A 71522-nucleotide genomic window follows, 5' to 3' on the forward strand; every position below is an offset into this window, starting at 1 on the left:
GAAAAATCCATGAGTGGTACTGAATACATGGAAATACTGTATGTAACCCCCAGCTTAGGAAGTCCTTGAGCTACAAACCATTTGCAGGAAACAGAAAGAGATAGCCATTTGCCTTGTTCTCCACTCAGCATCTGCTTTAGGCCACAGTTGGAAATAGGATACTCAAAGATATGGACCTCTGATCTGACCCAGAAGGCTTGCTTTTATATTCTTCAAGAAGAGAAAGACTTTTCAATTGTGTGTTTTGTGTTTTTTTTTTTTTTTTAATTTAAGGGAGGCCCTCTGATAATATAGCTCTCTAGAAGATGTGGAAAACATATAAGAAAAAATAACCAGAATCATAGGTTTCAAACTAACAGTAGGACAATTACAGTTGAATGGGAATATCGAACACAGATATTATGTTTGTGTGACAAATATTATGAATCTAGCCTTAAAAAATATCTCTTATTTTGTTGTTTGTCATATGATTAGATTCCATTCAGGGATGTAAAGGCCATGCCTTAGGTAAATATGCCCAAAGTACATTCTGCAAAGCCATCAGCCACAACACGGGGACAGTTAGCTTTGGGGTGTCGTAGAGAGAATTCTTATTTCTGTTAAGAGAGGAGGAACTAAGAGGTAAATGTTAAACATCTGAATGATTGAATATGGCACTTCATGGGTTCAGATAAGGCATAACATAATACTTTTTAACACTCAGGAAAATCATCCCAGTGTATTCGTAATACAATTACTTTCTTTTAGAACTTCCGTTAAGATCATTCGGGCATCAGGATATTGTTGCCCTCACTAGGTTAGTAATTACCAAAATCAAAATGAATCTGGGCATAAGAAAAACCACAGATGTAAGCATTATCCTGGATTTTTATGCTTTCTTCAGAATGCAAGTTTTCATTTATTAAAAAAAAATCTAGACCATCTGCCTGTGAATATATGTTTGGAGGATTTATGTCACATCCTTTTAAATCTACACTAGTAGACTAAGGGAGAAAATCATGTTCTCTCAGAAGTCCCATTGACTTAATATGTTGAGATTTCACTTTACAAGTCTGACCCACTACCTGCTCATGTTAACTTCCGATTCAGTGGGAGTAAGGTTAGGGTCTGTACGCTTGATATTAGTTTGATTCGCAATTCATTCATCTCCCACTGACACAAATGGCACAGGATTAAGACTAGTATTATAGCTTCATCTCAATGCTCATTCATCTCAGCATAGCTTGTTTTTTAGGTTCCTGACATTTTATTATTGCCTAAAAATAAGCTTTAACTTTGCAGAAGTTAAATTCATTTCCCTATTTAAATAATGTTAAGTTCCTGCTAAATGGAGATATTAGTCAAAATGTCTGATTTGTAAACTTTCCTCTGTAGACTTACTATTGTGAAATGAAACTCATTTTGAAATAAAAAATATAAAGTCTAATACTTTGTTGCTAGAAGAGGTAAAAAAGGAACAGAACTAAAACACTTTCAAGGAATATTACCTCTACCTTTAGAATAAGAAAGAAATTGAACCCCTATTTGATTCCTCAGGAGGGATACAGGAGTTTAATGCACTATGGTCAGAAGATAGATAACTGTATTGAAAACCTAATCTATACTCAGAGCATGCTGGCTGTGAATGTAAAATATTCATACCACAATAGACTTTGTTACAGTGTCAAAAGCTGAAGTTCAGCCAGTTTTACCAGCAAGAGTTGACATTTTGGTGTATTCCTCATTCTAGGAAACTGGAAAAATAAGGTATTAAAAGTGCTCCTCTTGTTGGAAACTTTACCAGAGTAACTATTTAGATTTATCATAAATCTAGAAATAGAAAGGGTTTGTCTGTTGGGCCATTTAGACACAATAACTCAGACTAAGAGGAGGTAATTAATACTCAGGATTAGTTGAGGGTTTTCAGCAGTGCTGTGCCAGAGTAAGCAGGGGCACCACCTGCTTTTGTAGCACCTTCGCTGCCCTGCCCCAAGGAGAACATGGCCCTGAAAGGATCAGAGTAGGAAACCGATTCAGCTAAAAAATGTCCTTTTTTGTTGTGGTGGTTGCCAGGTTGTGAGCTGGGCTAGCGCAGCAGAAGGGACTGCATTAGAACAAGCAGCCAGGGGCTTTGGGAACACAGAGCAGCCACTGAGCACCAGCCTGAGGCTTTCGGCACAATCCTCCACTGGCACGCGGAGGGGACTTCTGGTCCATAGCTGGCTTGCGCTCTTTCAACTCAGGCGCATGCCATCCTGAACTAGCTGCAGTCATGCTCTGCTCACGTAGAGGCACACAAAGTAAGTAAAAGCAGGGCATGAAGGGAAAAGAAGCATCATTTATTAGACTACCTGCCAGAGTTGGGGAAAAAAAGACAGGTTTTTGGACATACGAGCCCTTTTTCAGGTCTGAAATAAAACTTGCATTCCTTGAACAGAATACAGTGGCAACTATTTTCAAACAAATTTAGCTTTATTATGTTAAATCATTTGAACTATTGGAGAGAAATGGCAAGCGGGTACCCACAGGGTAAAGGTGAATGCCTGCAAAGGAAGATGTGGTAAGGACGTTAGCTTTGTGGGGCAGAGGGACAAGAAATTATCACTTGCAGAGCCCTAAGGGGTGGGGAAAACTGCAATGTGCTAAACTGTTTCTAATAGATAGTGTGCATAGATGCAGATAAAGGAGATTTAACAGGAAGAGGGTACTTAAATATCCTGATAAAGCCATTTTTTTTATCTTAGGGTTGGACATTCAGAGCAGTATTGCTTCAGGATTTATGCAGCTGTTCAGTGAACTACAACCAGGAAAATGAAAAACAACCTGAAAAATAATGCAGGAAAAACAGGCAACAAAATATTAATGGGTTGTTTCTCTACCAGGTAAGTTATGGTTTGCTGAGAAGCCATACAAACACTTGCACAGCACAATGCGGGAAGTGACAACAGCTTAAGCCACTTGCCTTACGCACAGTTAGTTGTGAAACTGTGCCCTCAGCACTCTTTATGCTTTTTTGGCTATTATTAAAATAAAAAAATAAGGCCAATTAGGATAAGAAATTGAGCAATACTTAGGAAAATTACACAATTCTCCACAGAGGGAATGGGCTGGATGATGCTGAGGATTTCTTTTGTTCCTAATGATCATTTTGACGTAGTCCAGTGGACATCTATATATATCTAAGTAAAATCCTTTGCATGTGTAGTTCCATTTACTCCTGTAGATTAGTTGCATGTGCAAGATTACTCCAGCATGTAAAGATCTGCAATATTAGCTCAGCTGTGATCAATTACCTGTTCACTTAAGGAAGAGTTCACTTATGGCTAAGAGTTACGCAGGACAGTGAAAATGGACTACCTAATGTATGCACAAGTTTTAAACTGCTATCCAAACTTTTACAAAATGGAAATACAAGTTTAATAATCCAGCTTAAACTGAGGATCAGTAAGCTCTAGGTAGATAACTTTTTCCTAGTTTTATGTCATTAGCACCATGGTTTACTATCAGGGATAGGATAGCTATGTAAATAAGTTTTAAAATGGTATTATTTACAGTTTGAGATAGTTATTTTTATTTTCTTATAATTGCTAATTGAAATATATGGTTAAATCAGAACATTTCTTTTATCTGTTTTATATATGCTTTCATGATACGGAAGTGTTTTTTGGCATTGCTGAATACATGATCTCCATCTTGAGAGGTACAGTTACTGTGAGTTTAGATTAACTCAGCCAAACACAGGGTCTAAAAGGGAGGGTAGGTTTTAACTAAAGCACAAAATCCAGAAGCCTGAAGAACAAACCTTGCTGCAGTGATTTGAGGCATTACTTTTTTCTCTCAGTGAGCTTACCTTCCACTGCTGGCTGGCATCACCCCCGCTCTGTAACACAAGAATCAGAAAGGGACAAATGCAGGTGCTCCAGGTACACCTTCTCCCTCTTTTCGCCTCACCCTGGTTGTTCAGCACAGCACAGCACACTTGATACTTTAAATTGATAAGCTAAAGCTGTGACCCAGGGAGTCACACATCCGATTTTGTCACTTCTCATGCAGTACAGCTGCTGGGAAAACAAGGTCTTAAACCACTGCAACTAAACCAGACAGAATCTGTCAGTGAATTTACTTATGTTGTTTCTCTGTTGCTAGACTGCAACTTCTTTTAACCCCCATTTTGCAAACACACATGTAAGTGATTTTGCATCTGTAATCATTTACAGGATTGAGACCAAACTTCCAAAAGCTTCAGATGTCACTGAAAAGTGACATCATATCATCCTTTTATTGCACATGGGCTGAATAAGCAGTGTTAGTATTGTATATTTTGAACAGTCTTTAGGATAGTATTTATACCTCTCTCCCCATCCCCACTGCAAGTAGTTTGTCTCTTTAGATATAGTGCGGAACATCCAAGACATGCTGGAAATAAGAGATTGGAGAGAGAACTGAAACACAATATTAAAGAGTTGGAGCTTAATTTGTAGCCACAGATACAAGCAAGTGTAGCAGCTACCTGTAGAGCACATACCAAGAAAGGAGGAGTGTGGGAGGAATGAGTGGTCTAGGGCAGATGACGTACCCAAGGGCCGGGCCTTTTGAAAAGGTTCTCTTTTTGTGTGCTTTGTGCCTCGTAAACATCCAAAGGTGATCTTGGAAGCACACGTATCCCTGGAGCCTTCCATTCCATGGCATCTGCACTCCTCCTCTTTCTCATACTGAAATTTTTGCATGATAGGAGAAGTCCATATTTCACAAAGATGTAGATAGACAAGCCCATGATCTCCTCCAAATCACAAGACACTACTGGCCTATCTTGCTGATCTCTAGTCCTACCACCAGGAAGTTTAACAAGGTCGAATAGGAAGGTGGTGCAGTAGCATGTTCTCCCTTTTGACTGATGGTCGAATATAAACACCCCTGGTCTCACTAGCAAGCCTGCATGGCTATAGTAGTCTTTTCAGTAAGCAGTTCATCTGCAAAACCTTCCGGAATGGCTACCAGAAATCTGCCAAGATGCTCAAGAACTGATCTGGTAGCCATGGAGATAATATACATGATTCTTCTGATCTAAAATGTTAGAAGTCTGAGAATTCCTTATTCTCCTAAACAACTCTAGCAGCCAAAATTTTCAGCACATTTTCAGAAGTCTAGTTTCCAGAGTGACTGAAAATCTCCTCAGTAAACATGACACAGTCCCAGGCAGATTAAAAGAAGTCGTCTTTGTGGGATTACCTTGATTCAACAGTAGAAGGAAGAAGCTGATTTTAGAGCTCTCTTTTTATCGCTTTCCAACTTATACTCATTGCCATAAAATAGGAATGCATAAAGTTATCAGCCTTGAGCTACTGGCTTCCGTATAGATTTGAGAAATGAGAAACGCAGAGGAAAATCTCTGATTTCAGACTTTGGAAATAGTGAATACTCATCTCTTTTTCTCAGTAGGGACAATCTTTATTAATATCAGAGTAACATAGGGAAAAAAAGCTCCATAAATTCACAGATCACTCAGAGCTCCAGGGCTGGCATTTGGATCTGCATAAGATGTGGCTGGTTGTGAAAGTCTTGGTGCCATTAGCAGCAACCTGACGGTTCTTGATTTTGGGAAGATGTCTTCTGCTGCTTTTGAGACACCCATCCCCAATTCTTTTGTCCTTTCTACCAACATCCTTCAATAATCTGGTGATTGTATGTAGTAGATAACAGTTGGTTTTATATTAAGGATAATATTTCAAAGGCAAACTTGGCATATAATGTCTGCTTTTTGTCAACTTGGCAATTATATATAATCACATGGAATTAATCCATTTAACCTTGTATCATCACTTGGAAATCAAGAATAAAAGTGCTGATATCTGGAAGCAGGAGAAAGCATGTGTGATATCTGTTGAGAAAGACAGATAACTGCACTGGAAAGAGAAAAAGATTTGTGAGATATTAGCATTAGAAGAAGAATTAGAATGAAACCTAAATGAGAGGATTTCAAAATAGAACAGAAATGTGGAATAGAAGTGAGAAAACACAATCAAATGCTTGAAAACAGAAGCATCAGAAAACAAAAGGATGAAAGAAAAAGCACATATGGATTATCCAATAGAAAAGTTGTATTTGTCAGCTTTGGAGTGTTAAGTTTTGAAAAACTGAAAAGAGAGGAGGATCTGGTGATCCCAAATATCTGCAGATCTAAATGGCTAATGGAAAAATCCCAGTCTTGAGGCATATACTCGTACTCAATTCCAGTCATGAGGCTTATACATATACTTAGCTTTACCTCACACAAGTAACACCAGTGAGTTCAGCAGCAAGCTCCGATAGTGTAAGTCACACTTCTCCCTCTCTACACCCCCAGTTTCAACAGATGCAGCCACAGTAAAGACTGGAAAAAAGAAGACAGAAATCAAATGTAATCTCCAATTCAGAGAAAATATCAGACTGCCAAAAATACTAAAATAAAATTCCTCTCCATTTTCTTTACAAATGCAGTTCCAAATATACCTAAAGAGCAGAAAGGGGGGAGTTAACATACTGTCACCCAGTATTAACAATGTTATTGTAAAATGTAGGCTGTTTGTATTTTAAGAGATTTTTGTTCCCTGCAACAAGCAATGTCATTGCTTATTAAAATACTGTGTTCCATAATTTTCCTTTTCTTAATTTTAAGGACTTTCCCATTTTCACTATTGCCTAGAATAACAAAATCTCAGAGGAGATTCCAGGAGAAGCATTAATAAATTGGTTTAACAAACTTGAACAAAGAAGCAAAGCCAGTTTCAAATTTCAACAAAACTGATTAAAATCCAGAACACACTCTGGAAGAGCAAAGTGTTATTCAGTGTATTTGTAAACTTCACTTTATTCAAAGCTGTTCTGGATATCGCCCAAGAAAGCACCCTCTGGTACCACCACACTTGGCTGTTGGCAGCACCCCAGCTCAGGCACTTGGGCTCCTCGCTGCCCCATCAGCCCTCCTTGTCCAGCCTGCCCAGGTGGGTTATTTAATCACTTGCACTTTGCACTTTCCTCCTGCCTTTCTGCCTGTGAGCCAGGGGCCAGAGTGCTCAGGCTTGGCCAGGTGTTGTCCAGGGCAGTGTTTCTGGAGCAGCCCTCACTGGGTTGGGAACAGATGGAGGTCCTCGCCCTGTCTCGCACAGGCCACTGTGTGCCTGTTAATGACCCTTGCCAGCATCGGTCAGGGTCAAGCCAGACATCGCAGTGCTCCAGCAAAGGGGATTTCTGTCTAATTATGATATTATTATATCATATTATTGATATGATTATGATCATAATGATATGCCATCATAATGACATGGAATTACGATAAGCCAAAGTACCTTTAAAGGTCACCCCAGTGAGGCTACTTGCAGAGAGAAAGTATTTGAAACACACACAAATAGGGGAGGGAATATAGGGCAAATGATGAACACAGCAAGGAAGAAGTGCAAAGGAACAGTGAAAGAACAAAGGAAATAATGAGTGAGAAATTACCAGAAGCATCTCTTCATAATAAGGGTTCTTCAAATAAACAATAGACCAAATTCACTAAAGCTGGTTTCTGATTTATTGCTGGTTGCTAAAGCACACCATTAAGTACAAACTTGCATTGTCAAGCCTAAGGACTTGGACAGTGATTGCTAGAGCTAGTTTCTATGGAGTTAAAAAAACCTCTTGGCTTTTGTGATGAGTCCAGCTTCACTCTAAGATTAGACAGAAAAATAGAAGATGAAGGGAAAAAGTTCGTTTTGAAAATTCMTTTAAAGATTTGCCATCTGAAAGCCATGTATTCATTTCATTTAAAGCAGATCAATTATAGCATTAATTATTTTCTCATGTAATTGCTTCTTTTTCAAGTCTTTTATGTTTTTTTTTTTATTTTTACCCTTAATTGCCTTTTGTGTGTCAGTACATTATAATTTCATAGTGCTGTCCATAGCTAGAATATTTGAGCATTTTCCACATAAAACAGACCGGCAATAAAGAGATCCTTCTAGATCCTGAGGACATTCTGATTCTTCTCTGTTTTGAAGGTGCAAGAGCTGTGCATGGGGTAAATGTGTCTTTTTTTCATTCCTTTTAACGGTACTCTTGGTTTTAAGTCTTGAGTTTGTAAATGTTATGATAGACAAGTGCATTATTGTCACTTAGCAACCAGCTTTTATTTTATTTCAGAAACCCTGTCCTGTATTTGATAATAGATTGCTAAAGCAGTTCCTTGTTATGACTAGCATGCTGCGCTCTCCTAGCTTATTTATTTGCTTTTATTTAAGTTTTGCTGTTGGTAATCTCTTACTTTGGTGGTAAGTGGGGAGGGAAGGGAAGCAGGAAAACCAAGTGCAGGTGCCTCCTCTCATATAGGAATAGCCAGGCAGTTTTGTTTTCTTTTGTATGAAAAAGAACTCATAAAATCCAGAATCTCATTTGGGCCCTGACCCTGTAGTGAACTCAGCAGAGTCACAGGGGTCCCGGGACATGGGAAAAGCTACAGGACAGAGAGCCTTGGACTGTAAACAGTGCTAATTGACACTGCTGCAGAAAACAGTTTGGTTGGATGTTATTTAAAATTATACTTTGCTTTATGCTCGGTATCAGAACATTTTACCCGCATGGCTTAGGAGATTGTTAAATACTGGGCCGAGAGCTTCACAGAGGAAGCCCACTAGCAAACTTTCCCTGCTCCCACTGCCCGTGGTTTTGCTGGCAATGTTTCTTTAAAGCAGCGTGACCTGATGGGATACCCGGCTGGGTTTAAAATACCTGCTGCAAGGGCTGCCCCCTCCTGCAGGAGGCCTGCGGCAGGGTCCCTAGGCTATGGATGGGGAGCAGCAAGGTTAAGTGCCCCTGCTTTTGTTCTTGTGGTTATTGTTAAGCAGGACGGGCTGCTTTGTGCTGACAGGAGTAAGTTAGTAGGGGGCTTGCTGAGCTTCTGGATGCTACCTCGGGAATTACCTGTAGCCCGTCGTTAGCAGTCCGTTTGCCGTTTTGACAGAAAAGTTTCTTTTGTTGCTGAATCTGTTGTATGAAATGACGCTGGTTTTCTGCACCCTGAATATAAGGAGAGGCTGAGCAGACTTACTCCAGCAGAGTGGGTTAAAGAACAGTCTGTGAAAGTTGTCCTGGTACAAAATGGCTTTTTAAGTATACTATTTCATGGGATAAAGTGCAGTTTCCTAAAAATCTCCCTGAACTCTCATTTCTTTGTACTGCTTCTCTATATTTCTTTATTTAAAGATGCTATAGCATACATCCTTAAAGTTATATGCCATTAATACTTGTGCTCTTATTTGTTAATATATAGTTAAATTTTACTGAGCTTTCTAAGTCAACACATGTATGCCTGGAGGAGAGAGGGTGGAAAGGGTGGTTCTTCTCTCACCATTTATGCTGAGTGGTTTTCCTCTTTTCTCGTCTGTGTTTACTTATTCTGAGGCATAACAGGGAATTGTAGCTAGACTTCTGGAGTGCTGTTTGCAAAGGTAAGAGTGAAGAAATCCAACATCAAGACTGTGGGGAAAGGTGGCTTTGTGCTTTCCTGGCTGTGGGCTTTCTGGAGCCACCTTAGCAGCCCTCCGGATCTTGTAGCAACAACCCTGTAGGGCTGCCAGAGCAGTGCCTATGCAGAGAGAGCTCTCTGGGATCTAACTGTTCATTTTTTCCTGTATTGGGCATGTTTCCCATGTAGGAAGTAGTGCTGGGGAGAAGTTTAAGAGGTTGCTCCTGTCTGTGTACTCTTCTCCTGAGGCTGTACAATTTAAGAGCAGATAAACCAGCAGCTTCAGGAAGTGGGGGGGAGGGGAGGAAATCACCTTCCTATTGCTGGGATATGTAAATTCATGAAAACTCCATACTTCAGTTGTGTGGCATGCCTACATTAGGAAAACAGCCATCTCGAAAACATGTTAACCTGTATTCATGCACACTTGAAAACTGCTTGCTTACTCAGTTTTACTAATCTCAGATTTGAGGTATGGGGTTGGACAACGGTAGTAACTTGCAATTAGCATACACCATTCTTTTAAATGTTAGGTGGCTTGTGTGTTTGTTTAGCAAGGCTTTCCCAGGCTGGAAACCATTCTTTCTGAATGGAGATGGGGGGATAGAGTAGACAGCCTAACCCCTGGCAGTGTCTGGGTGCCACAGGTGGTGTATGGCAGGCTCCCCTTCTTGTCTGTACCATAGTGAGAGGGAAAAGAGAAGGGCATATTGAATAGACTCAAAGAGTATAATGATGATAGGAAGTGCCGTGTCTGGTGAGCAGTGTGTATGGTGTAGAGCATGCAGGGCACTAGAACGTGAGGGAGCAAGGGAAGGAAAAGCTGAGAGGGCAGTCATCTGAACATTAAATGTCTGTAACTTGCTGTATTTAAAAAAAAAAAAAGGGGGGGGGCAGGTTGAACAGAAAAGCTGTGTGAGGCAAGAGCTGATCTGTCAGGTGTCAGCTGTGTTGTCCTGCCACCCATACTTCTTGCATCTTTCTTCTGAGATTCTGTAGCATTAGTTACATATTGGCCGTATGTTCCTTCTGGTGTATGTGCAGGAAGGTATGGTGGAGCTGACACTCAACTTTAAAGCCTACTTCTGACTGTCTAAAAGTACTTTAGAGAATAATTGATATTCCTCTTGAAACCGTTTTTTTTTAATGCTGCTTTATCTCAGGAAAGCAATGTTTTTGAAAGATGATTCATGATGTTGCCTCCTCTTTCCACTTTCATAGACTGACTTCTATTCAAAGGGGTTTTAGTCAGTGGAGACTGCAGCTAGGAGATATTGAATTTAGGCTGCCTAGTTTTCCTGAGTTCATAGGCCTGCTCTAGCAAATGTGTATGTGTGGCAGGTTACAAGAAAAATCTCAAGAAATTGCAGGTGCCTGTTTTCAGAACCAATATCTTCTTATGAATTAATTCATATATAACACTAAGTGTGTGGTCACTAAGCCTCTGAATGACTGAATAAAACCAAAATGATTTCTGGATTTAATGTTGGAGAATGCAGTCTCTTTCCAAGGCCAGGTTTGGAGCCTCTTTGCAAGTCTTTGAATGCTCTGAATTGAGAAGCCTTTTCTCAGGAGTTCATGTTTGCTGGCTTTGGTGTGTGCTGTGGTATCTTTTAGCAAGAGAAGCTAAAGCTGCTTGAAAATGGGAAAAGAGGATTCTTGTCTCTGGGGTCCTCTGCCTACAGGGCCAGTGGGTGCTGACCCTTTGAAAGGTGACAAGCATGAGTTATGGGTTGTGACTGGATTATGTGACAAAAATGCTGATTATGTGATGAAAACACAGCTTCTTTAGTCAACGTGAAGCATTCCTGCTAACTCCGGGGAGTGCTTCCTCATTATTTATAACAAACACACTCTTATTCCTCATTTCATATCACTGTTTCTTCTGTTCTATCTCCCACCTTTTCTGCTCTTTGCTGACTGTGACTGTGGTGGATGGAGCTGGAGTGTGAGCATGTGTGGAAGGATTGCTGAAGGGAGACTGGTGGTCCCAGAGTAACTCTGCAGCCCTTCATTCTGCTTGGTGGGATTGCTGAAGTGTATTAGATAAAACAGAACCTCATCTTAATCCAGCACAGCAAAAGCAAAAATGACATTAAGATCTTGAAAAGGACTTGTGTATTGAAACTTGATTGAGAATCTATCTGGAGGCCCAAAGGGTACAATGACAGAAAAGGCATGCAAAAGTGCTATAACAGAAACAAAGATACTACTGAGGTGAAGTAGGCATATTCCAAGCCAATGCCAGAAACCTGAATTTCAGTCCCTTCAACACTGTTAGTTTTACTTGAATTCAGGCACTAAACATCTGTATGAAACAAGGATTTAGTTCCTCTTCAAATAATGGGCATTACTACAAATGGCCTTCTCATTTCTGCGGTGGATTAGACCTTATTTGATATTAAAACATCACGGAGAGATTATAGATAGTATAAGGTAAGGCCTATCTATCTTTGTAAACTGACTCTGACAATAAGCAGTAGTCAATGCCATAGGATGAGGAGTTCAGGGCAGGTAGGCAGAGATTTCTCCAAGAGACACTCCCAGCCTCCTGGTGTTTGTGTTTCAGGTGCGTGCATGTGTGTATGCAATATGCGTGTGTGTGTGTGTGTGTATGTGTGTATAGTGGGGGGGGGAGGAAAGAACAATCATCAAAACTGATCCTTTGCCATGAAACCTTATCTGTGACAAATTAGCATTTAAAAGTGTCTGAAGCTTTCTGACCAGCCCTAATAATGACTAATGAGGATTTCATGAGGAGACTTGAAGAGAGAAAGACTCACTCCACATGCTCCCTGCTATCATAAAAGGCAGCGGAGTATTTCAAGAATGATATTCTCTTTTAAAGTAATGGTGTGTTAGATGTCAAACACTGAAGGCAGTGTTAATTGAATGTGGACAGGTTGAGGATATGCAAAAGAAACCCAGAAGCCTACTGTGATGGTCAGAAGTAGGGTAAAGCATGAGAAGAACAGCCAGAAAAGGACAGACAAGGCTGAAAGAGGGCAAACCTAGGAAAAGATAAATGTTTGTGTCCTGCAACACTGAAGGTGAAAGAAAAGGTTTAAATAGCTATCTCATCTCCAGGAAATTACTGCTATTTTAGCAGTGTCATATAAACATGGATTTGTCTGTGTACTTGGGGTAAGAGACAATTTCCTGCAACTTACAGGTAGTCTGAAGATGCCAGACCAACTCTTACAGCAGTTGGTATGACTGATCTCGATGTCCCCCTGAGGAAGGAACGAACAGGCACCGTGTCGTGCACTTCCGGAATTGCACAAAAGCCCAGGCAGGATGGGCTCCCTGGGACCATCTGGTTCCCCTGTGAAAGTCTGTCCTCCTTTTTGTCACCCCTTGGAAAAGATGTCCATGCCCCCTATCCAGGGGAGAAAGGAACCATTGCAGAAAGGGAGGCAGTGGTGGGGAAAGGGCTGACCATTCTTGGCAAGCAGGAGAGAGACCAGGAGTGACTAACAGGAGTGAGGTGGAGGCTGGCTAAGTAAAATCTGAAAAAGCACAAACAAAAATGAGAGACCAGAGTAACTGATTAGAAGGGGTGAGTTGTAGATTGAGAGCATCCCAAATTGCTTTTGAGAGGGGAGACTGGTTTGGAGTGAAAGATATTTTAACTTTCTAAAGAAGTAACAGAGGTATGAGGAATGATGGATCCATATGATGGATAAATAAGTACAAAGAAAGCATGAGGAACTACATGTTATTTATGGGTAGATGCCACTTTCCAATTAAATGAAGGGAGCTTTTTTGTTTTGGTATATTTGGTATATTTTTGAGACCAAAAAAAGGGGCAATCTAAGGCAAGAGGATTTGTGGTTATCAACAATGATGCTAGGTATTTATTATGGCTGCCACTATTACACAAGTAGTAGCTTTGCAAATTAAAGCTGAAGTGCTTTAATTTGAACTTTCATGTTTCAGGAGCTCATATTATTTAATGTTCATTTTTATGATGTGGCTGGTATCTGCATGATCTGTGAAAAGCTGAGCTGAAGGCTCTTGCTATCTGAATTAAGGGAAGGCACAGCAATGGAGAAAGCATATTCCCTTAACTTTGCTCTTCCCCCCCCCCCCTTAAAGTAGGAATAGGGAAGAGAGACACTCCTGAAACTTAGGACTCAAGGAGGACAAGTGAGCTCTTAGAGTTTTTCCCCAAACTGGGGCATTTGTGTAAGAAACATGTATTTAACATATACAGCAGAAAACTTAATTTGCTTTTAGTGTGAAAATCAGGCATAAGGTTCCATGTCTATTTCAGTTATGTGTGTATTATGTGCTTAGTTTTATGAAAAAAGCTATTCTCACCACAATTAAATCACTTTATCTGAAAATCAGCTGGGATCTCTCCATTCATAATAATGGGTAACAGCATTCTGTAGACTGAAAGCAGGGCCTTACTACACTTGTGAATATCTGTTTGATAGTGTAATTAATGGTACTCTATAACCAGGCACTTACTACTATGGTAGGCATTAATCCCCTAAAACAAAAGTTCAGCCTTCTAAGTGGTTTAATAAGGAGAGGAGCCTTTTCAGGTTGGTGATGTTAAAAAAAATTTCTGGGGTAAAAAAAAATGAGCTTCTATTTTAATACTCAAAACAAATTACAATTCTTATTTTATGTACTTGAGCCTTTATATACAGGCTTGAGTGCTTTGGGGTAAGTAAGTAATCTCTTGATGTGCCTCAAAGTCATTAGCTGTTTTGTTTCTCCATGGTAACAGGAGTATAATGCAGTATGAGCCTGTTACTGAAGTAGGCAGACATGACATTGTTCAGGAATGGGATTACGTGCGAGGACTGTAGCTCTAAGATGATTCTGAGCAAGGGCAGTTTTTAACACAGAAGTGCTGTGAATGTGTGCAGATGTGCTAATTTAAGGCAATATTCAGGGATCAAAAATGGCAGAAAAAGAATCTATAGAGCTATAAAGTTTGCTCTGGTTGGATTATCAGACTAGGCTGATGAAGCTCTTCTGGAAACATGGCTCAATGTGATGAGGACTGTGCCAGATCAATGTTTAAATGTAGTGCTCTGCTTCAGGTTCAGATGCACTACAAGCCATAAAGACTCAGTGGTGTTTTGTTCAAAATTTTTAAATTGAAAGTTCACAAAAGAACATGGATGGAGGTGGGAGAGGCAAAAGATATTTAAATTATTGTAGAGTGGTCTGTAAACTTCAGTAAGTAATCTTGCAATGTTAACTAGGTAAGCCCTGTTTACTTTTTGCTCCCCTCCATGGGAGAACAGTATATATCAGCAGACTAGTTTAGATAGCTCTTACATGAAGAAATGAAGAAAGGTAATAACTTACATCAGTGCAGCTTGATCATGCATTGACCTCTCCTTAGTACTGATGCCCTTTTATCTTTTTTTTTCCTTGCCTTTTTCCCCTATTTAGATGACTCTGACCTACTCAACTGAGGAAAAATCTACTAACTTGCATTTATATAAGGAAAAGGTTGTGATAACCTTTCTAATCTGTACATATTGCATGAGGGAATTCTTACTTTCTCTGTTCCAACAAGACTTAGTGTAGTGATGGGTTGAGCTAACCTTGCAGATTGAGTCATGTTTCCTCTGAATGGATTCAGCTTGACTGGAGACAGAGCATTGTGTGTGCATGTGCTTAAGAGACTGTAACTTGTATAGTTAAAAACAGTGTCACTTCCTTGTCTCTCCTCCCTTTTCCTGAATGCAGGTGAACTTAGTATAATTTGTTCTGGTTCAGAAGGCCATGTGACCTGTTCCAATACAAGGCAACTTCATGCCAGTACACCTTTCCTACAATAGGGCTTTATACCAATCTTTTAGTTATTTAACTTGTGTCTTTTTAATTTTTAAAAGTAAGTGGAAACGAACTTTTTACTCACGCTCCCTAAGGAACCAGACTTGTATACTAATGCTTACCTCCTGTTCAGCTGTGCTGCTCTCTGCTGTTTCTTCTCCAGTAACTTTTGATCACACTAGAAAAATTCAATCAGTGCATAACTTGGTGGCTGAATAGAGAGAAGAGACCCAAATTAATGCTCTGCAGCAGGAAAGCTGGAGAAACAGCAGCTTGCTTGCAGCTGGATAACTGATCAGCTCTGCATGAAGCTCCAAACCAGGGTTGCTTGTCTGACAGAGTTAATGCATGTGGAAAACCTTAGTTAGCCCTGTGGCTTGTGGACCAACTTGGTCTGGTTACTGATCAGGTCCGTGCAGGCCTCATACTGCTGTAGCCTGTGAAGATATTGCTGTATAGTTCTACTTTTGTCCTTATGTAACTGTGCTAACAGGGTTGAACCAGGGTAACTATTTTGAGTAGAAATATTTTCACTTTCACTGGAAATTGAATTGTCAAACCCTTTTTTTGTGCAGCGCGCTGCAGGCTGGGCCTGTGGAGGGTGCCCCGAGCGAGGGCCAAGGGGCTGCCGTGTGAGAGGCTGCGGCCCAGCACAGGGGGGGGGGGGGGGGGGTCGAGCTGGGCTGGGGCCTCATCTAGGCTTCATCTTCCCTCGAGGGAAGAGTTGGGGCCTGGTGGAGCGCCGCCGCGGCTGATTTCCCGTGCGGAATGGCATATTTTGCTGAAAGCAAGCAGGCAGCAGCAGGACGTCTCGCCCTGCTTCCTGCTGCCGCCTGGCCCAACATGGCGCAAGTACAGCTGTCAGTGCGGAGGGGGTTATGCCGGCTGAGGCAGCTCCTCCTTTCCTGTAACTCCGCGGCGTAGACGCGGCCAGCCCGGACTGCCAGGGCCCCTTCTGCCGCTCCGGGCCCGGACGGCCCCGCCGGCGCCCCGCGCGGGAGAGCCGGCGGGGGCCGCCCAGAGCTGCTGCGCTCGGGCCTGTATTTACGGTAGCGGCGGTGCGTGCGGCGGCCGTTACGGTAGCGGGGGGAGGAGGGCCTACGTGCGCGGGGGCGGGGCGGGCAGTGCTGCGTGCTCGGCCCCGCGAGGCGCGTCTCCCTCGCGAGCTCGGTGAAAGGATTTGGCGCCAGGCGGGTCCGCTCTGCAGCTGCCGCAGCCGCACGAACCAGCCGCGCCACCCACCCACCGCCTCCCACCGGGGCCTCGACCCAGAGCCGCCGCCGTCCGCCCGAGCTCAGAGTCGCCCGCGCGCCGCCCAGGGACCGAGCCGCCGCCGCCATGAGCTGCTCGCCCGTGAACGTGAAGAAGCTGAAGGTGTCGGAGCTGAAGGAGGAGCTGAAAAAGCGGCGCCTCTCCGACAAGGGCCTCAAGGCCGAGCTCATGGAGCGGCTCCAGGCCGCGCTAGACCAGGAGGAGGCCGGCGGGGGAGGCCCCGCCAGCAGCGCAGTTGAGCCTGGCAACGGCAGCATGGAGGGGGAGGCAGCCGAGAGCGGCGGGGGCGCCTCGCAGCTCCACCAAGGAGGAGGCCCCGACCAGGCCGCGGCCTCCACCGCGGAGGACGACGACGAGGAAGGGCTGGAGGCCGCCGATGGCGACGCCATGGAGCTGGGCGAGGAGAACGGCGAGCGGGCGGGGGCCGGGGGCGGCCCCATGGAAGAGGAGGCGGGCGGCGAGGAAGAGGAGGAGGAGGAGGAGGAGGATGAGAACGGAGACGACCAGGGTTTCCAAGAGGGGGAGGACGAGCTCGCCGACGAGGAGGAGGCCGCGGCCGGAGACGCCAACGGGCACGGCGAGCAGCAGCCGCAGCCCCAGCAGCAGCAGCAGCAACAGCCCCCGCCGCTCCTCCAGCCGCGCGGGGCCGCCAAGGAAGCGCCCGGCAAAAGCGCTGGAGGCGCCTCGGGGCCCCCGCCGGCGGCCTCCGCCGGCGCGGCGGGCCCCGCCAAGCAGCAGCAGCAGAAGAAAGCGGAAGGTGGCGGTGGCGGCGGCCGCCCCGGGGCTCAGGCCGCCGGGGGTGAGTGTGCGCGATGCCTTCGGCGGGAAGGGAGGGGGCGGGGGGGGGAAGGCCGTTAATCCCCCCCGCGCGCCGCGGGGGGAGCGGGCGGGCAACGGCCAAGAGGGCGGTTTCCGGGGTGCGCGCGGGAGGGCGTTCGCGGCCGGCGCGAGAGCGGGCGCGACGGCAGCGCCTCCCCGCGGGGGGGGAGGGGTGGCCGTGTCCCCAAGGGGGTTTCCAGCCCCCCTCCGCTGCCCCGCCCCGCGTGTTCCGCGCGAGGCGGCTGCGCCGGGCCGCGGGCGGGGGATGGAGTGGAGGCGCGCGGGGGGTGAGGGGAAGGGGCCTCCGCGCCGGGCCGCGCGGGGGGAGGGGCGGCTCCGGAGGGGCCGCTGGGGCGCGCTGTGTTGTGCAAAGGAGCGCTCGGCGGCGTGACGTCACTTCCGGCCTGAGTGCTCCACGGGATGGCGTTTGGGAGGCCTGGTACAATGGAGGCGGGAGGAGGCGGAATCCCTTCCCTGCAGGCGACCGGGCGGCCCCGCGCGGGGCTCCCGCCCGCCGCGCCCTGCCTGCCGGGAGGCGGCGCACGCGTGCGCAGCGCTCGGCGTCCTTGTGCGCGGCCGGGAGCGTCCTGCTCGCCGCGGCGGCGCGGGTGAGAGCGTGGGCGCTTTCTTAGCCGGGTTTTTTCGCTGCGTGAGAGCGGTAAGGCTTTTCTCTGGGCGCCTTCCCTTAACATCGAGGTCCGCGCCAGATGCGGAGATGCAAGCTCTTTATCTTAGAGCAAGAAAAAAAAATGTCTGCCAAGATGTTACTGCTTTTCTGTTGCCGAGGGTTTTCTTCCAGTGTTCAAAGTTGGAAACATTATGGATGGCTTTATTTCTAGCTAACTGAATTACGTTGTGTTATTAAAATAAATCGTTAACTCTGTTGCAGGAGATGCTAAAACAGAACAAAAACCTGGTGAGAAAAAGAGGGGAGTGAAGAGACCACGTGAAGATCATGGCCGTGGATATTTTGAATACATTGAAGAAAATAAGTACAGCAGGTAAAGAAACTTCTGCTGCTGGGCAGCATTTTGTGAATGGGAAGGTATAGGAAATATTTTTCTATTAAAATACCACCAACTTTAATTTTTTATTCCTTCCCCCTTCCCCTCCCCATCTCCAGGGCCAAATCCCCTCAACCACCTGTTGAAGAAGAAGATGAACATTTTGATGACACAGTGGTTTGTCTTGATACTTGTGAGTAAACACGCTTTTCTGTACTCTGGAAAATATAGTGGTATGCTTTTGATTTTAAAATTACACTTTCTGAAATGCAGGGCAGATCCATTGATTGACTGTCATTACTGAGTAACTTTAAAAAAAAAATAGAGTGCTTCTACTCTTTTCAATGTAACAAAGCAACAAAAGGATGCATGGGTCTTCCTGTTAGCAATTATAAGCTTGGTTTTCCCAAGAAATATGTAATGTCATGGTTTTCTGAAGAAATTTTAACCAAAACACTAATTTGGTATATAAACTAAATTGTGCTAGTGTATAGTGAGTGTAGATCACACTAGAAACAGCTTGGGTCATGAGAAACTAATTATATTTTTTTATATCACATGAACATTTTATTTCAATAAGTTTCAGGAATAAACAGTAGAAGGTTAAGGTACTACAGTCTCTGGGGTAAGTTTCCCGCATAATGTGCRGAGGCCCTATTTACAGGCAATCCAGTGCAGTTTTTTTTTCTGATTTCTAATAAACTTTAAAAGAAATCAGCTGAAACCTCTTGGAAAATGCTTCATTCATGCAGTCTGGGAGATTGCAGGGATGGATGGTGTGTGCAAATTGTACGGCAGAGAACTGGTCTAAAGGGCATAAGAACTGAACTACATACAAACTTTTTTTGAGGCAGATCATAAATATTACTATTGTGATACATCATGACTCGGACTAACTTACATTTGTATTCTTGAGGGTAAGTATGAGGAATTACTGCAGAATTACTGGACTTGAATAAGCAAGATGCTAACTTGCTACTAGTGCAATGGAGGGAAACCTTAAATTTTAGCTTTGTCATATTTGCTAGCAGTTTCTTTTTTCTTTTTTTCTTTTTTTTTTTATTCCTGAGAAATACTTTCACATGGAAGGAGGCATTAATTTACAGCCACATAAATTGCTGAACATACCAGACTTGACACTTTGGTAACTAAATCTGAAGTTGATTATCTTTTGACTGCTAAGTGGTTGTTTCTTGGTGGGACATTAACTTTGTAGGAGCTCCTAATTTGCCAAATAACCGTGACTAGTAGCTAATTTTGAATATTAGAAGACCACCACTTCTACTAGAAATAGTACTAAAAATGTTGAAGTTTGATTACTTTGGACAAACAAATTCTTTAGTTTGAGGTGTTGTCAGGCTGCTCGTAGCACAGAATCAATCATAACTTTAAGACTGAATTGCGTAACAACCTGACTCCCTCTTGTCTGGACCATAATGATCCAGACATAAGAGATTTAGCGCTGTTAAGTGCTTTTTATTACACACATTTTGTAAGGAGGCCAAAACTTAGAATTCTGTTTTCATTGTCGTTCTACAAGTAACTTGCATGAGATGGGTTTCTTGTGTTAGCTTTATTTGCTCTTCATGCAACAACTAAAAGTATTAATGAGAAAACAATTGAGTCAAATATTGCACTTTTAACCGGAGATGGCTTTATGCAAACAAAACAAGCTCTAATTTGTGAGTGTTTCCAGTAATAAAGGGGAAACTGCATTTTTCTGTACTTGGGCAGCATACAGTTTTTGTACTAGGGCAGAAGATATTCATTGCTTGCTAATCTTAAACCTTGTTTGTAACTGTCATGTAGGTTTGGAGTTCCTTCTGTGGATCCCTAGCTCTTGGGAAATTCAAGGGCTATATGCTGCACATCATATTGCCATTTTGCATTGCCTTGTTGAAAGCTCCTAGAAGAATAACTTGATATTTCATGGTGCTACAGCTCTGAAGATGTAATTAAAGCAAAGGTTCTACTTATTTTCCTAGGATTCACTTAGACTGATAGGCAAATTCATAGTGCGGATCATGTTTCTCATGTGAAGGAGGCTCTTTGTCACATTCTGCCTGCTTAAGCTATCTGCATCTGACTTATCTGACTTTACTGTAATTGGCTTAATCTAATTGGACTTGCTAAATCATTGTATTTACCAAAGGCAGTACTGCTTTCAATATTTAAACAAAAGTACTTGTCTATTTATTTCTTAGCTGCCCTTAGGCTTGAACAAGTGGGTAAGAAAACTTAAATAAAATAAAATATGGCAAATAATTCAAAGAGCACTGTGCAAGTTCCTTTGGTGCATAGTGATGGAATGTCTCAGGTAACTGGCTAATATGGTTCAAATAGAAGGGCTGAATTTAGCCACTTCAGTCACAGTAGGTCTGTGTTCCAGGTGCTTCTGCAGAAATCAAAAAATTGATAGGAATTTGGTGACAGAGTGAAGATGGCACCTAGGAAATGCTAGCTAACAAATATAACTTTCAGATTTATTTAGGCATATATTCAGTTACACGCCTGAAAGATGCTGACCACTTGCCAGACAGCAGCACTTTGTCTGAAAATCAGTGGAGGTTTGCACCTTTGAAAACTGAAATTGCCTTTAATGCCTAAGACTAGGCAGTCATACTTTATTTTGTAATAGAGTAAACAGAATGATTTTTATGTTAACAGATAACTGTGACCTGCATTTTAAAATCTCAAGAGACCGATTTAGTGCTTCCTCTCTGACCATGGAAAGCTTTGCTTTTCTTTGGGCTGGAGGAAGAGCCTCCTATGGAGTTTCTAAAGGCAAAGTCTGCTTTGAGATGAAGGTGAGTTAGACCGATGTTTTGGTGGGAGATTATTCTGCGTGCTTAAACATAATACTGTTCATACTTCACCATTTTCTTTCAATCCAAATTTTCTTATTTAGTTGCAACCAATTCAGATGAATAGAACATAAGAGCTTTTAGAAGGCCTTCTGTTCTGGGCCTGTGAAACTGTTCTCGATAAAGACATCTTAATTAGCAAAATTTCTTCCTCTTTTATATGGACTTTTTTTAAAAAAAAGAGCTTGCATTTGTGTGGAATGTGTAACTTTGGTCTTAATTTTTGAACCAACATTTTCTGTTGGCATCTACTGTGTCAAGACTTGATGAATTTTGGTACTTGCTAGTCAAAGTTCAGTGGTACTTTCTGAAGATTCTAGAAAACATGTACACACACACACACACACACACACACCCCTCCAGAGGTCCCTTCCAACCTAAATAATTCTATAACTTGTGTACATAATGAATGTGAAAATTCTGAGAGGGAAGAAAGAATGGAAAAGAGAAACAGCCTTGCAATGATCAGATTTCTCCCATTCACTGAAGGGAGAAAAATAGAAGGTGCAGAATTTGGTTTAACAATGTTTAAGCCTTCTTGCACATGACATGCCTTTGTATATACATGCTTACTGTGCTCTCTTCTTCCCGTATTTTCCAATCTAACTGCTACCACGAGGAGTAGGTAGCTATCCCCTTTTCCCCCTCCTCACTGAGCGATTTCTGGCTCTGTTTGTACTTGTAACTTTGGAAGGCCAGTGAAGGGAAGTTGTTGTTGTTTCCTCTTCACTTTCAAGTCAGTTTCACTTTGGTCACCTGACTTGAACAGTTGTGGAAATTGTGGGATGCTGGTCAGTTTTCTTGCAGATTTCACCAAACTGACCTAAAGCAGGTAAAAAGTAGCAGATGGCCTATGGATTCCAGTGCTTTTAGTTTGTTTTTGAACCTGCTTATGTTGTTTGGAAGTTGGCAACTTGCCCAGGAACACTACTCCCTATGGAAAGGGATGAGTGTAATATTTTCCCAGGTCTTTCTAAAACAAGTTTTTCTCATCTAATACCACATTTTATTGGCAAAGTAGCTTATTGCTAAATTTCTATATTATGGCAATGTTTAAAAATGTATATCTTATAGTGTGTAATTTTAATATGGTCTCAGAAGGATTGAGATTTTTGGCCACTAACAGGGACTGCTGTGACTAAGTGCTTTGACTGAAGTTACAGGGTATATCATGTCTCCGTTGCTCAGTCAAGAGATGTAAATATTCAGTGACTGGCTTGTGATTCCACGCAGCTTAACTTAAGCATGCCTCATATTTTTACCGAAGATAATAATTACTTGCACTTAGCAAGGATTGAAACAAAGTACAAAGGTTCCAGATGTTACCTTTGTGTTTCCGTCTTGTTGGAGTCTAATTCTACATACCTTTTAATGAATGATTTAAAAATAGGTTACAGAAAAGATTCCTGTTAAACACCTGTATACAAAAGACATTGACATACATGAAGTGCGAGTTGGCTGGTCACTGAACACAAGTGGAATGTTGCTCGGTAAGACTTAAACATTTGGTTACTTACGTGTTGTTTGTGTGGTTGAAGTTCTCATTTCTTAAGCACATTAAGAAAAACTTGGTGTTTGTAATCCAGGTGTTTTGAAAAGCAGTCTTGACTTGAACTGTTCATTGGACACAGTGAGAGAAGGTGCATTTTGGGGGATCAAAAAAAGCTGTTAGGAAGAGAGTCCCCTCCCTTTTTTTTTTTAAGGTGTAAGACTAGCTATAAAAGAAAAATTCCTGGATAAGTACACTATCCTTCTTTTGGGGGCAGGGGAGAATCCACATTTCGAAAGTGGCTATGAAGACAAATTGAAACTGTTCATTACAGTATTAATAACTAATACCTGCTGCTGAGATGCTCCTTTGTGGGGAATGTGTATGAATTGGTGTGTTCTAACATCAGTGGCTTTCTAGTCAGGTATTTAAGTTCCACTTCCTGTTACCTTCATACTCAGCTGTCACATAGGGAGTTGAGGTGAAATTCAGCCTATAAAATGGGGAGGGTTAGGTGCTATTCAAGATTAATTCATAAAGCCTATGCAAATATTAATATTACAAGTGTATGGATGCATAAGCAGGTCTTATGACTTCAAAATTACTTACTCATGTTTTCTTTATCTAGCAGTTTAGCTTTATGCAAATGTGAATCTGGAACCAGCAGCGTAAGACTCTTAAACTTGGGAAGGGGGTAGCACTGCTGTTCGCTATTAAGTGAGAGTGTTAAGCTCTTAAAAGAATGAGCAGTAGTTGTTTTGGGAGTCAAAGCTTGTTCTGGCATAAATAAAAACATTCTGAATATTATTTATATTTAAGTAGCTGTAAAGTGACTGTATTCATGAAAGTTAGACAAAATACATAATTTAGTTTAAATTATTTCTTCAGGTGAAGAAGAATTTTCTTATGGATATTCTCTAAAAGGAATAAAGACATGCAATTGTGAGACTGAAGACTTTGGTGAGAAGTTTGATGAAAATGATGTGATTGGATGTTTTGCTGTAAGTTTTCACTTATATTTTCTCTTGAGGAAAAAAAACCTTGAATTTTCAAGCTGCTTTGATGTGAGAAGGGATAAACTGAATCCAGAAAAACTTGGAGCAAGACAGCTTGCTTAACGTAGGGAGGAGGCAGAAATAACATGCATAATCAACAGTGACTGCTGTCAAGGTTTTAAGATTGCATATTCATAGACAAATGTCTTTAAAGCCTTTTAAAAAAAAAAAATTAGATCTTAAACAAGATCATTGTTGACAGTCACTCATTTCAGAGAGGAAGCTTTTAAGGAATTCCATTATGTTATAACAGTGCTACAAAGGAAGCTTTGAGTGAATAGAGCTAATACAGTGTAATTACTAATACGATTTTTCATTATGAGGTGAGTAATTTCATACAAACTAATGCTTTGTTTGAAAAACAGAATTTTGATGGTGATGAAGTGGAACTCTCGTATTCCAAGAATGGGCAGGAGCTTGGTGTGGCATTCAAAATAAGTAAGGAAGTCCTTGATGGGCGGCCACTCTTCCCACATGTTCTCTGCCATAACTGTGCAGTTGAGTTCAACTTTGGTCAGAAGGACGAACCTTACTTTCCTGTACCTGAAGAGTACACCTTCATCCAGAAGGTCCCCCTGGAGGATAGGGTCCGAGGACCAAAGGGGCCTGAGCAAAAGAAAGATTGTGAGGTAAGGTTCTTGTTTATTATCTCAAAATAGTTGAGGCAGATGAACAAAAGCAGTGGCATTCATTTAAGCATAAGCATGTTACTATACAATTCTTCTCCTTTTTGTTTGGAGAATAGCACTGACACTTAGTATCCCATGACTCGCTGCCCCATCCACCCACCCACATCGTTCTCTATTTTACTTGGGCTTGCTAGCCTAAGTGTGACAGTTTCTTTTAAGTTGCATATTAAAGAAAAAATTTGAATTAGTATTTCAAATACATAATTTGTCATAATAGGTGGTGATGATGATTGGCTTGCCTGGAGCAGGCAAGACTACCTGGGTTACCAAACATGCAGCAGCAAATCCTGGGAAATATAACATTCTTGGGACAAATACTATTATGGACAAAATGATGGTAAGTGGTAATGTGACTTCCTGTTTGTTATGTTGCACACTTACTGCAAGTCTGAGGATTTTCTGCCCTCAGAGAATTCTTTGTATATAAATCTAAGAAGTAGCTACTAGTTACTTGACCACTAGTGAAGACTAAAGACTTATCTTACTGAATTACTTCTTGCACACAGCACAGCAGAACTGTAAAGTTTTTCTGTGGTGCTGTGTAAGAAATGCTGCTGCTGTTCAGGTATTTCAATTTGTGCTTATGTCATTGTCTTTAGAATAGCATATGCAGCTTTGAATCAATGCGATTAATATATCTTAGATTCAACTGTATTGCTTCACCTAGATTCTTTGTTTATAAAGATACATGCTTTGTGGAGGCTTTGGGAATTTCAGTTAGATGAGTTTGTAGCCATTGCCTTGACTTTAACAATCCTTGAAGCCAGATGAAAAGCATTTAGCAAAGGAAAATGGCAGCCACGTGGATCAGGGCTGCTATAACTCTGGGAAATTTCTCTATAGGTTGCAGGTTTTAAGCGACAGATGGCAGACACCGGAAAACTTAACACACTGTTGCAGAGAGCTCCACAGTGTCTTGGAAAGTTCATTGAGATTGCAGCTCGTAAGAAGCGGAATTTCATTTTGGATCAGGTAGAGGCTTCAGTGAAAAATCATTAAGGAAACTTGGTAGAGGCTATAGTGCAGTAATTAAATGGGATTAAAGTTACATTCTAATAGCAGTTGTTAGTTTCACTTAGTGACTTTTACTCCTCATTCAGGAGATGCAGAGTTGAGATATTACTACARATGCTTTATCTGAACTTCTCTGGATTTATGGGATGTGGGAGGAATAGTGTTTTAACACTTGAATATGAGAACGTAACTTTGCGTTATGCAACATCTTTATGTCCAGTTATTTGTAAACTTCATTGCAAGCTCTTGTAGAGGTGAAGTCTATACACCATAAATTGACTTCCTTAACTCTTACAATGACAGCTACGTGTAGTAAGTTACTGCATTTTTTTCAGACAAATGTGTCTGCAGCTGCGCAGAGGAGAAAAATGTGCCTGTTTGCAGGCTTCCAGCGCAAAGCAGTTGTTGTTTGCCCAAAAGATGAAGACTACAAGCAAAGAACACAAAAGAAGGCAGAGGTGGAGGGAAAAGATCTTCCAGAGCATGCAGTTCTCAAAATGAAAGGCATGGAACATAATCCTATACTGTGTTTTAGGATGCTGAGTATCTGTTTAAAGGATTAAGTAAATCTGAAGTCTAAAAATCACGTTATCTTAAACAGTTTTACTTAAGCAAAACTGGAAGACTATTGTAACTTGTAGGTCAACACTATATTGTATTCCCTCTGCTGCAGTCCTTAACACTACTCAGTTATGCTGATATGCTTCATGCAGATGCACAAAGCTGTCTTGGCATAAAGTGCCCTATTTAAGTGACATATTTGGCAGAAACTGGTACTCTGAGTGGAGGTTTAAAAAATATATATATATATATATATAGGCAGAATGTTTTCAAGGTTTGGAACAGTACTGGCAACTCCTTGTAGACCCATTTATTTCTTTTGTCACTCTTACATTTCTTAAATGTTCAAGTTACATAATTTTGTCCCTATGTGTTGGGAATGCAGGGGGTGGGAGGAAGAATGGGAGAAAGGTGGTTAAATACATCTTTAGTTGTAGCTGAATGGAGATGCTGAATACTCAGTGTTTTTGCAATCGTAGGGAACTTCACACTGCCGGAGGTAGCAGAATGTTTTGATGAAATAATCTATGTAGAGTTGCAAAAAGAAGAAGCTCAGAAGCTTTTGGAACAATATAAGGAAGAAAGTAAGAAATCTCTTCCACCGGAAAAGAAACAGAACACTGGCTCAAAGAAGAACAAAAAGAGCAATAAAAATCAATTTAATAGAGGTCAGAGAGGACGTGGAGGATTCAACATGCGTGGCAACTTCAGAGGAGGAGGTGAGCCTAGAAATGATAAGCCTGTAAACTTTGGAGGTCACTGCTGCTTAAAAAAAAAAAAGTTTGTAGTACTTGAAGTGTGATCATTATGTTGTGGGAACCTTGATTTCAAGTCAGATGAGTTTAATACCTTGACCTTTACAGCAAAGTTCATTTTCTAATGTCAAAAGTGAGTCACCAGTTCTTTCCAAATCCAGAATTACAGTATTCRTGTGGCTTGAGGCACAGTTACTGAATTCTTGTTTCTTAGGTTTGGTGTTTACTTGTGTACCATACTGTATTGGGGTTTTGCATGTTTAAGTTAGCATTGCTCRCTGTGACTAGATGGGTTGAGTTTTTTGTGCTGCATTTGGGCATCTCCATTTCCGTACAATTATTAAATATTTCCTATGTGAAGCTTATTGTTCAAAATAACAATAGCAATTACTTGATTCAAGCAATTCTTTCCTCTGCAGTCCCTGGCAATCGTGGTGGATACAACAGGAGGGGAGGCAATATGCCTCAGCGAGGTGGTGGAGGTGGTGGTGGCGGCGGTGGCAGCAGTGGTGCAATTGGCTATCCCTATCCTCGTGGCCCTGTCTTTCCAAGCAGAGGTGGCTACTCAAACAGAGGAAATTATAACAGAGGTGGAATGCCCAACAGGGGGAACTACAACCAGGTAATGCTTTTTTAAGGGTTTACTAGTTGAACTACAGTACTTTGGACAACATTGTTTGAAAGGTTTGTTACTAATGAGTAGCAGCAAACTTGAATATTTTAATATGCTAATCCCATAACAAAGGCCTAACTTTTTAGTTTAGTGCAAGTGCCTAGAGCTCTGAAGATCACCTAAAAAGATCTAGTGCTGATACAGTGGTTCCATATTAAGATTGTACCTCTCTGGCCTATTAAATCTGAAGATTTTTAGGGCTTGTGTTCCATGGTAGGTAAAGTAGCAACTTCTGTTTTAGGGTGCTCTGAGAGGCCAGAGTTGCCTTTTTGCAGTTAATCTAGATGCAGTTAATTTAAATGCAAATGCTCAGGTGTAATTTCTAAATACATAGTTTGGCATTTCATTTTGGTGTCTAATAGCAAATGCAACTAGTAAAGACTTAATAGCCTTTTGTATTAACTGATGGATATCAGTGAAAGTATTTGAAAATATAAAATTTGGATTACTGAAGAGCCAGCAGATGGAGCCCAAGCTAATAAACATGCCTCAGGTTCGTCTAATACTGATAAACAGGGGAAAAGTAATGTTTTATCTGCTAGTATCAAGGTCTCTTTTTGTTCCATAGCTTTTATTTGAAGTTTTGTGGACTAGCTCTTCTATTCTCAGCTGTATGACCCATATCCTTTTGTCTGATCAGATAACATCCTTGTAGCAACTACAGCCTTTCCTAACTAAAAATAGCCAAGCTCTTGTATTTTTAGTTGTCCTGGTGCAGTTTAGCAGCTGGAAACAGGGTGAATCAAAACTGGATTAGCCAGCTTTCCAGAYGATGGTCAACAGCAGTTTATTGAGCTGGCTTATTAGTTTGGCGGTTCTTGCCCTGTGTTTAAGAAGTGGCTGCTTGGAGAGAGAGACTTTCAGTATTTTGTTTGTTAATATAGACCTGATACCTATACTGGAAAGCTTGTATGTGGTATGTCATGTTTTGGTAAGAATAGAAGGATTGGCATTAGTACACTTCTGGAAAATCTGTCTAGGTAAAGTAGTTCAAAACTGTTGTCTTCTTACAGAACTTCAGAGGACGGGGAAATAATCGTGGCTACAAAAACCAATCTCAGGGCTACAACCAGTGGCAGCAGGGTGTAAGTAGTAATAACTTAAACTTTTCCTGTTTACTGATTGTTAACTTGAGTATTTCAAAATGCTATCTGAAATAATTAAAGTAGGTGTGTAATAAAAACTGGGTAGCAAAATATTGTATTAGCCAGGTAATATTACTATAAATAGTTGTCTCTGTAAAACTTAGTCTGGCTTGATGGTCTTGGTGTATCAAATTTCAGCTATGGCTTATCAGTCTTAATGGTATGTAGTATTTGGCTTCACATTAGTACTGTGAGGTACACTCAACTGCCTTCAGTTGTTTAAGAACTTACTGCTATTTGAGATGACTCTAGTCTTAAGTTCCAGGGGAACTAGATGTTAGATTTAAAAAAACAAAACAAAACAAAAATCTAAGAAATATGACCTTGATGTGATTACAGGTTAAAATTAACTATTTATCCATTTATTGCAGCAATTCTGGGGTCAGAAGCCATGGAGTCAGCATTATCACCAAGGATATTATTGAATACCCAAATAAATGAACTGATACATATTTCTCCAAAACCTTCACAAGAAGTCGACTGTTTTCTTTAGTAGGCTAACTTTTTAAACATTCCACAAGAGGAAGTGCCTGCGGGTTCCTTTTTTAGAAGCTTTGTGGGTTGATTTTTTTCTTTTCTTTTTTTGTACATTTTTAATTGCAGTTTTAAAGTGATTCGTAAGAGAACCTCAGCATTGTGCACGATAAGAGAATGTGTCAGTATTTCAGGGTTCTACATTTTATCTGTAAAATGTGACTTTTTTTTTACCACAACAAAAGTAAAACGTTGCTTTGTACCTGGTGTCTTTTTATTAAAGAATTTTCACCTTTTTCCCCCATTCCCCAATTTCTAAGAAACAGTCGTGAGTCATGTCACAATATGATAGAAATGTTAGCAACCAGATTCATATAGAGGCTCCTTAGTAGCCCTCATGAATATCATGAGATTATGTAAAGCTCCATATTACACTCCATCCTCTCTATGAAGCTTCTGGGTGGGGAGGGGAGGAGGGGGAGGTAAAAGTTTCTGGCAATAACTAGGACTTTTTTGTAACATTTGGAATTCAATAAGATGTTGGGGCAAAGAGGAAACTTGGAGCTGAATAGTGAAGGTGGAGTGTATGTAGAAGCTCTTAAAGTTGTAAAACTTGGTTGCATTATTTGTGGAGGCTCAAACTTGTGAAGGTACAACACCATAATTTCTTTTCCATTTGTTCTGCATTTTGATTCTGAAAAGAAGCTGGCTTTGCCCATTTCTTATTAAACAAAACTTGTTGTAAATCCGGTTGTCTAATGGGATCTATATGAAGTTAGCTGTGTGTCTGTATAACCCTTTCCCCACAAAATACTGTATACCTAGTGTGCTTGTAGTAGTTACTCCACCATTTTGTAAGCTAATGAAACTGTGAGTCACCCATTTTATATCTAATTTTTAATCATGTCAATTCTCAAATGGGTGTATCTCCTTAGCCTGCTGATTCCTTTTCTCTTTAAAGAAAGTGGGTGGAGAAATTTAACTCTAGACGTTTGTTTGCAATAAAATAAATTCATTTTACTCTTGTTTTGGGATTGTTGCCATCAAGGTCTAAAATCCCTTTAAGGCTATAAAGAGGAAGAGAATGTATAAAAACAAATGATGTTGGACAGTTTTTAAACTCATTACTATGTACATGCTGAAATACTTGTGTTTCTTTAAAAATCTAAACTGGTGGTTGCTCTGTTAGAGATCACATGTATAATCTCACAATTTAACATGGCTATATGTGTAGGGCAAAAGACTTGAGTTGCACTTGTGTCATGTAAATCCACTCTTCTAAAATAGAAATTAGGGAGGGAGTGGGGAAAGAAACTGGACAGGGAATAGGACAGAAGGAGGGTTGTCATGGAGAATGAATTCTGGAATTGAATGAAGAACTTCAGATTTGTTTAAGCGGCTATTTTGTTCAGGTATATGCTTTTGTAAAATTGTAGTGGCAATGTTAGCTAACAATTTACTTGCATTTTAATGCCATAAAAGACAGGGAAGAGACATAACTGTCATGAACTGGAGTTATGGTATACATGTGACCATGCATGTTACTGCCAGGATTTGGGACTTTGGATCTGTGTGCCGAGTTCCTCCTGGCAGCGTACAGGCTAGCAGAGGCTTCCCAGCAGCAGTGTAGATGTAGAGTCAATGTAGTGTGCTTGAATTTTTTTCAAATGTTAGTCAATTTCTAATAGTCTTTGGAAGTAAAGCTATAGTTGTGTTGCTCTTCTAGCCTTTCTAGCAGGTACCATACTGCATATTGACATTAAATATTCACAGCACCACCTCCTTGTTAATATTGCTTTAAATCAATCATCCTTCTGAACAAAAAAGTGTAAATTGTCTTTCAAGAAACACAATGAACTAGAAATACAGGAAATCTAAACCTGAACCTGTTTTGCTGAAATGGAATTTTCTTTAGATTTGCAGAAAATCGTAGTGTAATTTAAATTCCTTCCTTCCTCCCCCCCCTTCTCCCAAGAGCTAACACTTTGTATGGAGTGCTGATCCTTTGCTTATTTTGGTACTCTATAAAATTATATAGTCTTAAACTGAAATATAAGAGCCTACACTTACTATGTGGTTGTAAAGTTTGTATTTTAATTCAAAAGTCTGGGGGGGTTGTTTAATTCTTCAAGGTGTGGTGTTTTTAAAAAACAATACAACCCTTCCTTTTCAGTTTGTGGCAGTAGGTGTCTTAAAAGGAGTATCTGTTTCTACTAAAAAATTCCTGTATAAGAAAAGCTGTTTTGATAACAGTTTTTGAGCAATAGCATATGTACTACCTGTGTTCTGATACACAGAAATCAAAAAAGCTTTAACATAAGCATAACAGGGGCACATTTAGTTAGGAAATAAGATATAAAAATCTAAATACTTGTCTTTTCCCCACTCTTTGCTTGTATTTATTACAGTAGAGCAGAGACCCTCACTTTCATGAGGCTTTTTTCAGCCTGGAGTTATCCATAAAGAATTCCTTTATTTCCATCCTAACTCAGATTATTCTGATAGAGGGGACTTGGTATGTGAAAATGGCTTGCATTTACCTAGAAAATCACTCATAATTCAAAAAACTGAAAATTGCTTTTTGTGCTTAAAAGACAGTAAGAAACTTAGCTGATGGCTACAGAAATACAAGAGAAGCACAGCTGTATGTTATCAAAAGGAGAGGGCTGGGCCATCTGGCATATTGAGTAACTTCAGCAGGCTTAGAAGGGCTTGTTTACATGAAGAAAAAGCACCCGCATTACAGCAGCTGCACTGCTGGCAGTGGTGGTGCAGATACTGGTGACGTGTAACAGACTTCTGTTACGAAGTACAAACCTGGAGAGCCTTGGAGCTGGTCTGGTAGCAGTGGAAGTGTGGTATTATGATTGTGCATCTATTATCAACAGTAGTAGTAAGAGGTTGCTACCAGTAATTATTATTATTTTTTTTTAAAGCAGACCTTTCCAGTTAAGTTGCCTCAATCCCTTTCATGTAAACAGTGAGGTCATTGCCACGTTGTGTTGCATGATGGACCTATGAGTACTTCAGCTGCAGACAGAAGGGAGGTCTATCCTGGGTATCTCATGAGGAAGCTCCTGGGGGGGGGTGTGTGAGTTGCCTTCTCTCTTTGCTAGTAACAGTAGCTGGGATACGTGAGACTTACCTGTCCAGGGCTGGGTGACAGTGTAACTGCAGGTACTTCCCTGGTGCGCTGTGGTACTGGCAAGAAGCTGTGTCCTAGGGGCTTAGAGAGCAGTAACTGCTGAGGAAAACAGGTGACCCCAGCCCCAAACCACTCTCTGGTACCTTTGAAGTGGACCCTCGGGTGGGGGGTGTTAGGGCTAGTTTGTGTTCTGAAATGCCCTATGAAAGTCCCTGTCCCCAAATCCAGGCTTTTTGCCTTGGTGAACTGACTCCTGTAGCAGGCAGCACTGCTCATGTGCTGCACAGGAAGTGCTGAGCAGCGGTGTCAGCACGCGTGTGTGCACGTAGGAGTGCAATGTAAATACCACCTCCATTATGGGATGAGTTTCTTTTGGGATGTGTTACAGAATAATTCTTGATCACTAAGAGATTTTCAGAAAATAGATTCTCTCTTGATGCCCTTCTCTATTCTTTTCTGATACTGGAATTCATTAAACTAGTATTTTGGTAATGCCATATGCAGTCCATGATACTTGCATTAAAAAAATTCTTCCTAGTGGTGTAAGCCACTTTTTTATCTCATTACTGTAACATGTTTTACTTATGTCTTTAATAGAAGTAGCTGATGAAGCCATCTTATAAGATTTGGAGATTTTTTTAATCATGACCTTTTAGAAAACTAGGTCAATGCTTTCTAAAAGCACAGCCTCAAACTAAGCCACAAGAAATCAAGCTGAATATTATAAAAGGACATGAGTTACTTTAATACTTCTCCAATGTATAAAAGCCAAAAACTGGATTCTCACAAGTGAATAAGTGTGCTTATACCTTAATTCTGAACAAGTGAAATCCAAGTAAGTCTATTTTAAGCAGTTCTAGCCTGAAAGACTATGGAGGATGGGGACAGCTATAGGATGTCAAAAAAAGCTTCTGGAAAAGGAAAGCACAAACTCAGAAGAGCTGCTTTGTAGCTCAAGTGTTAACAACCCCCTTGTGAAGTTACAGAAGCACCCTTGTTTTGTCATGCAGAGTTCACCTAATCCTAGACAAAGTGACACCATTTGGAGGGGGAAGGCCTGTTTTTATTTTAACTGCAGGTTAGTTATTAGTTCTGTGCAGCTTTTCCCCCTTTGCTCAGTGACCAAGACACCAGCTGTCTCCTCCGGTGCAGTGGGCCTTTTTAGGGCTAGCAGTTGCATGGAATCAGTCAGCTGAAATAGGGACTTGGCCAGAAGTGAATCTAGATTGGACTCTTGCCTGAGTTAGTCTTTCTGCCAGTACTGGGAGCGGCAGGAAGATTTGGCAATGAATAAATAACTACATAAACTCAGTTTCAGTTTAAAAAAGTGCAAAATGCTTAATAATACTGTAAACTTAAAAAAAAAAAAGAAAGAAAAAAGCAAACAAAAAAAAAAGTAATATAATTAACTTTCTCATGCAGGTGATATTGATATTAGCCACTGTTTACCAGTACTAGTATTTTAGAAAAGCTTTTTATTTTCATTTCTGGTTTAGTAGGCAATCTTTGATCTGCAGAAAAATATTGGTCCTAAAAGTTACTGAAATTGAAATTGAGTAAGGGAGCTTAGCCAAGTTTTTCCTCAAACTTTGTCATGCTTAGAAAAATGTTATGACTTGGTAGTGCCAAAGAAGATGCAGTTTGCAGTAAACTATACTGGAACTGCCTCTTGGTTAGCACACAAGGATTGAAAGGATGCTCATTTTCTCAGTGTTAATTCTCCCTTAGCTAGGATCAGATGTCTGCGTACCAGGACATCTGTGATGACTAATGTGTCATAAAAACGCAAGTATATGCTTTCTGGTCTGAACGTGGCCTTAGTTTGTCACATTAGCCTACATTAGGTCTTCCAGTGCTCTTAGCTTGGGAGGTTTTCCCCTGAGTTCTAGCAAAAATGTATTTGCATTTGACATGTGGGGAGATCTGTGCTGGAGTGGAAACCAGTTCTGAAATGGTGCAGAAACATGACAAAGTTTTATCATAAAAAGGGCCAGAATAATACTAAAAAATTCCCTAGGTGTAACTGCATGCTTAAAATACCAGTGTTTTCCAAATGTAAGACATATGAAAGACTTGATTTTATTTTCTACATGTAACCTATTCAGAAACAGGTTAAATCTGTGTTTTCAAAGGGCTCTGGTGAACTTTCGGCTTTGTGGGGCTGTTGAGCAAGTTGATAAGATAAGTCCTTGTATTATAAAAGGACTTTTGCCTTTGTGGTAAGAAGGTAGCAAGAGAGGGGGGAGAGGAAATGAGTAAGACGAGCTGGAGGGATTTGTTGTAATTTTTTTTTTCTAAAAGAAATGACACTTAGGGCTTGTTTACATTGTTCTGTGAAGCAAGATTTGGAGATAATTGAGCTAGCAGAGACCTGAGCAAGCAGGTCTGCATACAGCAGCCTGGATCTACGTGCAGGCTGCGAGCAGCAGAGCCGCATGCGTGAAGTCTGACTGAGCCTGCGTTGTGGGTGCTTTTCTCTTTTCTACTTTGTATTCCCAGCTGCTGCTAGAGCACATGCAGAGCTCTAGTGTTTGGGGATCTCTAATGCAGCCTGAGAGCAGTTCTGTGTACTTTGTCATTATGGTTTTAACTCTTGGAAAACTAAATAGACTGTGATTTGTGTGGTCAGTCCTCTGCACTATGTCAAGCTGCTTCTGCCTCAGATCTAGGGCAATCTCTGTCTCTCAGTAGACGACAGGATTGTAGACGCGTTGTTCACAAGGGACCTCGGGAGATCATCTAGCCCAGCCTCCCACTTGAAGCAGGACTGTCACTAGCACTTGATCGAGTCAGCTGTGGCTTTGACTAGCTGAATCTTGAAAACCTGCAAGGATGGAAATTATGCAACCTTTCTGGGCAACCTGTTCCAGTGCTGTACCGCCCTCTTAGTGAAAAAAAGTTTGCCCTACTACTTAATCTAAACCTCCCAAGCTAGAGTCTGTGGCCATTGCCCCTGTTACATTATCTGCCACTACTAAGAGGAGTTTGGCTCCATCTTTGTAACTATCCTGCAGGTAGTTTTAGGCAGTTATTAGCTCACGCTATAGCCTGCTCTTCCTCAGACAAGTCCAGCTCCTTCCACCTTTTCTCCAGAGGACGTGCTCTTGGCCTCTGAGCACCTTGGCAGCCCTTTGCTGGACCTTCTCCAGATTTTCAACATCCTTGATGGCCAAGAGGCCCAAAGCTGGACAGGAGAAATCCATGCACTGCCTCAGCAGCATCACATAGGGGGGGATAAGAGCTTCCCCTGATTTGTTGGCCCCGTACTTCCTGATGTAGCCTAGTATGTGGTTTGCCTTATGTGCAGTGAGAACGTTGTTGGCCCGTTTTCAACTTGGCATCCACTGTAAGCCCTATCCTTTTCAGCAGGGCTTCTATTCAGTCAGTTGGTTCCTAGCCTCTATTGTACACTCCATTTTTATATAATAGAGTGTACAAGCAGCTATGCTGTAATAAAAAAAAAAGTAATTTATTAAATTGTTAAACAGTAAGTCAAGCACCTATGTCTTGTGTATTTTGCCTGTTCTGAGAGATCTTGGAGAAAACTGTGATAGAGCAACTTAAAACTATTTTAATACTTGCATATCAGAAAACATAATAATGTTACAAAAATGTGTTTGCATTCCAGACCTAAGACATTCTTTCCTTGTAGTTTTTGTAAAAAATTGCATGTTCCTTTTTGTAAAAAGAAGAGAAATATCTCCTTCATAGAGCAGGGGACATCATTGAGCACTGTGCAGGCTTCTGGTATTTGAGCTGAACAGCTTAGTGTGATATGTGGTTGCAGTAGAAGCTGCTTTCTCTGAAAGAATGAGGTGAAATGAATTGTTGTAATCCAGCACTAGAGTGCACAGGGAAGTCTGCTGAGCCCAGCGCAGCTTGGCATTCTTCTCACCTCACTGGTTTGGGAGTTGAGAAAAATCTCTGATTCCCTCTGAGATGCAGAATAATGTGGAGGCCATATGCTGGAAGCRGGAGACGTTTCCAAAAATGAAGTTTCTCTGGCGACTCCTGGACATTCTTGGGACAGGGGCTGCTACTATTACTTCAGCAGAGGTGTTGGCTCAGGGCTGGGATATTTACGTTCCTCCATTACTTGGCAGTCTGCCTCTGTGTTTGTGTTTGTGTGTGTGTGTGTGTGTGTGTGTGTGTGTGTATGTTTTAAATAACATCCATGAAGGGGAAATAAATAGAAACTTCCAACAGTTTCTTTTGGCAGATTCTATTGTAGAAAATGGAGATGATAGAGGTTTTCAGGAATAAAGTTGTTCTTATGCTTAATATTTGCTGGATAATACACAAGCATCATTCTCAGGTTCCACAATAAAACAGAGAAAACTATGCTATTGAAAGCAACCAGAGGTTGGTGGGGGAAGGGAGGGAGCAAATGGTTTCCTCCTTGGGAACTTAAAAGTTCTAGCTAATTTGGATCCTTCTGGAGATGACTAGTAGGTGGAAGGTGTTTCTGTTGTATCAGTAACTGGACTCTTCTGAATTTGGTGTCAGATTTACCGCCATACCAGGAGTATACAATTTAATTAAAGTCTGTGGTTTGTTTGCATGACACAGCCTTGTAGTTCTCAGAGACTGAACACTCCTGAAAGAAAGGGAGTGCGTGCGTGTGTGTGTGTGTGTGTGTGCATGCATGTGTGTGCCTCCTTTGCTCTGCTTGCATTAAACTCACTATTCTGTGGGAGAGGCTGGCTAGTTGTGCGGCAGGTGAGCAAGCACTCTGTGACCCACATAGATCCCCTGTGACAAGACATGTGGTCTTCTCAATGGCCAGACAGAGCCACAAAGAAGCAGATGGAGCAAAGCGCCTAGTCTTGATCAAGGCATTAAGGGCATGGTGCCCACAACCTCCAAAACATGCAGATTCCTTTTTCCTTGTATCAAGTGGCGCTTGGAGAAAAAGGCTGCTGTGTAATCAATTATTTTAGGTGAAGCACTTGAAAACACACCTGTGCTTTTGTGTAAGAAAGATTTGAAGTGTAGTTTGTCTCCACTAGAAGAGTGTATAAAATGGTCAGTGGATTTTTGTATTGAGATGACCATCTTCTTGTTATCTGGAGTACAAAGATGTCTGTGGGAGTGGTTCAGAGGGACAGTGTGCTTAGGAAGAAAGGGCTGAGCCTTTTTTAAGTGGGCGGTTGAGCAGGGGATAACGGAAGAAGATTGCATTTAGATACTGTCAGAGCTAAGAAAAAGAGCAAAACAAGTTTTGTCCTGGTATCCCAGTATTGCTTCAGGGTGACCCTCAAGGGCTTTAAATGCTGGACGAGACTCTTTTAAGCAAAGTATGTAACAATCACTGGTAGTTCCAGATAACTTTGGGGCGGTCTGAACAGAGTATCCTCCATTTTGAGGAGCAGGCTGTTGGAAAATTTCTTGCTGTATATTGGATCTATGAAAAACTCCACAACAGCCACTTGTGATATCATATCTGCCCAGTAGTAAATTGGTTACTGACTGTATGTCTTCAGCAGCATTACTACCATCTCATCCAGAGCCTGATCATTTCTTGACTGAGCAGGGATGTTAACTTCTCCCTAATTGCTTACATAACATATCCTGGATATTTTGTTGGCTGGGCTTGTGGGCCCCCGACTGTGAAATTGCTCAGAACAAGGGAGCCRTACTATAGGCCAGTCTAACATCAGACACTCTAACATGGTGACACATCAGTAACTGTGACTGTGCTCCTGCCTTGCCTTTGTGCAAATGGGTGGTCAGGCGGAGCGCTCCTCCTGTCTGCACAGCTTCTGTGCAAAGTGTTGCAGTGCTGAGGTGGGAGAGAAAGACACCGCTCCTGGGGTTTGGCCACCAGTGAAGGCAAAGGTGGCAAGAACTCCTGACCTGGATGATGTAAAGCAGAAATATTGGCCAGCATTGAAAAGCGCATAGGGGAAGCCAGGAAGGTATATGAGGACCTGTAGGCAAAGACTGCTCATAGATAACTGCACACTGTGATTGCTGGATTTAATTGCAAGTCGTTTGCCATCAATAGGAAAGACCAGAATCTGCCTTCTGGGGAGAGAATTTGTGTTGGCTGAGAGACACTTAATGCTTCTGTGGACACTGCTGTTTGTAATAGCATTTGACATAATAAACAAGCACTTACAGTTTAAAAAGTAAGCAAAGAATGTATTTCACTCTCTTACTGACACCCTGTGAGCATTCAATTATGGATAGCTGGGGATTCTTTGGTTTTGTTAAATACATCACCACAATATACAAAGACTGGGTATTGTTGATGCTGTGGCCAGTCTAGAGAGAGCCCTGTAGTGGTAATAGTCTGCTCCCATGGCAAATTTTATGTACTTCCAGTGGGCTCTTGACACATTCAGAAAAGTTGAGAGCTGTGAGCTAGTCTTGTTCATGATAGATGACAGAAGCAAGTGTTTACTGCCTTGAAATGCTAGAAGGGTTAAAACCATCCTCCTGAAGACCTAGAACAGAATTGCTGTTATTCTTTAAAACAAGAAGATATGGAGAGTGGCTTTCAGAGAACAGGGTTTCCGAACTGCACTGGGAGCCACAGACTGCACTTGTGCCTGCAAATTTCCTCCCAGAAAGAGCTGATGCGATTTCTGACTTCAAGCTTTGAATGATACAAAACTTTTTTTTTTTTTTTTGGTTGGTGATGGACTTGAAACAAATGTTGAGAGGCAAAATACCCATAGAGGTATGAGGATTAAGACCACAAAGCTGGATGCAAACTTATGGTTCTACTCTCAGAAGGGCCTGAGCTGTTCCTGCAGGAACAGAAAGACCTGCTGCTAGCCTGTTCTTGGGCACACCAGGTAGAATCCAATGGAATAATGTCATGTTCTGAAAAAAGTATATGCAGAGTAAGGAAGAAGGTATGGCCCAAGAACAGTCTTAGGGTTTTTGATAGTCATAAATGAAAGTCTGTGCTTACTAGCATCTTCTTATCCAAGGCTCTACCTTCTCTTTTCCTCCTCCTCCCCTGCCCCCTCCCCTCCCCCATTTTAAGCTTTAGCAACCACACTTGCTTAACATACTCTGTTCAATAAAAGTAGAATAAGGATACATGCTCCAATGCCTTGAGTCACATTAACTAAAAGTCAAATCCATTTCTGACATTTAATTAATTCTTGGTTCTTCAAATGCTACACTTGGTCATCTGAACATACTGTAAAAACTTTGTTTTGATCAGTTTCTCAAGGCAATAACATATTTGCTTCAAGCTTTAAATAGAACAAACCAAACAACCTTCACTAATCACTGAGCTCCTGAGTTAAACTCCTGGATATAAGAATGATAGAAGTATGGGAATTAGTCTATAAAATTGGGGTAAGTCTTTCACTCAGGAGCTCATTACAATGGAGTTCATATTCACATAAAACTTGTTACCTGGGTTGCCTACACTAGAAGTAACAAATGTACCTCCCCCACAATCATCCTACCAAAAGCCAGGCTCATTTTCTAAATTTAATTTAATTTGTTAATGACAGGAGGAGGTCACCTTCCCTTTGCAGCATAGTAGGACTTGGGGGTGGGGGGCACACAAATTAGCTGGGAAACCTGCAAAATGAAGCAATAAAAAAATGCCAGCAATGTCTCCCAAAAATCTCTGCCTGGGTTAAGATGCAAAGCATGAGTTTGAGACGGCAGTTGTAATTGCCTCTATTGTCAACTTAAAAAATTCTTGGGTTGTGAGCCTGTCACAACTGTAGCTGACTGTAAGCATTAACTTTGCTTTAGAAAAAGGCACTGAAGAGCAGAGATGATCTAATCACACAGATCTCTATTAACAGCATTGGTAATTAACCTTAGATTGCTGCATTTCTGCCTGTTGCCTTGAGAGTGACTTTTTTCCCCTGAAAGACTTGAAAGCTGCATGCCCTTGATCCATGGGCACCTGGTAGTGTCGGGAGCCATGAGCATACTCCTGCTGGAGGACAGCTGATAAACACCTTTTCCAAAGAATACTGCTACTGCTGGGAGCRGCAAGAGTAAGGTAACTGAGGAGTGGATGGGGTCATATAGCCACTTATTTATTTTGGTGATGTTTCAGATTGCTTTAAAGTAGGTAGGATTTTATTAACTTCACAGATAAAAAAATAAATAAATAAACGTGCCTGTCTGTTACTCTTTGGTGACCACAACAATAAATGTGCAATAAACAGGACTTTTTTTGTGGTCTCTTAGCTTAAAGTTATTACACTTTGTTCTCTCCTTTTTAAAGGCTTGTTTAGAGTGCAGAAAAACAGAAAATTTCAAAATTACTAGTTCCTTTTAGTAACTCTAAGTTTTAAATTGACGAACCTAGATAAAGTAAGAGCTATCACACCTGTCACAGCTGCAATACTTAAAATAGAGATATCAAATCCAATAATAAAATACAGGTGGATACTATGTGTTCCCACTGGTGACTTAGCTTTAAAAAATTAGCCTTAATAGGAATATGCCTCACTAATTTAAGATGTAGTTAGGAAACTGATTTTCATCACTAAAAGTATTTCTACTAAGTTACTATAATCTTTTTTTTCTTGTGAATTTATCCTAGTTTACCCCCCTTTAATAGCTTCACAATGCCTTTTTTTCTGTTCCTGTGCCTCGCAGAGTGGCTTGCTCTTTCAGCAAGGGTTTGTAACTCATCAGTCACTTCCAATCTACTTTCCCTAGCTAACGCAGAAGCAGCTGTAACAGACACTTTGAGGAATTATGTCAGACTTTTCTACATGTTTAACTACAGACATTCTTTCCTCTGCTATTCCAGCCTACCCTTCATGCCAACAGGTTCCTTCTTTCCTCCCTTCAGCAAATACTCTGACTCTTGTTTAGCTCAATTCTACATCAACTTTTATTAAGTAATGAAACTCCCAAGTCCATCATGCCATTCAGACTACTTGCATATTCTCTTTTTCCCCATTTTTATGTTAACATTCAGCATACTCCTTTTACATTTTGCACAGCAGTAAGAGTTCACTAGGTGTTAGATCAGTTATCTAAACAACACAGATATAGCTAGAATTTGATAGTTATTTGCCTGAATTGCTAATACTGTAGTAGAATTGTTACTGAGCTAATATCCTTAAATACAATAGCTTAAAACAACAGCCAATTAACACTGGAAAGAATCTAATCTTACAGTTTCCCTCAGATTTTTTAATTTACACAGTATCATGATGTTTCTGCTTTTTTCTTGTCAGAGTCACATAGTTATTCATTTTGAAGGATGCCATTATGTGCCAGCTAACTTCTTTCCTATCAGTATAAAACAGCATTCTCTTCTTTCTCAATAACTGTGCTTTGCCAAAGAGTAAATTTTCATCTGGATGCTTTTGTTTTCTGAAGTCCCCTACTGAACTATGACCTCTTAGCTGAAAGACCCCCTGCTTAGGTTGCAGTTTCTTTTCTTATGTCAGATAGGAAAGAACTCAACCACGTATTAAAATAGGGACTTGCTATGTACTTGTTTACGGCTCATTCAGTTTCCCACTGCCACTCCAAGGCCCTTGGAGGCAACATCTCCTACTCCATCCAAAGACAGGGAGCCTCTCTCCCGTGCCCTGCACAAAACTACGAGAAACATTTTCTCTTCTGAGTTAAGGCTGGCTATGAGTAACTGCTGAGTTTTAGATTTTCCAGTGAGGAAGGAAAGAGTTTCATCATATTAACTCAAGTTCTCCAGAGACTTTTTATATAAAACTGTTGAACTGAAAGTCTTCCACAAAAATCTATCATTATTGTGCTTCCTGCAGAAGACACAGAAAACAGAAGGAAATGGAGAAGAATACAGGATTGTTTTCTTCTTGTGAGAGGCTAATCCACAGAGTAAAGTTTAATTATCTTAGTGTAAATAGCATGTTTGTTTAGTGCTCTCAAGTATATTTGCAAATTAAAATATGTAGTGCAATGGTGTTGTTTACATTTGGACTCCAGACCTTCCCACACCAACAGATCACAAAGTCTCTCAGATTAAATATGGGGTTGGGAGAAAGGACTGAATTTGCTCAGTGAAAGCCTTTAGACAAGTAGTAGTTTATAGTATAATTTTGAAATCTAATTGAAGTCATTCTGTGAAAATAATAAATACCCTATCTCACTGGTGTAGACAGAAGTATACAAGCAAAGGAATACTATGTCATCACTCACCTTTTTACCAATATACAATTAGATAACACAGTATTTCCAAATAAGAGAATGTTTCCTTGAAATTATATAGCAATATTTCTTTYAACTAAAGACTTATAGCAAAATATACAAGTAGCACATGATTTTTTCAAACAAACAACTGACCATTACTATTTATTAAATAATGTAAATAAGTATTTCACCATTATTTCACCAACTAAACAGCAGACAGTAGTGTAAGGAAGTGTTTTAAACAGAAGAACAGGATTTTAATTAAATGAAAAAATGAGTTACATAAATAGCTTAGACTCCTCCTGAAGTGCAAGTGATTTATTCTTAGTTTCACACAGAAAGAACAACGATGGAATTTTTTTCAATTTCACAGTGTATATAAACTATCTGAAGTTGCCCACTACACTGCAGTTGAAATCTTAAGAAGGCTACTGATATTACCCATCTTGCACAAGCAAAGTATTCACCTACCGTTTAAATGTTCCTGTTTTAAAAACAGCATAGTGAACAGTAGCACTGAAGGATACATTTACTSAAAGAACAGCTGATGAAAATATTTTCCTATATTTAAATAAGATGTAATTACAACTTTGCTAAAATGAACCATTCTGTTTATAATAAAAGTTAAAGTAGTCCAAAACCACTGTCATTAATCCTTTGAGAGCCTGCAACAGAACATATCGGTTCCCAAATGTTTAACAGGCCAAAACCAAGGAGGTCATTCCTAACTGTGTACATAGTCATATATACATACATGAAACAAAGAAAGGCTTGTATACTGATTTAACAGATTCATTATGAGTTTCTTACTTGAATTTGCTAGGAAAAACAGCATGATTTATCAGTCTCAGTCACCTCCCACGTTTACAGGGAAGACTGCCATTTTTGGACCACCTTCCCCCAAAACTGTATTAGACCACAGATTCCTCTATAGCAGACTATGAATTGCTTCTTTCATTGCCAGTTTGTTTTCTTTCTGGATCAAGAGAACTGCCTTCAAATAAAATTTTGTTTTTCATTCCTTCTCTAAGCATTCTTTGCCGGATCCTGTGTTGGGCAAAATTGTACCTGCAATAAAACCTAAGAGAGAGGGGGAAAGAAAACGTGATTCCCTGCTTCATATTAGTGACAATATCAAATTAGAGTTATTCAACCAGTTTAAAAGTTGAAAACACATACAGTAATGCCAATAAAATTAACTATGAAATAATGTGGATAAATGATGCTTCTCTAAGGCAAAGACTGTGCACCACTTAGGAGACTGAGACACATGTCCAATGAAAAATACTCATTTCTATAATTTGATTCTTAATCTCATGAACATTGAGCATGCTGCCTTTATAATTAGGATGGAAGGATGGTACATATGAAGGAAAAAAAAAGAAAGAATGAAGAAAGAAGGAAAGAACAACTGGGTTGTTTTATCTCTTAGGCTTCAAGAAAAATATAGCAAGTTTTCTGAAATACAATATTAACATAAAAAGTCAAGGTCATTTAACTCTTTCTCCTTAAAAATATTTTTTGGGAGAAGGGAGAGGACACTTTGCTAGACAAGTCTTTTATGGTGTTCCAGGAAAAGCGTGAAAGGTCAAAAGTGGATCATGTTGTACAAAGCTGCCAACACAGGTCTGTCAAAATTCAAGAAACATTTTACATACCAGCATCCTAACATTGTGAAAATAAAGCCACCAACTGCAAAGTCACAAGATCTTCTAACTCTACCTGAAAGAAAAACAAAAATTCTTTCAAAAATCAGAGAAAGAAACTTGGGTGACTTGGGTTCCCACTGGTTCCCATTATGAGAATAAATACCAAACAGCAAACAGGAACAAATTTCTCCTTACAAATGAACACAGGAAAAAGAGAAGGAAGAAGTACTTACTGGTTGCTAAAAAATGTCCGAGACCCAAAACTAAAGATCCCAGTGAGCCATAGAGTACTGATTCTCGTGCGCATGGGACATTTTTAACATCAAGGAACCCTAGGAGTTTAAAGGACTATAAGAAAAAAAAAATCTAATTACAAAAACATTTATGATTTAGCTTAATATATAAAAGCTATACTGGAACACACCTTGCATTCCCCTTTCTAGTATTTTAGCAAAATAATAAGAAAGGTTATCTTCTGAGTTATTACACATAAGTTACCTTGATTTCTGCTCTGCCTTAACTTTGTCACTTTATTAGTTTCAATTGCATTTGTACCTGAATAGATAAAGCACAGCCATATAAAACTAATGGTATGTCAACTATCTTATTACATAAATTTAAAAAAAAATTACTTTTGTAGAAGTCTGTGATGCCAACTTCATTGTTAAACTGACCTGTACTCTTAGTAGTCAAAAATAAATACTCAAGATTGTATTAGAGCAGAAGATTACCATACATAGCAAACTTGGACAGCTGTGTCAAGAATAGTTTCAAAGGAATTAACAGTTGATTTATGGACATCATTTTGTATAAATCTGGTGATCCATCCTTCCTTTTTAAGATTATAAAAGAACTACCTCCTTTCTTCCTTTACATTCCCAAAAGAAGGAAGGGAGAAAACCCTTAGGAATTTAACATCTTTGCTTAAAAACAACATACATCACAACAAACAGGTAAAGTTACAATCCATTATGCAGTTAGTTATACCATGTAATTTTAACACCTGAAAAGGCAAATGTGCTTTAAAAAAGTGAAAAAAAACCTACTGGAAAATGCATATGTACTAGAGAAACCTTAAACTGAGCAAAGAATAAAAACATTTTTAAACCAGTAATTTTTAACTAATCCTATGTATAGGCTATGTATAGGTATTTTGCACAGAAATTCATCTATACACAACACTTTAATTTTTAAGTAAACCTACTAGTAAAAATTACTCAATTATTTCATATCCTGCCCTACATTTATAATCTATCCTAACTTATATCTACCAATTTTCTATTAAATTCTCAAACAGCAATTACAAGCAGCATTCATAAACCCAACTCTGGACTGACAAATACATTTTTTATTTCAGAGGTGATCATACTGGCTTTAATACAATATAAGCTTTCTAACCTCAATACAACTCCTATTTCCCACCTGACAAACATCCTTATAAAAGTGCGTTTGCACCACAAGCAGGAACAGGAAGCTACATATAAGAAGGCTTCAAGAGGACATGTGTCAGAGTTAAGGTGGCTGAATGGGAATAACATCTGCACTTCCTTCTGCAAACAATTCTTTTGTCAGTGACAGTGTAAGAATTCTGTCTTCCTCCATTTTGTTGCGTTTAAGTCTTCAGACCATCATATACCATGTGTGCAACAATATCAACTAAAATCTAGAAAGATGATTTTTAAATGGTTGTAATTTTTTTGTAAAGATACTGTACTTGGACAAAGTGGGTGTTCTAGACAATGCTGCAGTAAAGCATATGTGAAGAGTAGCTGACTCTGGGAGACAAATTATTGTGAAATATGTTTGACTGGCATTAGGGATGGCAAGCACTTCACAACAGCTGGATTTGTATGCAAGTATGGAATATCCCCATCAATAATTATATGTATACTCTTTGTGGACAACCATCAGCTGTTTCAACACAATCCCTTTGTACAAATGAGACAAAAAGGATTTGGTCTATATTGGTCTAATCTCCTCATGAATAATTTCAAGTACTCTTATATGGAAGAAGTCATTTGATATGTTGCTGTTGTTGGCTAAGGTACCCATGCTACATCTGTGCTGCATGATGCATACTTTTAAAATAGTGTTTCACCTGTTGCTATAGTTGAAATCATTTGTTACAACTCTACCTATTGGTATTGCAAAGGCTACAATGTCACCACAGTGTTTCACCCCAAAAGAGAAAGTCCCTGTAAAAGAGTCTGTGGAAAAAAGAAAGGTCCTAATTAGCCATACAGAGCCTTAATTCTGTCACCTGAAGTATCATTTTTCATATCTCATTCCATAATTATTTCCACAGCAACAAAGAAGCCTTTTAACAGAGCAGRTAACAGTGGCAGTTCACACAACCGGTGTAAAATAACCTAAACCTGTAAGTATCCTGCACCGGGCTGGCCACCCACAGAATAATGGCACTGGCAATGAAATATTAAAACGCGCGAAAGGCCCCATGTAACCAGAATCTCCTGTTTTTTATATATACGCAACGGATCTAATGGGCCCGCGTAGACACAACGGTGCCGCCCGCCGCGGAAGAGAGCGGCGCCCCCCACCGGGGCTGGCCCGGGCCCGGCCCCTGGGGCGGCCTCCCGCGCTCGGCCGGCGGCGGCCGCGCTTGCCGGGGCTTCCCCACCGCCCACACCGGCGGGGCGGGGCCACGCGGGGCGAGCTGCCGGCGCGGTTCCCTCGGGCGGCCGCGGCCCCGGCCCCGGCCCCAGCCGCCGCCGCTTGCCCGCTCCCGCCCGGCTAAAATGAGCGGCGGACGGGGCTGGCCGTTGGGAAAGGTCGGGGTGGGGGGGGGCAGCGCCCCTCGCAGCTCAGGAAAGGGGTGGGGGAGGGGCACAGGCCGTGCCGGCGCGCGGCGGGAGGCCCCCGCCTCCCCCGCGCCCGCCATTACCTTCTCCGGCTCAGAGTCGCCCTCGCCCGCCATGATGTGGTTCGCAGCGCCCTCCTCGGCCCCCGCCCCCTCCTCGCACCAGCGAGCCGGAACTACGGCCGCGTAGAGAAGGCGCGCGGAGGGGCCGCTCTAGCCGCCCCGCCCAGCCCTGTCTCTATGGTGCCTGCGAGGTGGGCGGGGGAGGGCGGGCGCGCCGGCGCCATTTTAGGTCTAGCGCTGAGATTCCAGCAAAATCCTTTGTTCAGTGAAATGGGTCACGGAGCAGGGCGCGCGCGCGCACGCGCGCACGCAGGCGGGGGCGCGCGGGCACGCCGCGGGGGGGGGGCAGGTGGAGGGAGCGCGGTGCCGCCGCTCGCGCACGCTTCCCCCCCTTCTCCTTCCCCCCCCCGCGGCGCGCGCCTCTGGCTAGCGCCAGCGGGCGGCTGCGGCGGGTGGGGCAGTTGAGCCGTTGGCGGCCCTGTGGCCGGGGTGCGCGGGGATGGCGGCGGCGCTGGCGGCGGTGCGACCGGGCCCAGCCTCCGGGCTCCCCTGCTCGCCCCCCGCGTGTGGCGCAGCCCGAAAGGCCGCTTGAGGCTGGTCACTGTCTCGGCAGTGATTGCAAGCCGCGCCCTGAGGGCCCGGCGCCATGCAGGCTCTGGGCCAGGGCAGGCCGGCTCCTTCCCCTCTGCCCGTGCTGCCTGCCTCTGCACCCCCGCCACGGCTGGGGATTTTTTTTTTTCTGTTTTGTTTTTCTTCTTTGAAGAGTGCTATGGCAGCCAGGCTGCTCTGCCAACCTCACAACCTTGTGTCATGTCATTTGTGTATTCTGCGCTTTATGCAGAGGGAGTGTCACAAGCCCTCCATATGTCTCCCTCTTGCTTTCTAGATTGGGGCACTGCTTGCCCTTGTTTTGGGGTTTACTATCGAAACAACATACTTAGAAGCGCCTGAACTTAAAAAACTTGCTATGTGCTCAGTACTGTACCATAAATACTCAAAGAGAGGCGTTGCCGCAGTCTAACAGCACGATCTAGGCCCTGGTTAAGCTGAGTTATTAAAAACAGACTAAGGACATAAGAGGTCAAAAAGTAAACACTGTAAACATGCTCAGTGAGTAGCACCTAATGGTAGAAGGATGCTATAGGATACTTCAGTGAATGTAGGTGCCTGAATCATAAGAACATCAAGAAGAAGGAAAGGTTATTTTCAATGACAGGGATAACCCAGAGGGCTGGAATATGATTAAGAAAAAATCACACTGAACTGAGAGAAAAATACACTGGTGATAGGAGAAAGTAGATGGAAGAAGAATTGTTTTAAAGGACGTGCTCTTGAAAATGTTCCCATTTAGGACATTTATAACTAAATTAGATAAAACACTAGACTGTGTTCCATAGGAGTAAATCCTGTAAATTCCAGTAGGCCTACTGGAAATGATGACTTACATATATAAATTTAGCTGTAGTAACATCTGAAGAGGTAAATGGTGCTAACTAACATAAGGTAAAATTTCATAATGGGAGATACTGGAAAAATAGATTTTGCTGCAAGAAAACAAGTCTCTGTCTCCTAGAGTAGTGAATTAGAGGGTGTGTTCAATTTAGGACCTTTTCCATCTCAGCAATGAAGTTTAAGAAAGATGAGAGATGTATTGCCTTGTTCATTGATTTAAAAAAATGTATCTTGAAGCACATTATTTTTCCTGCATTTGGGGGAGGGATGAGATGTCATCAGACCTTTTCTTAGTGTTATTTTTGGATGTGTTTTCTTTTTCTGTTCTGAATAGAATTGTCTTTTTCACGCACTGGAATTCAAGCCTGTTTGATGTCTTTTATCACTTCTTCTTACATGTTTTCAGTATTCTGAAAACAATATGCTTTTATATGTAATCACTTTTGATATATCACTGGTTAAAAAGTACCGTTGCATATTTGTGTAGGCTGTTTGAAATCTCTCTGATAGATTAGAAATGAGTCTCTCAGTCCTTCCCAACCATCCCAAATCTGTCATGGTTTTACCATCTTTTTAGCCTTTACATCTCTTTAGCCTTTACAGAAATCATGGAATGCACTGATTCAATAAATGTACTATTAGTTTTAAAAAGATTAGTAAACACAGCTTGAATTGTGAGTAGTTCAGCCTCTTTTAAGGTAAAGAATATTAGGTATATAATGCCAAATGATTCACTTACTAGAATAAAATGTGTAAAACTGAAGATCGTTGGCATACTCTCTTCCTTGAAGAGTTTGTAATTATATTTTTATATTACTTCATTTAAAAAAACATAAGGGAATTTTATTAAGTAACTTCAAACACTGAGGAATATAGTAAGAAATCACAGGAGTATGCTAATATATTGGAGATTGACAAGGCCACAGTGGGAAAAATAGATACTGCTTTTACTGCTGATGAGGTGGCCTGACCTACGGAAGTGAATATTTTGAAGGAAAAGAATGTGAAAATCTTTATTGCTTTAAATCAGGAAACTGTTTGCAGAATTAGCATGTTGGAGAGTACAGTACACTAACAGAGCATCTTCTGTTTGTTTGCTAGCCAAGAATATGCTAAGGAAAAAACAAGTATTTTTCCCCATAATTCTATGTGTAATTTATGCCTTTTCCAAATATTCAAATCACATAAATTACACTGAAACATCCACTGGCAATAAACATTATCATTTTGCCTTCTCTTTGATACCCAGTCATTAATCTGCTTTACTGCTACACATCATAGTTCTGCTTCATCTGTTTTAGAAGTTGTTTTAAAATTAATAACTATTATCCTTTGTAGAATTAAAAATACACAGAGGACTGCTTGACATTGTTTGGGATCAGTGAAGACACTTAAGCTGGATCCTCCTTAGTTTAAGAGTGGAGGGGCTTCCGAGACGGCCCTTTTTGTGATACCCTTGAATGTACAATTCACTTTCCTTCTTAGTCTGTAATGACCTGCCACCTTATGACATGCTTTGAAACAAGGTAGTTTCATCAAGTTCTTGAGGTAGGCAGTGCTTTTGAAGTGTGGATCTTCCATCATATCCTACACATGCATCTTGCCAGGACCCATGGAAGATGGTTGGCAGAGTCTTGGCCTACATCCATTCCTCTACTGATAGGGACAATATGCTGTTTCTGGAAGTTGGGCACCTTGCATATGTTTTGGGGATTGCTGCCTTGGTTTTCTGACCAAAAAGGACATGACTGACATAGAAAGATACCTCTTTCCTTCATGACAGCATCTGGCGCTAGAGACCCTTGATGCAAGCTATCTATGCATACTCAGTTTTATACATAATAACATGCTGACTGACTTCTTCTCTCACCAGTTTGAACCTTTATATTTACGCCTTTGTTTTTGTTTGTGTGGTTCAATAAGGCATAACACCCTTTATTCTGAACCTGCTTGTCTGTTCACTTGACCCTGAAATCACCAGTTTGGGAATGGTGTGGGCTGGCCTTTGGCAGCAGTGCTTATTCTGTCCTCTCGCCCTTTACCTCAGTGTCTAAAGGTCAGGCCAAGCAAAATTCTGTCAGTCTGGTATGGGAAACAGGGCACAGGACAAAAGGCAGTCTTGTTGTACACTGCACACGGGAACCTGGCCTCGCTGACTTCCCCAGTGCTTATTGCCTTCATCATACACAGCACTTTCTTGTGGGATCTGAACCTACATACAAGGATCTCTTCACTTCTGAAAAAAATTAGGCTGTACTCCCTAGAAAAATAAGGCCATCACACAAACATGGAATTAACGTTTCCTACCTTTAGCACCTATTGAACGCCTAAGTAATTCCTACAGTGTAAGCTATTATTTCTGTAGCCTTGTAGAGAAGCAAGCACCTGCAAAAGATGAGTGAGCCTGTCCTAAGAAATGTGTTTAATAGGTGGTATGAATGATGACAACTTTAAGTTGATGACTTCCATAGACCTTTCAGATAATTAAGCTTAAATGAATGCCTAAATGAAACAAATTCAACTTCAGCTTATGGAGATAAGCATCATATGCTCTGCCCAGGTTGTTTGCTAAGGCTTTCGCAGTTGTTACTGGCAAGCGTCTACTGCTCTCTGTGTTGGTACCACTAAAGCACTCTCTCTGCTCCATCTTTCTGCTTCCACATGTAGCTTAAACTGTTCAAAGGTGGGCTGCTGACACCAAAGGCAGTCCAGACTGTCCCCTTACATCTTTACTGTGCAATCCTGCCTCATCCCTTGTACCACCAGCTCAACCATATGATTCAGCTGCAGATTAACGCTAGAAACAACAATTTCCTAGCCACTAAACATGAGGGGAGAAACATGCTGCTCTTCTGAGAGCAGTGCAGACTTAGCCCAAGTGATTCACGAAGTTGCTCCATTACAAATACTATTTGGTATGCAGCAGGCCATCAGCTTCCTGGACTAGTAGTTGAGGCATGCCTCAAGACCAGTGCTGAGGATGTTCAGTGGGTCTCTTTATTTGTCTTCATGATCATCCTGAAGCTACTTAAATAGTCAAGCAATTGCTTGTGGTGACCACACGCCATTTCATAAGCCATGAAAGCAAGGGGCTGTGAGACTTGCCAGACATCAAGAGGAAGGTGGTTATGCCATTCATTCTGTCCTCAGTTTTCATGAGGGTGTTTGTCCTTCAGAAGAAGGATATTATATTATTGGATGCAAGTGTGTAGGATTTGTGTATTTTGATAGTTTTGTGGTGGCAAATATTATGATGGTTGTAGAGATACTGTCCAGGAGGTTATGTCAGAGCAACCACCTGTGTGGGAACAGAGCAGAGTGGGGACAGAACAGGGCATGGTAATGTGTATGCTGTCTGCTGTTGCTGAGGCAGTCAGGAATCATGCTCAGACAATCAAATAAAAAAAGTTACTCACTTTTTTTTTAGCATTAATGCTAATGCAAATTAAGGTCCAACTGCAAGATACTTTTACTCTGGGTTCGCTTTGCTGATTGTTTCTGTAGGTTGACTTTTCCTAACATGTTCCTAACTACCTGAACAAATGAGCTTTTCAGATACAACACATGAGAAATGTTAATTCAACATACTTCTCTCTAAAAGTCAAGGAAACGAGTGGAGGCTGCTAATGGCTTTATTTCTTCTGCCAGATCTTTTAATCTGTTTATCTTATTGAAGCACCTGATTCAAAAAGAATATTGAGTTTATATTAAAAAGAAGAATTCTTTACATAAAAAGAACTCTTATGCAAAACATAAGAGTTTTAATTTCAGTTTAAATCATTAGATGTAGAGATACATTTAGAATTTCATGACTTCTTAGAAGTAATTGGAGTTAAGGATGCCTGTGACTAAAATAGAACAGAATTTTTCTTAATTTAGCAAACATTTCCATATAATGAAAATGACTATTTTGTCTATAAAGTATGTCATAAATGCATTAGTGGCAAGTACTGAAAGACCCTATGCTTTCTTTTAAATCTCTCTAATGCACTTCAAAGAGATGATGGGTGTATTTATTTCTGTTGTTTTTTGGTTCAGCTTTTTAAGTTGCAGCTTTGTGAGATGTAGAACTTATTTTCTGAAATTGAAGACATCTGGAAATGCATTTTACATCTGAAGCAATTAAATCTGTATAAATAATAACCCAGTAATCACAGGGCTATAGAAGAAGAGTGTGGAAGGGAACTTGAGAGGTTAGCTAGTCCATTCTTTTGCCCCAGAGCTAATTTATTTATACGTGTGTTATTCCTGACAGATATTTACCTAACCTTTTTTTAAGACTTTCACAGACTGGGATTCCATGACTTCCCTCAGCAATCTGTTTCACAGATCACCTATTCTAATGATTGATGAATTTCTTCCCCAAAATTATTATTTCAAAAATCTATATATAGTGATTATGTGACTTTTCTGATATGTGTTTTATGTGTAATATTTCATAATTTTCTATCAGTGAAATCATAGTCCTTTTCATTCAAAATGGTATTTTGTCATGGTTCTAAACCTATGAACATTAAATATATGATTCTTCAAATCAGAATATTGCTATTTTTGTTCCTGCCAAAGGTTCCTAGAAACGTTTCACATCTTAATTTTTCGAAATGCAATGTCTTTCTTGAGATCTCTATCATGAGCATTGTGGAGGGGGGTTATTATGAACTCAAAGCCTCCTGTGCCATGTTTCTCATATGAATGTGTCAGGTTTAATCTTTATTCATTCGTGAGGGAAAACTGAAGACTAGAACTAATAAGATATTTGTAAGGTAATTGTTTCTTATGGGATGCGATTTCTGAAAATTCATAACAAACTAAAGAGGGTTATGCTAGTAAGAAATTTATTTAAAAATAAGCTATTTATACAGCACAGTAGAACTACAAGATCCATAGGAAAAAAAATTACTGAAAGCTATTAAATACTCAGGCACCCTCTCAGGCTTAAGAATTCCCTCCCTGACCACACATCACTGGAGGCTGAAAGAGTGTTCAGAGGAAGCATCATTGCATGCCTCTCCTGTCCTTATACTTTTCCCTATATATCCAACTTTGGGTAAATGGCCTTTTTGCATTCCTCACTGTGGCTGTTCTTGTATTTTTGCCAAAATTAGGCTGAAGCCTGGAGAAGGGAAACAACCTTCATATTGCCCATACCATGGTCTGGACAGCCGGTTCACTTTTAACACAGACAGTGCTAGAATATAATGATACCATTGAGCTGAAGGGTTAGAAAGGAGAGAAGTGGCGTTCTAGGAGCCACTTTGAAGATGTGTTTTGCATGCAATGCACTGTTAAAGTAGATGTATGATTAGAGAACAGTATACAGGGAAAGAGGCTGGTTCTGAGGAGTCCTGTTCAAGGAGCAGAGCATATCAAAGTCAACACTCAACTCAGACAACTGGGAGAGATGCCCAGAAAAGATAATCTAACAGCTAGAAAAAATATATGGTGTATCAGGTAGATGCCATTATATCTTGGATTTTTTTTTTTTTTGGCAGTGGTTTTGCTGTTTTATTTATTTATTTTCCCTATTTTGTAATTGAGTACCAAACTTTTTAGAGTAAGTTTCCTTGACTTATCTCCACCTTGTCTGGTGAGAGGACTGACCTCTAGTAACCTGCCAGAGAGAAGTGCTATGTTCCACTGGAAGTAGCAAATAGACAGAAGTGCAGCGTGTGCGCCTAAGACAGCTGCCATCCAAAATATGTTTAAAGAGTCAGGGAAGACAGGGTATGTTTTTTCATCATGCCACAAATGTTAGTTTCAGTATACTAGAGCAACACAGAAGAATCTCCTACACAAAACAGTGTGCCTTTGGCAAGCAGCAGAGGAAAGCAAGCTTATGACTTCTGAAGGACCTTATATAGGACCTTATAAGAAACAGCTCATCTGCAAGGCTGAGATTTGACAGATCAAGGATTTAAGCTATATCTAAAATACATTTATTTTGTAACAGTTGTTCTAGATTTTCAAACACCTCTCTGATCTCCCACTACGGCATCCAGATTTCCTGGAAAGAATTCAAGATTTTTCTAGTTAAATAACAGGAATGACTTACTGTCTTGCACACTGAGAATGTTAATTTAGCACAAAAATATTTCTGTATCTGATGAGGTTTCTTCTGCTTTCTGAGAAGGATCAGAGACTAAAAATACTTCCAATCTTGTTGCTAGTGTTTTTGGATTCAGTATTTCTTGCTCTTTTCCTGATGCTCMCTGTGACTTGGCCTCAAGGCTGTCAATCCTTTGGTGATTGGCTACCAAGGGCTACTACCTTCTGTTGGATTTTGGTTTTGGAGAATCCTAATTTCCTGCTTAAAGCATCAGCCTCTAGGCTGAAGTTACTTATTTGTAAGAATTAATTCTCCAGCTCACCTGAGACAAGACAGCCAGCAGGATGTGGAGAACTGGAAGCTGTCTGTGCTCTGAGGTTTTGGAAATGGCAGGGCAACTGGAGCGCTCCCTGTTCCCAGGCAGTTGTTCTCGGGTGGATTGGCTGGATTTGGGTGCACCCTCTGCACACAGCAGTTAGCTTGTGCGTGCCTGTATGTGCACAGCGGTGGTGCTGGGGAAGCCCTAAGAGTCTCCCTAACCTTCGTGTAGGGTCCAGGGCCATTATCTGCACAAGTACAGCATGTAGCTGCTCTGTAAGTTTGGTTACGGAGCTCATGGGGATGGCACCTGTTCTGAGGCCAGTGATCTATGCAGAAGGCTTTCTCTTATTTATGCTGAGAGTTTTATTTTTCCACACAAATTCTAGCATGTCAGACTGGTGCCTTCTCAGCACCTCTGATAGCCAATGGTTATTGAGGATTAGATATGATCAAAATGGTTAAATCCTACTGATCTGCACACAAAACAGCTTAGAATTTTTCAGAGGAAGATCTAATAAATGAAATGGTGAGGATTTAACCATTTTGCTGGGGGTGTGTCTGCTAAGAACAATCTGTCACCTGTCATTGTGCTTTTAAATGACTTTGATTGATTTCAGATCCAAAGCTAAGACAGGTAATTAAGGAAATCATACAGGCATCAGTTGAGAAAAGCACAAAATTTCAACATTATCATTAACCACAAGTGTGCTGCCATCTTTTTCAGTTGATTTCACATTCTTCTCATACAATTTTGGTTTGTTGATATGAAGAATGACATTCTGGACTGGTTTTAGCAGATAGATAGTTCAAGATTAAAAACATATTAGCTACAAACTATCCAGATGCTACAAAGTTGTATAAATGCTGGTTGAACCCAAAGTTTTCATAATTAATATATTTCAGTTTGTGAAAAGTTTTTTAGAACTCATTTTAAGACATACACACCAGTATTTCACCAAAACACTAAGCTCATCAGATCCCTAAAACTTACTGATAACCTCAAATTTGTCCATGTTACTAGTAAGGTTTGGGGTGAAATAAGTAGCTCAGCGTACAGACATTGTGAATTATAACATGCGCTAAAGTATCATGTAACTAGGACTAAACAGCATCATTTAATAAAATATGTTTTCTTGTCCAGAGGCCTCTATCCCAATAACATCAAAGTTAACGGCACCATAAACTCAAGAGAAATAGATCTGGAGGGAATGCTGAGAAGTCATTTTGTCCAGCTTCCCGTCCCAATGAAAATTAATTATACCTGCAACACTGATGACAGCTCTTTATCTACTCTCTTCCTCGAGACCTCCAGTGAGACTCTGCAACCTTCCCACTGTTCTTACCACAAGGAAATGTTTCCTCTTGCCTTTCCTGTCAATATGTTCTCAATAATGAACATGGACACTCAAGCTGATTTGTCATCCTCGTCTCTGTCCATTAGGAAACATATTTGATTGATTCGGTTAAGGTTCAGATTGAATCTGGAGGGCTCCTCACACAAAAAAACGCTGACAGCCTGCTGGTAATATCCAGAAAGGAAACAGCCGTTTCTTTCTTCTTGAACTTTGATTAGTTATTCTTACATGGTAGGAAGTTCTCTTTTTCCCATTGTTACAATTGGGTAACCAAAGAACAGAGAAGCTAATAATTTGCCCAAGGTTATGTAGGAAGTGTGCATGAGAAGAAAACTGAACACACATCCTTTCTGCTTCTGCCATCCTCCTTGTATATGTACACTTTCGGGTCTTCATTACAAATGAATGCCTCCATAAAAATACTGATGTGAAAGGGACATTAAATTTCATGTATTTAATTTTTGATACCAATATATATGATCCTACTGATGCAGCCTGCTTTCACATCCAGTTACCATGACTGATCAGAATGAATTAAACATCTAGAAAAGCTGTGATTTGGAGAGTCAGATCCCCTGCCTTGTATATCTTTTATTTTGAGTCAGGTTGGTTTGGGGTTGCCTGCATGGAGCAAAAATCTGGGCAGATCTGAGCAGAATAGCTGAAGAAGTCCCAAGAAGTTGTGTGTATTTTGCTTTTTAGATCCACAGAACAGCATCTGTAGTTATGTAGATATCCCCTTCTCTCACAGGGAGCTGCTGCTGACTGCTTTGATGGTCTTCCTTCTGTCTTCTAGGTAGAGTATTCGCTACAGCTGTACTTATTCCTGAATAATCTTTGTGCTACTGGAGCTATGGCTGCATTAGCAAGTAATTGAGTGCAATGGGAATGGATCACTAGATTGACACTAGCTGATGTTCGGGTGATTCACTTCTCATCCCCTGAGTTCCACTGCAGGTATGGTTCAAAGCTGTCTGAAGGAGAGAAATCCCGCAAAGCTTTGTATCTTTGACTGTAATCCCTTCTGCAGGCCCCTGTGGGAAATACCATGTTGTCCTTTTAGCTGTCTCATGCAGATGATGCCACCATTGCCCATATCTGGCCTCACATGTAAAATCCTTCGTGCTGTTTGTGCCATAGTGCCCCCTGCCTGACCAGCCTTCTCATTCTGAGTTTGAGCAATGGCCACTGCAAGGAGTGATGGGAAGGTGTGATGGACTTAATCCCAATGCTGCAGAGGCTATTCTGGATGACTTTGTGAGTGTATTGTTACCCAGCCCCCAGGACCTCCTTTTTTTCTGAGGAACTGGTTATGCAGAATGACTATGTGTGAGCCCTTGCTGCTGTGGGTGTTTTTGGTTGACAGAGGCTCTGGGCCTGGGACACAAGCTGCAGCTGGTGAGACTGTACTGCCCTGGGGTCTTGGGATGACCAGAATGCATGCAAAACTTTTGTAAAGATGGTTGACATGGTCAAGGGCCTGTGCTGGCATGTGCTGGCACCACTTCACCATCCTTGCAAGAAAATTTGGCTTCCCTACCTGCATTCAAGATGGTGGCTGTCAACTTGTGTAGCTTGACTCCAGCTTGCTGGTGACTAACCAGTTTGGGGTATCCAACATGAGTAAGGTAGTGATTGAAGCATCCAAGACCATCATCCAAACTCCCTTTGAACACTACATGGGAGATAATCACAAAATCATTCTGGCCTTTACTCTTTGTGCATTCTCAAATTGTGGGGGAGCTGGTGGTGGAGTCCATGTTCCCACCATGTGCCTGACCCTAAGCAGCTATGAATATGTAACCCACCAGGGTTTCCACTCCACTGCCATCCAGGGCCTCGGTGCACAAGTGAAGCAGATTTATGGACAGCACAATAGGCATCACTGGAAGAATTCATGACATTCACATCTTCCTTAACTCCAGCCTTGAACTCAGTGAGGGTGCTAGCGCTTTCTCTCCAAGGAGGGACAGGATTTTTTGTGGTGTTTGGGTGCCCCTTTTCCATCACAGAAGATGCAATGCACTGCTTTGCATCACTGGGTCACAAGGCCATGTCCCTGCATATGGTAAAAAAAGGCCTATGTTTTGTTTACCTCTGCCCTTACCATATGCAGTGCGGAAGCAGATCATGTATTTGGCGGTCTCCCTGGAAGACAGTGGATCCTGGATGAAAACACAATGCCAGTCTTTCCAATAGCCTCTGAATTATGGGCAACTGCTGTGCCCTACATGACCTTTTTGAGGAAGCAAGAAACCTCCCTGCCTGTGTTGGCAGAGCGAGGACCATTTCCCTCTCCAGCTCTCTGTGCAGCCCTCAGCAATTCTGCAGGTGGTCGGGACTCATGGCACTTGTGTCTGGGATGCTCTCTGCTCCCGCGTTGTCAATGACAACAAACATGAGGCACATCCAGGAGCAGAACAAGTGGGACAGGAGAACATGATTAAATGTCAGTGCCCTTTGCAAGAGCATGCATGAAGTGGAATCTAATCAGGAAAATGTAAAGATGAAAATGGAATAGAGTCCTGACAGCTCTGTGTCATCTGTTTGCCCTCTTTTCCCTGGAGCAAGGAATGAAGGTGTCTGTGCTTTCCTTTGTAATTTTGCCTTCTTCACATACTCACTGTTGGCTTGCGATCCACCATCCCTTTTGGACAGTCATAGTGACTCTCATTATGTCCTCCGTGGCTGTCTATGTCCTTTTTAACCTTTCTTTTGTGATGAACTGGGTGAGGGCCATGCTTCCATCTCTAGAGCTCTCAGGAACCACCCCACGTTTTTCCAGAGCTGTGGGTCACCTGCCCACACAGGCCTTGGGTAGGCTGGCTTGCTTGAGAGAGTGAAGCAACCAGGATGGCTCCAGGAGAAAGCAGTGGTGGAAGAGGGCTTTTTCGCTGCTTTGTGAAGCAGTGACAGGAAAAGGGAAGGGGCTTGAGAGTGGTTTTCTTGGATGCTTCTTTAAAAGGAGTTGGCAGGAAATATGGTGGTCAGAGGGAAGCGTGACAGAGATTCTGCAAGCRACAGCCACAAATGGGAAATTTGATAAATATTAGGGAGGTAGGGAGCGGAGCTGGCAGGTGCTGTCCTGGAGAACATGAAAGAACCCTCTCTGCAAAGAAACCTTCTCCTCTCCCTCCACCAACAAAAGCTCTCTCTCTCTTTGCCCCTTTTCAGCTCTCAGAAGTCACCCATCCGTCCACTGCCAGCTTCACAATGGCCCATTACCCATGCTCCCTCCCCAAGCAGATCTCTTCTGGCCCAGAAAGTATTTTTGTTTTCTGCAGAAAAAACATGCAGGCATGCAGAGCTCTTGGCCTCTGTCTTTCATGGGAAAGTTTGGGAGGACAGCTATTCAAACTGTAACCATGTCATCCAGGCTCAGCATAGGCCATCAGCGCCCCTTGGTCCATGCTCTCTGCCCCCTTCCTGTCTCCCAAAGAATACAAATACAGGGCAAGTGTGCAGCTTTAGGCAAAGACCAGATGTGTAGTTACAGAAATGGGTCAGCAAAACTGAAAAACTGTTCAACCACTAAGAAGACTTTCTGGCACCACATACTATTCTCATTCCACCCTAACAGTGCTCAGCCTGTCCTATAGATTTTGTTGTTCATATTCCATGATTAGGAGGTAAAACCCTTATTCCAGGTTTAGTTGATCAGTTCAAAGATACTCAATTTTGTTCCCTTTTTGAAGGCACTCTCCTGCCTCAGAAACTATTTTAAAATCGTATGTGAAATTTCCCAGGCTACCTGCTAGCATATACTGACAAGTTCCATTCTGGGAAGAATTCTTCCAAATACTGAAAGTGAAGTTGTTCTCATCTACCTGTTGCCCTCAGACAGAGGGCATAAATCAGATTTAAAACAGAAAAATTCCATTGTTTTATCACTTACCATCAGAATGCATGGATTTCATACATGTCATTTGCTCAGTTTGCCTGCAGCAATTCGGAGTGTATGTCTACCAACCCCAGTTTTTTCTCACTTTGCTCGGGATTCTCAAGACTTACCACTATAGGGCAACAGCTGCATGACAGTGTCAGTGAACTAAAAGAACACCTCAATATTGCAAGGGAAAGCTATGAAGAAAGTACTTGGTGACACTATCAAAAGCCTTTAGTATTATGACACAGGCTAGAGTTCAGTTATCACTGTATAATTTGGATCAAATTGGATTTATCAATGTCTAGGACAATTTTCAGTTAACAAATTGCACTAGGAATCTTCAAGATGCACTTTACAAGGCTGATTGATAGGTAATTTTCATGTACTTTGTGTGCTGCTATTGAAAAAGAATAGTGGGAACCAATTTTGAAACTCACCATCTCCCCTCCCATAATGGTTGAAGGTCAAGCAAATTTTAATCTAAAAATTGGTTTGAAAGTTGATGTGTTTCGCTGAACAGAGATAAGAAAGAACAGCTGAACTGGGGAGTCAGATAAGAGCATTCATATGTATGTCCTGATCTGAGAGTCTGACTATCTCTGTGGCAACTAGAGGCTTTCGCAGTGAAGAAAAATGTAAGAACTTAAATGCTTGAACAACCAGTATTACTGTCTGTGATGGGAATGTGAGTCAGCCAGCACTCTGAGCTAACCTTACCCCACTATTCCCCACTTTTTTTCACATGACTATGCCAAAATATATCAAAAGCTTTTTAAGGCTATGTTTTATTAGAACAGAAAAGTAATAAAGTAGGACAACACAACTCTCTAAACTACTGCGTGGGACAGAATAAAGAAAAATTTGAAAACATATCTATCCCCTACTTAGTGGGTCCTTACAAGGTGGATATCCTTTCCTCTAGTTTGTTTTGCAATTTAGCAGCATTCAGTAAATTCTTACATTGAGGAACTTCACACAGTCCCCCTGGGACTTCTTCCTTTCATCATCTCAGAGATTTCAGTTTGCTCCTCTTTGCAGGCCAGCCTACTGGTCCTCCCCGGAGCTGCCCCACCTTTGCTGTTACTGCAGCCTTGCTGCTTGCTCGCTCGCTCGCTCGCTCGCTCGCTCTCTCTCTCCTTCCTGCCTTACCCTGTACTCTAAAAGTATGCCCCAGTTGAGCACATACAGTTCCTCTTAAGAAATCCTCTTCCAGAGGATTTAATCTGACCCACAGCACTGAGGACAACACAACCTGTTATACCTTGCTGCCCCAAAACACCCTCTTAAGCAACACACAAACCCCACAGCTGTGAATAAGTAAGTCAGGCAATTTTGTCAGCCATCACACTTACACACCTGGCTTCTGACCAGTCCTGCTCAGCCATGCTCCACTCCAAAAGATACATGAACTCTCAGGAGAAACAGGTAAATGTCTGTTAAACATGGTAGGTAATTTAGATCACTCTTGCTCTTGGACATCCCCTACCAAATAGAGGGAAGCCTATGGCTTCTTAAATTCATTCTCAGGGTATTCAAACCCACTGCAGATGAAAGGTCTGTTTCCCACAGCCACAGGTGAGAAAGGAACCCCTTCATCATTGACCAGCAGAGATGGACAGTCAAAGAAAGGCCATTCACAGAAGGCAGTGTGATAAAGAACATTTCCCCTTCCTCCTGGGACATTTGCAGCCACAGATGATGTAAGAAACTGGGAATCAAGGAAAGGACATTTGAGGCATGCTATGGAGAAAGTCCTCGCTTCAGGGAGTCAGCAGAAAAGACATGGATGTAGCTAAAGGAAGGTGTCCCCACAGGACACAAGGGGCTTTGCTCCCTTGTAACCTCCTGCATTTCCCTTGGTTGCTCTTGCCCTCATCCCCCGAACTCTGGATCTGTGATTTCACAGTGGCAGCTCAACTGCCTGCTTTAGGCCTTTCTTATCCCGTATCTCAGAGGGGGGGAAGGGAGGCATCAGACGCTCCTGCATGAGGTAACACCACACAGGCTTCTTTGTCAGACTCCACCAAGCTCTGCCTGGACTCTCCATCCTGTCAGTTGCCTTGGAGTTTAGTAACTCAACGCTTCAGCTAGCAGAGGAAGAGCCAAGAATGTGCCAGTGATTATGGCTGATGGTTCACTCCATTAACAAGACATGAGACTAGTCTGTGAGTCAAGCAGCTGTCTGTTGCTTGATGTCTCACTTAGCTTCAGCTATGCTGTGTGGCATACAGCCCTGGTTCCTGATCTGCCTGGCTTTCTTTGAGCCTCTCTCATCTTCTGTCCAGGCTTCTGCCTTGTCTTCTGGACATTGGCCTAGCATCTGACCAAGCTTCCTGCCAAAATCCTTGGCCTGATGCAACCCCTGGCTTCTCTGATTCCTGCCCATCACCTTTATTGATGGTGGTACCCATCTCCTGACTCTGCTCTGGCCCTAACCATTTAGACAACACTCTGGCAATGTTCCTCCTAGCACCTCCTAAGTGCTAGGCCATGGCTGGACAGGCCAGAGCACAAAGCCGTGCACTCTTCAAGGTCATCAGAAGAGTGACTGATCTTTTCTTTCAGGGATCTCTAGCAACCTGGGCAGGTGGGTTTGAGAGGGTGGAGTACTTTGAGGCAAATTGCTGGTCCAGGAAGGGAAGAGGTGGGCGGAAAAGCTCAATCCCTCACATCAGCCTCTACCCTACCAGACAAGACTCCAAAGAGTGTCTGAGCCTCTTCTGATGTGAGCGGGGGGGAAGTTCAGAAGGAAATCTGGGAAAGGTAACATGAGAGAGAGCTTATTCAGTCCTGCAAATCTTGTTCATGCCAAACAAGCTGCTTTTAAATATGTTTGAGTTCATTACTGTCATGACATTAATAAATCAGCTGGGAAAGGATTTAATGTTTGGGTGGCTAAATCGAATGAGACCTAATGCCAGTGTTTAGGCAGCTGAATCATGCCCTAACCATCCAGCTTGACTGTAAAGAACCCAAACCACAGCTCCCCTTTCTATACATTAAATCAGTACCTTATACATTATATTATGTATTCTTCTGTTGCTCTCATCTTCTGTGGTGTGACTGGTGTGTGCTTTTCAGTCAGTTAATCACCTTATCCATAGGCTAAGCATACATGCAAAATCAAGTCATTGGCAGCAGCACATGTCCTGTTCACGCTGTGAATCTTCAAATGCCATATTTAGACATTTTCTGAACTACATGTTTCTTCCATAAAATACCATAGCTGTCTGCTATGGGGCTGTGTTACTCCTTTGATGGACTATAGACCATCAAATCTTGTTTCTTAATTTAGCATCTAATTGCTTATTAGTAGTATTGTGAAGTTCTTTATGACTTCAGTTAATTAGACTTTATATTCCTGAGGCCTGCATAGCAGTACTTTAACACTGCATAAGGAGATTAAATATTCCACAATGGAGCAGGAATTGAGCTCCTAGGATTTCTATTTTTATTTCCTCAAGTTTTGTAGAGCCTTGCTGTGGGAGTCCCTTCAACAATAGGGTCGTGGTTAGTTCAGGATAGTAATTTTGAGTAAATTTCGCAATAGATGCAGAAGAACAGTTCACAGAAAGCTTGTGAGATCATGTAGTTTTCACTGCACCAGGGAACACAGGAACTTTTCAGTAATAGAGCACTTGTTTATAAGTGCCATGCTCAGCACTTGCATGACTTGAACTAAAATATTTCTTGTTTGATTTGGCTGCCTTAAGCATTTCTGGCTTCTTGATAGCATTTTTGGAGCAAGTTCTACAGAACTTATCAAAACTCATATTAAAAATGAACTCCATGCTGGTAACATCTGTCTCCAGATGTTTCCTCTCATTTGCCTCATTATTAACCATTAGGAAGGCTTTTCTTCCACTGAAATGATTACTTGCAGGTGCTAACATTGCATTAACTTGAACAGGTGTGGAATACAGTGCACATGACCATTCTGCTTCCTCTCACAAGAGACACCAACTTGTGTTGCTGTGGGCCCAGCTTGTCTTCACACTACCAGTTCTGAGTGTGGAGCATTAATTTTCATGGACTCCTTCCAAATAGAATTTGATCAAGTAATTAATAGTATCATATGTAGAAAGAGTTAAGCTTTTTAAATTTTGCACTTTCTCCTGCCAATTATTCCATCAAAGACTGGCTCACTTTGTTGCTACAGAGCTTATCTGCTAGGCATGACTTTGGCTTATTCAGTAATGCATGTATTTCCTGAGAGCAAACTATGCCACTCTTTCCCAGAATGCAAGATCCAGTGCATGTGCCATCCTGTATAAGAGGGAACAAATGCAAGATAAACTTATATAACAGCTGGAATATCCAAACTTTGTCCTCAGACAAGGCTGATTTCTGACCATTTGGTGGCCATTTCAAATATCAATTCAGACACTGAATAAAGACCCCCTAATTCCCAATTTGAAAACTGGATAGGAACAAATAGCCTCACAATAACTGCACTCCTCTCTAACCTGTCATTGCTGCCTTTGCCCCTTCAACTTGAGATACTGTCTATGCTCTTTGCAGCCTCTTGGAGATGTCTCCATGTAAGTATACATTGCTGCTGCTGCTTCTACTGCCTTGGCTTCTGCAATGGAAACAATAAATTTCAGCCCTCAGAGACAGCATCAGCACTGCCTACTGCATTGATAGGAGCTGTACTCTTTTGTGCCTGCAAGAAACTAGCAGGACATGCAACAGCTCAGGCTCTGCTTCCTCCACCATTCCTCCTCACCTCCGCCTTTGGTTTGTGCTTGTGCCAGTTGTCAGAGGCAGAGGGGACATGGCACAGAGCCTGTTGGTGGGAGGTGTCTCAGGGGCCCCTACAGCTAGTCTGAAACCAGCTTGATGCTACGCACAGAGCAGTACAGTGCTGAAGCCCTTATACTCTCCTTAGAGCAAAGCGAATCTGCTAGCTTTAATCTTAGAAATCTTTTTCATAATATTATTTCTACAGCAACCAGTTTCCATGGAAACCAAGGAACAACTCATGATGTTGACAGTAAAGAAAACTGATGCCTTGTGTGTGACAGGCAGGCTGGTGAGGGCCATGGGTCAGTCTAAGAGAAGCCCATGTCCTGTCCCAGGGTGAGCCAGTGCCCTACAACACCGTATACAAAAGCCACTCACCGAAGTGCCAGATGAGGCTGACTGAGAGCCACCGGTTTATCATGACCATTTCAGTGTTTTTAAAGAGGATGACCTAAGCTCACCTGACCTACAGTCCAAACAAGTGACATTTTTCAAAAAATCTTTTCAAAGGCTATGTGCGGACTTCAGTTTGTTCAACTTACAGCTGGATGAGTGCAGGGCCTCTCCCTTCCCTTGGACTCTCTGCTGCCTCTCTTCCTCTTTATTGCTCTTCTGCATCTGGGTTGGCTGCCTGTGGCCAGGGGAGGAAGGCAGAAGGAGTGCAGGGTTTCAGGGGTGCCTTCACTTCTGCCCACTGCTGTAGTGCAGGGCTCCGAGGCCCCAGCAGAGATGGGAGGATTTGCAATTCCCTCTTTTGCCACCAAAATAAAGAGGCTGTATCCAGGGCTGTTCTTGGACTGGCTTTTGCTTGACCTGGCTTGGAGGGTGGTTCTAGGTTTCCTGAGAAATTTTTAGGGAGATGGGGGCCAGGGACCGGGGGCCCAGACAGATGCAGACTGACCTGTATTTGCCCTGCCCATGCTTCAAGGTGTTCCTCAGTCTCTCTGCTGCTGCTCCCGCCCCAAAAGTATTTGTTGTACTGGGCCCTTAGAAAGGAAACTCTGTCATACCTGGAATACAGCTTGCATATTTGATCCTAGATTTTTGAAAACCAGACTGTCTGACTCCAGTTTGTTCGAATGTAAATGTTTACCTTCCATTCTGGAAACTCTACCCACTTAGATGACACGTTTCTTTCACTTGTTCATTTGATTACTGCTGGCATATTCCTATGAGTTAACCTGTTAAATATATTGCAGAGTGATACTCACCAAGCTTATATGTATTGTACTTAATTTGCAAGTATTCTTGGAATTCTTCCTACTATACCAAAAATAAATGTTATTCTAGTTAAGGTTTCTCAAACTGTCCATTACTACCTACAAGTTAAGTTATGTTACCTACTGCTCTTTAGATGGTTGAAGAACATTATTTGCAAATGCACTGTTGTGCCTTTTGAGACCAGCTTTGAATAGTTAAATTGTACTAGCCACATTAAAATGAATCTCATTGTGTTCCTAGGTTTTGTCTTCACTAAGCTGAGCCACCTGAAAGGCCCTCTTTTCCAGCGTCAGACCGTGAAAGAAAGAATTGGCGAGAAAAGGGAGAACTGAGCTTCTGTCTTGTGGAGATTAATACCTGAGGTATGCTGACACTCTAGTACTTAATCCTTAAATGCAACTGTGCCAGATGGATGCTTACTTGGACTCAACAACTGGGATGTGATGACTTGTGACCTTTCCATAATCAGGACCTATGACTTTGACTTACATCAGGAGAATTAGATAGTGGTACCAGGCAATATTTTTTTATAATTGGATCATGGCCTTCCATGAGCTTTCAACAACTGGGTGTTGAATGATACACTTTCTCTCCGGACGTTTTCTCGACTTAAGGGAAAACGAGTCTTGTGGATGAACTGTTCCTTCTTCTCAAATGGCAGCCAAAAATGAAGTTTAGGCATTACATTAGTCATCTATATTTGCTGTTAATGAAACTATCTATTAGAGCTCCCTAGCAGTGATGCACCTAAATGGCACCTAAATTTTAGGCACCTCATGAAGTACTCCTCCCCAGAGAAGAATCCAGGTTACCTATAGGGTCCATAAGAAAAAGTAACTGTTTGGGATGGCTTTGGAGGAAGGACGCTGTTTGTACCTCAAGCAGACAGGGTCTTCGTCTGGATGCCTTCAAAAGCATCCACCTCTCTGGTGACTTCTGAGGGACTTAAGCAGTTTGTAAGGACTGGCTTAATACAGATGGAGGCTCCTGTGCTGGATTTACAGCTAATTGACAGATCTCCTCTCTTTATTTTATCAAACGATCTGCCTTCAGTTTCCACTTCTGTGGTGGGAAGACAATGAATCAGTTGCCTCTCTGTGTTTCTCAGCTATTTCTCTTTTTCTTTCAGTGCTTGAATTTGAGCCTTCTGGGGAAGACCTGAGTGCTGAAGACAAGTAGGGATTTCCCTTCTCCAGTCAGTTGCGCTGCGGTTAGGGGCCAGGGGCCAGCGCCACAGCACAGGGGCAGGTAACTCTGGCGGATGGCCACTTCGTGCATTAGCACCAGCAGCCGGCCTGGTGCTGGCAGAAGAACGTGCGCCACTGCCAATCGTTCCTGAAAGGTCTCAAGTCAGTGGAGCAAATGTACCTTTTCCAAACACAGGGCTGGAGGAGCGTGTAACAGCGGTCAGACACCAGCAAAGACAGCACAGAGGCTGTCAAAGAACATATTAAATCTTCTCCTCACCCGTTGCTCTTCCCTTTTCCAAGTTATTGGGAAGCATGAGCAGTAAGGTTAGTTGCTCCAGAACATTTCCAAGGAGCCTCTCTGAGCCAACTTCCCAGGCCGGAGAAAAGAGGAGTTTAGAAGCATGGACTTAGTGAATTGCTGCATTTCAGGACGCCATCTGGTGGTATCTGATGCCATGGCTGTGACTGCCCAAACTGTCTTACTGCAATTTCTGTTATTCCTATCTTACACTTTGCATGATGTCAAAAGCTCTGCATGTGCTCTGCTGTGTAATAGCAGCAACTGGCTATGCCCACTGTACGTTTGTCCCTGTCATTTTATTTGACTTTGCCACTTTGTTTCTTCCAGGGTTAAAATCACTGGGTTTGATTCTTTGTGCTTAACTTGGGTGCAAGGAGCAGTTCAGCCCTGCCAGCATATTTTACTCATGTGCATAGCTGTCAGTGGACCACCAGACTTTCCAGACTGGTCTACAGCTACAATTTTCATTTGACTGGATACCAGGAAGGCCATTCAGTTGCCTTTCTCCATTAAATGTGTCTTAATATAACTGCATTCACCTGAGTCAAATCTCTGTTCCCACAAGTGAGAAAAAGATCTTGAGGCTGTGCTTTCTTTACTGTAACTCCATTTCTACAGGAGAGAGCTGTGGAGTCCCTAAATCCAGAAGTCTACTGCTTTGCTGAGAAAAACAGTTAATTCCTCCACATTTACTCTGTCCTAAACTTCATATAAGCTCTGTGTCTGAAGCCCGCATTGGGGGCAAAAAGAGCCCTGGCTTTTTATTTAAATAGGAATATAAACATTAGAAAAAAAAATCCCTTAATTTCTTCACAAAGTATAAACTATAAGGACCAAACTATTTCTCTTTGTTGCTTATCCAAGCAGACATCGTAGCTGATAGACTGCCTTAAGCATGTTCTTATACTGAAACCACCAGTCGCCCCTTACCCATCCCATCCCAGTCCCCTCCTGTCCACTGTGCAGGAATGTGTCATGGACCCAGGCTTGCCGTGCAGTTTGGTGGGACAGCATTTCATTCCCTCTTCAATTTGTATTTTAGAGCCCAGCTTTGTTATTTTTCTAGCAGGACTGGCAGGAGACCCCCTTGGGAAGAGTAAAGTTCCTGCATCTACTGCCAGGCGACGTCTGCGGGCTGGGGCCGTTCGCCCTCCCTGTCTGCTGCCGGGTGCTCCCGGAGGGCTGGGCGCCCGCGAAGCATCAGGACACCCCCTTTTCTCCCATAGCCTTGCCTGTGCGGGGAGGCCCTAAGCCACTGGAGAAGGCTTCTGGAAGCACTTCTACTATGTGTTTCTGTCCCATGGCCCAGCGGGTGGGAGACCAGTACAAAGCCTTGCACAGGGGAAGGAAGGCTAGGCTTTTTCAAGCCTCCCCACCTTCGTCTCCCTCCTGAGGTAGGTTTTGTTTCTTAAGGAACCACAAACCCAAATCGCTATCCTACATAACTGGAGATTTTCTCTGTGCATTTAGTTAGGAAGAGGAAACCCTTCTGACTCAAGCACGGCTGAAGCTTTTGGTTACATTTCTTCAAACACAGCAGGCGCCAGTGTGGCATGCCTTCTTTAAAAGCCCTGTTTAAAATTTAAAAGCAACTTTAGCCCATCAGGTCAGGGGGGCAGCCCTTCCTCACACTGAATAGGAACTTACATTAAAACAATTGCATCAGGTGTCTTCTCATGAAGGAAGACCATCTCAGTCAATGCTGCAGATTGCTGATAGGAGAAGTAAAACTAGATCAGGTCCTTGAAATCCCTTTCTGGGTCTCAGACTCCATCCTGCTTGTGCCTGCGCATTGCAGCCCTGTGCACAAATGGCAGGAATTTAACCTTACAAACAATATATCCTCATGGCTGTTGCCTCAAAAGCCAGTTGCTGTTGGGAAGGTAGCACTGCTAGACCTTTCACAGACTGCTTGGCAGGGAGAGCACAGGTTTTCTTATGAGATCATCATGGAATAATGATGTCATCAGTACAGGCTTCCACAGCTGAAGAACCAAAGAGCTGTTAATAAGCACTACAGCTGCCTGTGTGGCATGGTGTTTCTAATATTTCTCAAAGCCTAGCAGTTAAATCCAGCTGACAGTCATTAAAAGTATGCTCGTAGTGTTTTTTCCTATACAATTAAAAGATTAATATTTATGGAGGTGATAATCAACTTTACACATTTTTCTGCCCTGCAGACACAACTTCAGTTCAACAGCTGGTTCTGAAAGATGGCAAAATATTGTAAAGTTGACCTTAAAGATATGGAAGGACAGTCAGAAGAACTCCCCAAATTAAGAGGAAACTGGAAGAAACTGAAGGACAGAATCCAGCTTTTCCTGGCTACCAGACATACATGGCAAAGACCGCCACCAGCAGAGATAAAACAAGAGCCTGTTGGTTGCTGGTACTTCAAGACAATTTTCAGGAAACAAGAACCCATTTCTGTTGGTTGCAGGTACTTCAAGACAATTTTCAGGAAACTTTCCCAGGAAATAAGGAAGCAGAGGAGTGGGAAGGATAGATTAGCAAGGGACAAAGTCAGGGAAGTGAGAAACAGGGTGAAAAAGGCACCTCTTCTGAAACTATTTAGGAAGTTGAACATTTGCAGAAGACTGAGGGAGAGAGAAAAGGATGAATCTAAGGAGCTGATTGCTTTGGATTTATTACAGATATCTTATGCCACAGAATAAGACAAGGAAGGTACATACACACAAACACATTTCTGTTCATCCTTGTTTTAATTCTGCAGTATTGATATATTATAAATAAATATGTTGGTATATTCACTATGAAAGCCTTTCTTTTCCTATCAGAAGAAAATCTCAGCAATATTAGCACCAACTTTGGCTTATTAATTTCAGTTGCTTACATGGGAAGCAGTTTGGGTTTTGCTGTCATGCTGTATATTTATAGGGAGGAAAAACTCTGCCACTGCTCAGCCTTGAAAGATAACAGGCCTTAGACATGAGGGTTAATGGAACAAAGATGTAAGACAAAAATGTCACCAAAAAACAATTGCAAATGGTAGCGCTGTCCTGCACGTCCATCTCCTGCTGACCCTGGTGCAGCAGCAGCCCCCAGAGACAGCAGCTGGCTGCCCTCTGGGTGCACAAGCACCTTCCCCCGAGTGTTAGCACCTGGMGGCACCCACAGAGGCTGTGAGGAAAGCACACAGGTGCAAAGCAACGAGGGCCTAAACTGGAGCACTAGGAAAGGGGACTGGGGCTTTCCAGGTCCTGTCCCTAGAGTTCACGGGCTCCGAAACCCCTGGCAGACTTTCGCTGCTTTGCTGCTATCCCTTCTCAAGTGGATTAAATGGGCTTGAAGAACAGTAAGCGCTTGTCTCCAGAAGCTGTTGACTGCTTCCATGCTGGTTGTTCCTTGCGTAACAAAGCTACAAGCTGTATCCTTCAGGCCTCGGCAGCTCAGTGCACACTGGCGAGGTGCTCGAGGCTGCCCCTCTCCCCGCGGGGCAAGCCCCAGGTTTGCATGGCCTCCATGCTCGCCACACACAGGGGCAGACCGTCGCCTCGCCATGTGTGTGCTGCAGGGCAGCCGTCTCGCTGGAGGAGAGTTTGTGTAAGGCTAGATGGCAGGGGCAGAGGCAGCAGTCTGGGCCACGGAGACGATCGCTCCTTTAAACCTCTTAATGCACACAGAAGCCTTAAGGCTCCTGGAAGGGCAATGTAGCTTAAAGAAAACAATTCCAGAGGTGAGAACGTTTGCCAAAGCTTCGTCGCAGCTTGTGTTGAAAATCTGGAGAATTTCTTGAGGTGTTTCTCTGCTCCTGGTGAGCTGCCCCCTGGCTCCAGAGCAGCCGGGTGGGCGCCTGCCCCAAGCAGCCTCCGCTCGGCCGCTTACACTAAAGCCTCCCTCCACCCGGGATGAGCTGCGAGAGCTCAACTGCGCTGCTGAAGAGCAGCTGTACCTTGATGAATTTTTTTAACTTAGGAGCAAAAGCTGGAAGAATTGCAAAAATCAGTCTTATCCCTCATGACTCTTACTACTTCCCAATCCTATTCAGAATAGAGAAACTGAAAAAAATGGCAGCTGGCACAGTATATTGGTAGACGTATATTTGGTTTGGTACCTGCAGAAACCTAGAAATACAGGAAAATCAAAGAAGGTAATGGAGCAACTTTGAAGTCA

At 41.9% G+C, this 71522-nt stretch overlaps 2 protein-coding genes across 2 annotated transcripts; one reads left to right on the forward strand and one right to left on the reverse strand.

The window, feature by feature from the left end:
* The first annotated feature begins 16391 nt into the window (after positions 1-16391).
* On the forward strand, positions 16392-30213 carry HNRNPU (heterogeneous nuclear ribonucleoprotein U). The gene is made up of 14 exons (XM_026082462.1): positions 16392-17336; positions 18246-18357; positions 18480-18553; positions 21028-21167; positions 22615-22714; positions 23602-23714; positions 24134-24397; positions 24675-24794; positions 25301-25429; positions 25807-25975; positions 26512-26751; positions 27207-27409; positions 28474-28545; positions 28977-30213. The coding sequence occupies exons 1-14, from the start codon at positions 16604-16606 to the stop codon at positions 29028-29030; spliced, it is 2523 nt and encodes an 840-aa protein (XP_025938247.1). The 5' UTR covers positions 16392-16603; the 3' UTR covers positions 29031-30213.
* Positions 30214-35781: 5568 nt separating this feature from the next.
* Positions 35782-47011, reverse strand: LOC112973986 (cytochrome c oxidase assembly protein COX20, mitochondrial). Its single transcript, XM_026082474.1, has 4 exons — positions 46892-47011; positions 44223-44337; positions 43999-44062; positions 35782-43420 (listed from the first exon to the last, which is right to left on the reverse strand). Exons 1-4 carry the CDS (start codon positions 46922-46924, stop codon positions 43279-43281), a joined length of 354 nt encoding a protein of 117 aa, XP_025938259.1. The 5' UTR covers positions 46925-47011; the 3' UTR covers positions 35782-43278.
* Positions 47012-71522: the final 24511 nt, after the last annotated feature.

The sequence above is a fragment of the Apteryx rowi genome, unplaced genomic scaffold (genome assembly GCF_003343035.1).
Source record: "Apteryx rowi isolate R43461 unplaced genomic scaffold, aptRow1 scaffold_117, whole genome shotgun sequence".
Taxonomy (NCBI): Eukaryota; Metazoa; Chordata; class Aves; order Apterygiformes; family Apterygidae; genus Apteryx; species Apteryx rowi.

Excerpts from the sequence above, each read along its gene's own strand:
- HNRNPU (XM_026082462.1), top strand. The coding sequence starts at position 16,604 with ATGAGCTGCTCGCCCGTGAACGTGAAGAAGCTGAAGGTGTCGGAGCTG. Across the intron at positions 22,715-23,601 it reads CACAAGTGGAATGTTGCTCG|GTGAAGAAGAATTTTCTTAT; the intron begins GTAAGACTTAAA and ends TTATTTCTTCAG. Across the intron at positions 25,976-26,511 it reads TGCAGTTCTCAAAATGAAAG|GGAACTTCACACTGCCGGAG; the intron begins GCATGGAACATA and ends TTGCAATCGTAG.
- LOC112973986 (XM_026082474.1), bottom strand. The coding sequence starts at position 46,924 with ATGGCGGGCGAGGGCGACTCTGAGCCGGAGAAG. Across the intron at positions 44,338-46,891 it reads GCGACTCTGAGCCGGAGAAG|TCCTTTAAACTCCTAGGGTT; the intron begins GTAATGGCGGGC and ends TTTTTCTTATAG. Across the intron at positions 43,421-43,998 it reads TTCACAATGTTAGGATGCTG|GTTTTATTGCAGGTACAATT; the intron begins GTATGTAAAATG and ends CCTCTCTCTTAG.